General features: G+C 41.2%; 2 protein-coding genes across 6 annotated transcripts; both read right to left on the bottom strand.

Moving 5' to 3' along the window:
• Nucleotides 1-17783: 17783 nt before the first annotated feature.
• On the bottom strand, nt 17784-32056 carry GINS4 (GINS complex subunit 4). 2 transcript variants are annotated; one of them, XM_036011571.1, is made up of 8 exons: nt 31872-32056; nt 31145-31259; nt 26136-26222; nt 25061-25174; nt 22301-22398; nt 22044-22132; nt 19025-19115; nt 17784-18933 (listed from the first exon to the last, which is right to left on the bottom strand). In XM_036011571.1, the coding sequence occupies exons 2-8, from the start codon at nt 31238-31240 to the stop codon at nt 18837-18839; spliced, it is 672 nt and encodes a 223-aa protein (XP_035867464.1). In that variant the 5' UTR covers nt 31241-31259; nt 31872-32056; the 3' UTR covers nt 17784-18836. The 2 variants fall into 2 exon arrangements, with proteins under 2 accessions (XP_035867464.1, XP_028382534.1); XM_028526733.2 differs by having other exon boundaries at nt 31896-32055.
• A 10277-nt stretch (nt 32057-42333) lies between these two features.
• GOLGA7 (golgin A7) lies at nt 42334-58543 on the bottom strand. Of its 4 annotated transcripts, none has more exons than XM_028526438.1 (6): nt 58410-58543; nt 58062-58194; nt 52938-53090; nt 47091-47192; nt 45981-46043; nt 42334-43736 (listed from the first exon to the last, which is right to left on the bottom strand). In XM_028526438.1, the coding sequence occupies exons 2-5, from the start codon at nt 58170-58172 to the stop codon at nt 45996-45998; spliced, it is 414 nt and encodes a 137-aa protein (XP_028382239.1). In that variant the 5' UTR covers nt 58173-58194; nt 58410-58543; the 3' UTR covers nt 42334-43736; nt 45981-45995. The 4 variants fall into 4 exon arrangements, with proteins under 4 accessions (XP_028382239.1, XP_028382240.1, XP_035867466.1 ...); XM_028526439.2 differs by having other exon boundaries at nt 45981-46048; nt 58410-58503; XM_036011573.1 differs by lacking the exon at nt 58410-58543 and adding an exon at nt 58324-58342.
• Nucleotides 58544-72089: the final 13546 nt, after the last annotated feature.

Consider the following 72089-nt stretch of genomic DNA (forward strand, 5'->3'; position numbering starts at 1 on the left):
TGGAACATGAATATCATTATTACTAAATCACTACTGGATTAGTGAACCAGTCAGGGAACAGATGACATTGGGTTAATTTGGATCTCATTAGGCTGATCCTAATTAGAATACCATGATATTAATTGTTGTATGCTAGGACTTCTGAAACATGCCAGCCCCACCTACTATTTAACTGCCAAGACTCCTCAAACAGATAAGTCCTTGTTGACAAATCCTCTGGTTCCACCCCTTCTGACAACACCTGGAGGATTTTCCTAAATTCCAGTTTGTCACAACACTTTTCTACCTGCTACAGGCCAGGGAAGCATTTTCTCCAGCGTTCATGCTCTGCGGTGCCCAGCTCTGGGGGTGACACTTCTCCCTCGGGTGAAGGAAAGACCAGGGTGCAGGCCCAGTGGGTTGCAGGAATTAGCACAAAAACTGAGGTTTGCTGACAGAGAAGAGAACCTTTAGTGTGCACAGCTACCAGGGTCCACAGAGCCCCAGCAATTCCTGGACAGTGTCAAAGAATGGGTGCAGAACAGAGCAGGGATGTTTTGGTGTGATTGTGCTAGGCAATGCCTGTAGCATGACCTGTGTGATACTGGTGATGCATTCAACAATGTTGTTCATTGATTTATTAATCTTATGGAGTGCTATTAACATACATTCAGGCACTAGTACCTTTAGAGCTTATAGTGGCAGAAGAGTTTTTACATTTTGTTTATAATATCTAGATACAGCATCTGTGGGAGTGCCCAGCCAACCAACAGAAAGGAACTCAGACTCTTGGTCCATACTGAAGTCTCTAGAGAGCAAATATCATGGTTAAGAACATAGAACATGTAGCTTACTGCTGATGTTTGAATTCCTTCTCAACCACTTACTAGATATTTGATGTTGGGCAAGTTATTTCCCCTTTTAGGGTCTCAACTTCTCTGTCTGTCAGTTGACAATAGTAATAAGGGCACCTGCGCTGTAAGGTTATGGAGGGTGTTAAAGGAGCTTGTGTTTGAAAGATGCTTGGAACACCTGACATATCACAGATACTGGATGCATAGTGTATATGGGGTTCAGTACTATTTGTGGTTTCAGGCATCCATTGGGGGTCTTGGAATATATCCTCTATAACTAAGGTGGGACAACAGTGCTGCCAAATTATCTCCAAAAAGGCCAAACAAATTTATAATTCTACTAATAAATTTTAAGATCTGTCGGGAACTGCCCTGCCTGGTTTCAGAAGCTGTAGCCCCCCCATGGCTAAGGCTGTGTGAACAACCTTTGGACCATAAGCCACTAAGGAGACAAAGCTTACATCCCTGGCAGGGGCACCGCCTCTCCTCCTTTTACTTCACCCTGCCTGGCCCCCAGTGCTTGATCGGCCAGCCAATGATGCGTAAGATTCCTCATGGGAGGGATGACCTAATACAGGCATGGTCATGGGGTGTCCTTAGGGAAGGACTTGGGGAGCTATAGCAAAAGGGGGTGATGGACCCTCGCCCCTCGACTTTGACATAGCCTGAGTCCTCATTCTGTTTGAGAAGTCTCCTAATCTCTTGGCTGCCTTACTCCCCCTGCCTGATTTAAGCCTGAAACAATGACAGAGGGCGGTGCAGCCCTGTGCTGGAAAGGGCGGTTCCCCGGGTGATCAGGCCTAAGAAAGAATGCATAAAATCTTGTAAAACCCGCTTTACTAAGAATGTTCTCAATTAAATGATAAGGGTCTGAGCAGGAAATGAGTTTGTTTCCCAAAGTTTTATAACCCTTTAGCTAACTGACCCTGACTCAGAATAAGTCCTAGTAGTTCTTTGTATGTTATCTATTGTTTGATCCTTACTGCCTGACAATTATTGATGAGCTTTGCCTGTATTCCTATGCAAAATGAATGAACCTAATAAAAGCCCATTGAGGAAAAAGCTCTTGGTCCTTCTCCTTTGAGAGATCAGCGACCTTTCCTCCCCAAGCAGATCATGTCTCGGTAGATTTATTCTCTCCACAGCGGACTGGGGGCTCTGTGGGCAAAGCTCCCCCACAAAGATTTGTCCTTTTCCCATACTTTTACTATCACTAAAAATGGATCAAACTTGAAAATATTTGCCAATAAGATAGGTGAAAAACAGTATTTCATGATTATTTGGATTTTATTTTTAAACAAAAAATGGTAATATTTAAAAATATATTTATTGACCATTTTCATTTCCTTCTCAGTGAAATGTATGTTAAAATCTTTGGCCAAGTTTTAAAATAAGCCATTTGAATACTTTTTTTAAATGAAGCAGTAGTAGCTCTTAGGTTAATACATGATGTTGGCACAGTGGGCTATCTGCCTGGAAGAAAATAAAGGTAGTCTCCTACCTGACACCAAAAATAACTGCAGAATTTAACTAAAAACTATGAATTGTAAGGAAGAATTATAAGAAAATATTTGTATGACTTGGAGGTGGAAGAAATTTTGTATGGCTAAGGACACTAAAACAAAATCAGCCAACACAGACTGGGAAATGTGTGTGTGAATGTTGGACTAGCCAAGGTGATGTTACTTCTTTCTGAGTTAGTTTTGATCCTTTGACTTATCTTTAAAAAATAAGACATTTCTCCTAAACTTTAAATTTAAGGATATGAAGTTAAGCATAGTGTTTTGTTAAGTTTAAGAAAGCTCTGTGTTAGCTCTTGCCTTTTTATTATTCTTAATATTTTTATTTGTATTTTCCCCTTTTTCATGGTCAAACTTGAGGTTTTCTTTTCTATAAGATTTTATTTATTTATTTCCAGAGAAGGGAAGGGAGGGAGAGAGGGAGAGAAACATGAATGTGCAGCTGCCTCTCATGTGCCCCCAACTGGAAATCTGTCCCACAACCCAGACACGTGCCCTGACTGGGAAACGAACTGGTGACCCTTTGGTTGGCAGGCTGTCACTCAATCCACTGAGCCACACCAGCCAGGGCCAAATTTGAGATTTTCTTATTTAATTTGTTAGGTGCAGTGATTTTCCTGTTGTTTAGTTTATTATTTTCTGTTTTCATTTTAGGATTTCCCCTTTGACTTTTCTACTTTCTGTTTCTACCTTCTTTGGTGAAATACATTATCTCATTTATTTTCAGTCTCTTATGTTTTCAAGAAATGCATTGAAGATCATAAATTTTCCACAAAGAAAACTTGTACATTTTTATACACAGTGCTCTTTTGCCATTTATTTCTAAATAGGTTCTAATTTCCCCTTGACACAGGGATTATTTTTAAGAGTGTAATTCAAATTTCTAGGGGATTATATTGGGGAGGAGGATATATTTGTCATGATGCTTTTGATTTGTACTGTGGGTCTTCCTTATTTTCCTCCTTCCTCTCTATATAACAAATACTTGCGGATCCCTACAATGTGCTAAACGTGTTAGGTGCACAGGTGTAAAAGTCAACAAAACTGGTAAGGTTGCTGACCACATGGGGTTGAACTTCTAGCATTCAGAAAATGTGGTCTTTATGACTTCTATTTTAGGGAATTTATTGAGATTTTCTTTGTTGGCTCGTATGCAAACAGATTTTCTTTACAAAGGAGGTGTTTTCTTCACTTGAAATTCTCTCCCTTGAGTTTCAAATTCTGAGAAAGTAGTATTCAAGTCTCCTATGATAACTGTTTTCTCAAATTTGGACATTCTCTAACAGTTCATGGTTTACATTATTGTGACACTCTCTCATTTGGTGTGTGAAGGCTGAGTGCTATTATATTTTCTTGGTGATTTTATCTTATATCAACGGATGGTAAATGTCTTTATACCATTTATACTTTTTGCCTTGAACCCCATGTTGATAATTTTCTCAATACCCTTATTTTGCTTTGTTGATATCAGTCTGTTATCGTTGTGTTTTTTCCTCTATTATCTGCTTGTCTGTTTTTTTCTAGATTTATCTTTTTTTCTCTTGTTCTTCGTACTTTCAATTAGCTCTAGAATTTCAGTTGATTTACATTGTGTAAGTGTATGCTTTTCTTTATTTATATTGGCTAAGGCCAAGCATCTAGATCAATGTGATCCTGGCACCGTGATCAAAGCCAATGTAAGACTGAAAGAGTAATTTATCAGGCAATTATTCAGACCTCTTATGAGGATTGTTTGCATTCATCCTGCATACCTAAACCTCCCAGATCTGTTAAGCACAGAAACACACAGGTGCATGCATGCACACATATGCAAAAGTCTTAGAGATTCTAGAAACTTTTCACCCATAAAGAGACCTTGAGTCAGAAGAATATGCTCAAACAAAGTTAGAACTGGAAAAGATCTCTCACCTACTAAGCAACCTTACCTCTTAACACAGCTGGAAACTGGGCAGTCAGGCTGGGATTGCATGTGTAAGCGCCATGTGAGGGGTGCAAGGCCAGAACATATTTCTGTTTGACAAGCAGTGGGAGGTCAGGGAAAGAAAACCTGTTTCTTGAGATAGAAGTGATAGGCTCCAATCTTGGCCAAATTACTTCCTGGAGATTATGGAAAACCTGTGCCACACCTCCAGTGGGACAGTCATCACTGTATTGTAGAAGACAAAATTAATTAACCATTTATAAATGCAAAATATTTTAGATTCCCCAAAACATTGCACACCTCATCTTACTTTTTCCTTGCAAGAAGTCTGTTATGTTGGTATGATTATCTCTTGTGGGAGGGGGGGCTCCACCCGCAGAGTCCCCTGTCTGCCAGGAATGAGAATAAGTCTACCAAGACATGATCTGCTTGGGGAGGAAAGGCGGCCAATCTCTCACAGGAGAAGGACCAAGAGCCTTTTCTTCAATGGCTTTTACTGGGTTTGTTTACACAGGAATTCAGGTAAAGCTCATTAATCATTGCCCGGAAGTATGGATCAAACAACAGAGAACAAGGAACTCTGAGGGCCTATTTTGAGTCCGGGTCAAAGAGCTGTAAAACTTTAAGGAACAAACTTACTTCTTCTTTGGACCCTTATCATTCAACTGAGAGCATTCTAAACAAAGCAGGTTTCAGAGGGTTTTACATATCCTTTCTTAGGCCTGATCACCTGGGGAACCCGCCATTTCCAGCACAGAGCTGCACCACCCTCTGTCATTGTTTCAGGCTTAGGTGGAGCAAGGGAAGTAAGGCAGCCAAGAGATTAGGAGATTTTCTCGCAGACAATGAAGACTCAGGCTATGTCAAAGTCGAGGGGCGAGGGTCCATCACCCCCTTTTGCTGTAGCCCCCAAAGTCCTTCCTTGGGGGCCTCTCACGTGATCGTGCTTGTCTTAGGTTGTTCCGTCCTTGGGGAACCTTACCCATCATTGGCTAACCGACCAAGCATTGGGGACCAGTTATGGATGAAGTAAAAGGAACAGAAGCGACGCTCCTGCCAGGGAGATAAGCTTTTGTCTCCTTGGTGGCTGACGGTCCAAGGTCATTCCCTCAACCTTAGCGGGGGTTACAGCTTCTGATACCAGGCTGGGTAGTTCCCAACAATCTCTACTTTACAGAAAATCATTTATCCAAGGTTCCTGAGTTAATAAAAATGCAGATTCAGGACTTGAGCCTTTTTTTCTGACTCTAAACCCCAGGATCATTTTATAGAACACTGCTCCTTGTCAACGCATTCGAAAAATGAAAAGCACATCACAAATGGGAGGAACTGGTGTTCATTTTCTGAAAGAGGCACATGTGGGACTGTGCATCAACCTGCAAAAGACTGCTGGGTTCAGGCAGATTGAAAACTGGAAGAAAGTTCAAGGGATTTTCTGGTCCAGTCCTTTGCATGTGTGAGGCAAGCAAGGGTTTAAACCTTTCAGGATGGAAAAATGCCTATTACTTTTTTTGGCATTTCTAAGTCCATAGCTTCTACAATCTTCTTTGGAGGACCATTCCAGGGTTTTGTTATCTGAATGACAAAAAAAGCCTTTTCTTCATGATATGATGTAGGTCTCTTTCCCCTTCATAAAAAAGTTCTAGGTTTGGTCCTGGCTGGTGTGGTTCAGTCAACTGAGGGCCGGCCTGCAAACAGAAAGGTAGCTGGTTCAATTCCCCGTCAGGGCACATGCTTGGGTTGTGAGCCAGGTCCGCAGTTGGGGGTGTGTGCAAGAGGCAACCCATCTATATATCTCTTGCACATTGATGTTTCTCTTCCTCTCTTTCACCCTTTCATCCCCCCTCTCTGAAAATAAATAAATAAAATTTTAAAATGTTCTAGGTTTGGCCATTTTTGTAACTTGTCACCTTTCTGACTTTTGTTCTCTCCCCAAGTTCTGGAGAGTGCCAATTTCTGCTTTAGAAAAGCAGCTTGATTTTAATGAGATTCCCAGTTTCTTTTCCATTGCTTTCCTCCTGCTAATCATAATATTAGGAAATTTTGGTCTTTTAACATTCATTCATTAAAAAATACTTAATTCCTTCCTTCTTCCTTTCAATTAAATAATTTACTATCCATTTCCTCAAAAATTCTTTATCTCACAAAACTAATTTATCCCTTAAAAAGCAGGACCAAATCGAGTTATCAGATCTAGTGTGTCTGCATGACCAACTATGAACTGATGGTCTCCTCACTGACCATCGTGTCCAGACTCCTAGCTGTCATGGCTAATACACCAAAATTAGGCAGCTTCACCTTAAAAGTCACTGGAGTCTAAGGCATCTTGGTTGGCCATGAATGGCAAGCAGTAAGGGAGGCCCAGCTTCTCTCTGATAGAGGGCAGAGCCACACCTTTCCCAGAGTCTCCCAGGGATGGAAACTCCAAGCATCAGCTCTGGCTGGTGTAGCTCAGTGGATTGAGTGCAGGCTGTGAACCAAAGTGTCGCAAGTTCGATTCCCAGTCAGGGTACATGCCTGGGTTGCAGGCCATGACCCCCAGCAACCGCACATCGATGTTTCTCTTTCTCTTTCTCTTTCTCTTTCTCCCTCCCTTCCCTCTCTAAAAAATAAATAAATAAAATCTTAAAAAAAAAGGTAGCCAATAATAAAACCAAAAATTAAAAAAAATAAATAAATTCCAAGCATCTCTTGATCGCTGTCTTAGTTCAGACACTCGCACAAAATACCACCAACTGGGCGACTTAAACAACAGACACTGACTCATTTCTCACAGTCCTGGAGGCTGGAAGTCTGAGGTCAGGATGCCAGCACGAGGTGTTCTGGTGTGAGCTCTCTTCCTGGCTGGACATGGCTGCCTTCTTGCTGTGTCCTCACACAGAGGAGAGATGGCTTTGGTCACTTCCCCTTCTTTTTTTTTTTAAAGATTTTATTTATTTATTTTTAGAGAGGGAAGGTGGTGGGGTGGGGGGAGAGAGAGAGGGAGAGAGAGAGAGAGAGAGAGAAACAGAAACATCAATGTGTGGTTGCTGGGGGTTATGGCCTGCAACCCAGGAATGTACCCTGGCTGGGAATCGAACCTGGGACACTTTGGTTCCCAGCCCACGCTCAATCCACTGAGCTATGCCAGCCAGGGCCCCTTCTTAAAGAAGAGGGCACTGATCGTATTATTGAGGTCTTACCCTCATGACCTCATCTAAACCTAATTACCTCCCAAGACCCCACCTCCAAATACTTTCAATGTGGGGGTTAGGGTTTTAACACATGAATTTGGGGAGGGGATACGAACAATTTGTCCATAGCTCTTTGTCTCCTGAGCAGTCCAGAGGCCTGCCTGATACACAGAGCACATGAAGCAACTGTATTCTTGCCAGAAGCAGTTGTATTCTTGCTAGGCCTTTTTAAAAAATGAACTATTAGTGTTGCAGGTTCGATTCCCAGTCAGGGTACATGCCTGGGTTCCAGGCCATGACCCCCAGCAATAGCACATTGATGTTTCTCTCTCTCTCTCTCTTCCTTCCCTCTCTAAAAATAAATAAATAAAATCTTTAAAAAATGAACTATTATTTAGCATTACTCTAAAAATTCTTTATTCTTAAGGGAATATTTTATTTTTTCTGTGCTCCCCTATTTAATCTAAAGAATTCCTTTTCTCATTAGGCCTGTTTTCTAAACATTTTATCATTTTGCACAGTCATTTAACTGTAGCATCAAAAAGGAAGCATACACACCAATATTTTATGGGTGGTTATTTTAGAATGCTGAGATTTTAGGTTATTTTTATTTTTTTCTCAGCTTTTTTTCCCTAAAAATGACATATGACTATTCACAATGACATATATTTTAGTAATTTAAACAAAGTTAAAAGTAAGAGATACTGGAATGAGAACAGTGTGATTTTAGAACTGGAACAAATTAATAGACTAATGATGGAAAGAATGAACTATTCAATAAATGATACTGGGACAATTGGCTATCCACATGGGAAGAAGTTTCAATTCCTACATTATACCATATCCCCAAATTAATTTTAGGTGGCTTACATACCTAAGCATGGAAAACAAAACTTTAAAGTTTTGGAAGAAAATATTGGAAAACATTTATTGGGATGAGAAAAGCTGCTAAAGTAACACATAAGAAGCACAAACCATAAAGAAAATTGACTGTGTATTCAACTGACTACTTCTCACGATAAAGGTCACAATAAGAAAAGCCGTAAGACACAGCACAGACTGGGAGAACACACCTGCATGTAAGTCCTGTAGCTTTCCCAGAAGGTTTGTAGAGACAGGAAGTGGCTCTCCTCTCCTGCCCCAACTCCTTGGGGTGCCCAGAACGCTGTATGTGCCTATAGCTTCTGTGCCTTTGCACATGGCATCTCTGTCCCAAACAGCCATCCCCTCATCCCTACTTTGGACTGGCTTGCTCCCCTAGTGTTTTAAGTCTTGGCTCAGGCACCATCCTACTGGGAAGCTTTTGCGATTTCTTCATCTTTGCAGTCCTTCCCAGATTCTTTCATAATACCCTATGCCTGACCCTGCTATTAGAAAAGCATGATTCTGTGCCTTGTGTTCTTATTGGTCTCCCTCATTAGAGAATACGCTGCCTCAAGTCAGGGCTTTCTTCCTCTGAATGCACAGCACGTACCACAATGTCTGACCCTCGGGTTGTTTCCCAGACTGAATGGAGTTATACTCAGAATACCACCTTTTATGATGTTTACTTGGCCCATTTACTCTTTCTTAAATGCTAGAGTGATAAGACACTACAAGCCTTGCCTTCACTACCACTTTTGCTTACATGTCTCCCTTAGGGATTCGTATTCTGGAAATGGCTCACTCCCATACATGATTGAAACACTAGGAACTCCAGATTACATGTGCCCAAATTATGCCTTTACCTAACTAACTCTTCCCAAAATTTGGGGAAGGTTTTTTTTTTTAAAGATTTTATTTATTTATTTTTAGAGAGGGAAGGGAGGAAGATAGAGAGAGAGAGAAACATCAATGTGCGGTTGCTGGGGGTCATGGCCTGCAACCCAGGCATGTACCCTGACTGGGAATCGAACTTGTGACGCTTTGGTTTGCAGCCCGTGCTCAATCCACTGAGCTATGCCAGCCAGGGCTGGACGCTTTTAAAATTAAGTCAAAATAAAATAATAAAATTGTAGGTATAAAAAAGGAGATCAGAGACTATTTAAGGAAAGACCCAGGGCAATGTGACAGAAAGCTGGGGTGAGGCAGTGAGCATTGTAATTGGCTCTGAGCCCCCTTGTAGGAGCTAAACAGGGGAACCAATAGGATTCCTCTGATAAAATGAATCACAGAAGTTTGAAAGGACAAACTTTCACTTGCACTAAATTCTGAGAAAAGTTTATTGCATGGATCCTCGTAAAGAAAACAATAGATAACGCAATTGATAGTTTTCAACTGTAATTTTTGGAAGACATGGAGATGTTATTCACATGGCTGTTGTTTTTGCTAAAAACAAAGAACTAATATATTTGTCCAGGGATACTGCTCTCTGGGATTGAGTCTGACACAGAAATAAAACTTGGGGAAACAAGAGAAATGGACTGGTGATATACCTTAGTTTCTCTCTTGTTTTCACTTATGAAATTGTTGACATGCTGTGGTTAGAGGCCTATTCAGGACTGAGTTCACTGGAGTGTGGCACATGTGGTGTTGTTGACTGGAGATTAGAAACTTCAGATACAAGATGGCAAAGTTGATGACCTCTTTAAAAATGAGGAAGGCAGAGGTTGAGGGAGGCCCCACCCCTGCGGACATAGCTGAGCGAGCAGCACACATCTGTGTTTGCTAACAAATGAGGTCAGATAAGGCCTATGCCGTTTTTCATGGTTACTTTCAAGATCTATTTTGGAAGCTCGATTGCAGGCATGTCCATATCATCTAGTTTGCCCCAGTGTTACACATATGAAATTATGTACACCTTGCTTCACTCCCCAAATAACTTTGGTGGGATTTTAATAAAGAAAAAATAGTAAAACTGTAACTATAAAAAGGAGATGAGAAACCACTTAGGGAAAGAGAAAGGTCAGTTTGACTGGGAAGCTGGCATAAATGGTGAGGCTTACCTCACAGGGTTATGAGGATTAAAAAGGTAATTTGTGGAGAGCAATCTGCCCACTGTCTAGGACACTGATGCTTAATGAATATCAATCTCCTTTACTCCTTGCCTTTTCTGTAGGTAATGGGTAGCCACTGAAGACTTTTCAGAGAGGCAATTAAAAGGTCAGAATTAGATTTGAAGAAATTATAGGTTCAGAGATAACAGGAGGACCAATTTGAAGTTTTATAAATTTAGGTTTGAGCTGCAGCAACTGGGATCCCACGAAGGACCCCATTTAAGAGGCTTAAAACTTCTCTCATCTATAGCATTTTGAACCCAAGAAAATAATTTCCTTTCAACCTTCTTAGTTCTGACTGTTAAAAGACAATTTTTTTTTTCTGAGCCAAACAATTTCCTATTTTTAGATTTACACATAGGGAATCTACTTAGGATTTTTATAAATTCCTTGGGGGCAGAAGTAGTTTCACTTTTGTTCTTTTTCTCACAGAAAAAGAACAAAATAGAACTGGACAAGAAGGGAGACATAAGTAATTGTGTGCTGAATCTGTTTTGAATGGTATCTGTTTTTCCTTGTATTAACAGGCTAGGTAACATCTGTAAGCACTGTGGTATGCAGAACACGATTTGCTTAAAGCAGAAAATACTGCTATGTTAAGAAAAATGCCGCTTTCTCAAAAGTAATGAGAATGATAGTGGTTACTTCCTCTAAGGAGTCTTTAAGAGGCTGAACCTTACTCCATGAAGCTATCATTGCACAAAACATGTTTGGAATGTCTTTTTTTGTGTGGTATTTACTTGCAGAATACTTCAAGGTAATCAAGAGGAGGAACTCTGCAGCTCTGGTCTCGCTGGAATTTGAATCCCTCCTCCTCTCCCTAGTAAGCTATGTGGCCTTGAGTACCTTAGTCTGTTTTCTCCTCTATAAAATGAGGATACCAATATTACCTATCTTATGAATGTATAGAGATTAAAATTTATTTGTAAACACTTATGTAGTAGGAAATGTTGACTCTCATGCAAATATAAAATGAATGTGTGCCAAAAATTTTTATTTAATTTACTATTTCATGAGAGAACCAGAAAAATGTTAAAAAGAGGTTCAAGTGAGGATTTGATTTTATTATTCTCTACGGGACAAAGTTCATTTGCATTCCCATGGGCAGCAATAATTTACATAGCTACAACGGTGAGGAAATATTCTTTTACCAGTTTCCTATAAATTAATTTCTACCTCTACAGTTGTACAATAGCCTATTCAAAGGCATGAGCACATACTCTACAAGGACCGAGCATTCCATTGAGGGGATAATCCAGTAATCTTTTTCACTCGAAGTCTGTAGTTTTTCCTTACACAGGGTCCTTGTGAAGATTTACAAGTTTACTTACAAGTGTAGAAGAGCCTGATTCATAGTAAATACCTGTAAACATGAGACATTCTTGTTACTGCCTTCGGAATTTACAGTACATTCCTTTGAATACCTGCAGTAGTTGTTTTTCAGCCATGGAAGGACTATTTGATTTTTTTGGAAACAGCTAAGTTATTTGAAATGAAGTCTGTTAAATAAGTAGAGAGTATGATTTTGATTTTTAAGAAAGTTTTATTTTTACAAGTTGAGAATACTTTCAGAGTTAGTTGATTAGATGCCTTTATTTTTATTTTTTTAATAAAGATTTTATTTATTTATTTTTAGAGAGCGGGAAAGAGAGAGAGAGAAACATCAATTTGTGGTTCCCTCTCATGAGCCCCCTACTGGGGACCTGGCCTGCAACCCAGGCATGTGCCCTAGCTGGGAATTGAACCAGAGACCCTTTGGTTAGCAGGCCGGCACACAGTCCACTGAGCCACACCAGCCAGGGCTGATTAGATGCATTTTAAAAAATCAATTTTTATGAACAATTTTTTAAAAAAATCAATTTTTAGAGGATTATGGGAAGATGGTAGAGTAGCAAGCCCCAGGAATCTGTCTCTCTACCTGCGCAAGTGCATTGGCAGAATCTGTCCGAAACGACTATTTTGGAACTCTGGAGTCTGTTGAGGGCTTGCAACTTCCAGGGGAAGATCTGAATGGAAAACTGCAGCTAATTTTGCTCAATTTCAGCTCTTAGCACAGCAGCAGCTACACATTCTCCACCGCCTGCCATATGGCAAGTGTCCCTGGAACAGCTTGCACACAGCTTGTGGGAGCCAGGGTGGGCAAAAAGAAACCTGCCCTCCAAATATTGAGGGTCTGTGCTCTGGCTGCTGCTTCTAATCACGGAGATGAAGACATAGAGGTGGGCCACCATTGCTGTTGTGCCTCCCGCCATTGTGAGTCCCTTCCCCTCTGGTTGAAGTGACTTCAACAGATTTCAGGAGGTGGTGCCTGTTTCTCTCACCTTTATTTTTGGCCTTTTTGCCATTCAGGAGTCAGACTTAAAAACCAGGACATTAAAAAATGACTGCATACAGATAAAATTAGAATGTGACTCGTGTGCTTTGGAAAAGGCTCAGGAAAGGCCTAAGAAGACATTAAGTTTATATATAAGGTTGACTGTGGCTCTGAGCCTACAACAACCAAATAAACAAAAACAATATAAAAAATAGCAAACCCTGAAGAGCAGGGGACAATTTGATGTCCAGAGTTACTATGTTATTAGACTCAAATAACCTAATTAGATTCAGTTAGGTTCAACACAGGATCACAAGGCACACAGATAGGAAAGTGCAACCCTTTCAAAAGAAAAAACCAACAGAAACTTTCCTTGAGAAAGACCTGACAGTAGCTATACAAGACAAAGACTTTAAAACAACTATCTGAAAAATGCTCAAAGAAGTAAAGGAAGATGTAGAGAAAGTCAAGAAATGATGGTGGACAAAATGGAAATATCAATAAAGACACATAAAACCTGAAGAAAAACCCAACAAGAAATCCTGTAGCTGAAAATTTTAATAACTGAAATTAAAAAAAATCACTAGAGGAATTCGGAGACCTATTTCAGCAGGCAGAAGCTAGATTTGGTGAATCTGAAGATAGAGCAATGGACGTTATCAAGGCTGAGTAATTGAAAGAAATAAGATTGAAGAAAAGTGAATGGAGCCTTAGCGACTTGTGGGGCACAACCATCGAGAGGACCAAAATATGTATCAGGGGAGTCCCAGAAGGAGAAGAGAGACAGAAAGGGGCAAAGACAATATCTGAAGAAATAATGGCTAAAAACGTCCTTAATTTGATGAAAGACAAAGATCCAAGAAGTTCAACAAACTCCAAGCGAGATGAATTCAGAGACCCATACTGAGGCATAGTATAATCACACTTTCAAAAGACAGAGTGTTGGAAGCAGGAAGACAGGAATCGTTATATGCCAGGGATCCTCGATAAGATTGTCAGAAGATTTCTCATCAGAAGGTTTGGAGGTCACAAGACAGCAGACTGATATATGCAAACTGCTAAAAGAAAAAACTGTCAACCAAGAATTCCAAATCCAGCAAAACTGCCCATCAAAAGTGAGGAAGAAATTGAGACTTTTCCAGACAAATAAAAGTTGAGGAGTTCACGACCACCAGACCTGCCCTGCAAGAAATGTTCAAGGGGGTGCTGCAAGGTGAAAAGAAAGGACACTACACAGTATCTCTACACATGAGCAATCTGAAAAAGGAAATGACAAAGTTTCATTTATCATAGCATTGGAAAGAATACTTAGGAATTAATTTAGCTAAGAAGGTGAAAGACTTGTACAATGAGAACTATGAAACACTGCTGAAAGACATTAAAAAAAGACCTAAATAAATAAAACACACTCCATGTTTATGGACTGAAAAATTTAAAGTTGTTAAAATGTCAATACTACCCAAAACAATCTATAGATTCAATGCAATTAAAATCCCAATGACTTTTTTTTCAGAAATAGAAAAAAAGCCTCATCACATGGAATTTCAAGGGACCCTGAATAACCAAAACCACCTTGAAAAAGAACAAAACTGAGGACTCACACGGCCTGACTTCAAAACCTAATACAAAATGACAGTAATCAGAATAGTGACGAAGTGATACAGACAGCCATACAGACAAATGGAACAGAACAGAGAACTCAGAAATAAACCCTCACATATATGGCCAAATGATTTTTGACAAAGATGGCCAAGACCATTTACTGGGCAAAAGAACAGTCTTTTCAACAAATGGTGCTGGGAAAACTGGGTAGTCACATGCAGAAGAATGAAGTTGTACTCTTACCTAACATCATCTACAAAAATTTTCTCCAAATGGATCAAAAACCTAAATTTAAGACCTAAAACCATAAAATTCATAGAAGAAAACATACCACAAAAGCATTGCAATATTAGATTTGGCAATGATTTCTTGACTATGACACCAAACACACAAGTGACAAAAGAAAAAATCGACAAACTGTTATGAAAATTTAAAATTTTATGCATTGAAAAATACTATTCATGGAATAAAAAGACAACCCACAAAATGGGAGAAAATATTTGAAAATCATTTACCTGATAAGGGATTAATGTCCAGAATATATAGAAAACTCCTAAAACTCAAGAACAAAAAACCCAATTAAAAAATGGGCAAAAAGCTGGCTGGTGTGGCTCAGTGGATTGAGTGGTAGACACTACAAACCAAAGGGTCACCAGTTCGATTCCCAGTCAGGGCACATGCCTGGGTTGTGGGCCAGGTCCCCAGTAAGGGGCACATGAGAGAAAAGCACACATTGATGTTCTCTCCCTCTCTAAAAATAAATTAATAAAATCTTTTTTAAAAAATGGGCAAAGGACTTGAATAGATATTTCTCCAAAGAAGATATAGGAAAAGCCAATACACACATGAAGAGATGCTCAAAATTACTAATCAGCCCTGACTGGTGTGGCTCAGTGGATTAAGTGCCAACCTGCAAACTGAAAGGTTGCTGGTTCGATTCCCAGTCAGCATACATGCCTGGGCTGTGGGCCAGGTCCCCAGTTGTGGGTGTGTGAGAGGCAGCCAATCAATGTGTCTCTCGCACATCGATGTTTCTCTCCCTTTCTTTCTCCCTCCCTTCCTCTCTCTCTAAAAATAAATCTTTTTAAAAAATCACTAATCGTTAGGGAAGTGCAAATCAAAACTACAATGACGTAACATCTTACACCCAAAAACAATACAGAACAAGTAAAGGCGAGGATGTAGAGAAAGTGGAAGCTGTGTGCCACTGTTGGTGGAAATGTAAAATGGCATAGTTTCTGTGAAAACCAGTAGGGTGCTTCCTCAAAAAATTACTGATTCCACTTCCAGGTATATATGTGAAAGAACTGAAAACAGTTTTGAAAAGATGTTTGTATACCCACATTTATAGCGCCATTATTCATAACAGGAAAAAGGTGGAAGCAACCCATTTCCACTGACAGATGACCAGATACACAGAATGTGATATGCCGTACACACCATGAAATATTATCCAGCCTTAAAAAGGAGAGAAATTCTGACAGATGCTACAACATGGATGGACCTTAAGGACATTATGCTAAGGGAAATAAACCAGTCACAAAAAGAGAAATACTATGTGATTCCACTTGTATGAGGTATTTGGAGTCGTCCAAATCATAGAAACAGAAAGTAGAATGGTGGTCTCCAGGGGCTGTGGGGAGGGGGTCATGGGGGTTATTGTTTAATAGGGGTAGAATTTCAGATTCACAAGATGAAAAGAGTTACAAAGATGGATGGTGGTGATGGTTGCACAAGGTGAATGTATTTAATAACATTGAACTGTACACTTAAAAGTGGCTAAGATGGGCCCTGGCTGGTGTGGCTCAGTCAACTGAGCACTGGCCTGAGAACCAAAAGGTCGCCAGTTTGATTCCTGGTCAGGGCACACGCCTGGGTTGTGGGTGGATCCCCAGCCAGGGGCGTGCGAGAGGCAACCAATCGATATTCCTCTGGAGCATCGATATTTCTTTCCCCCTCTTTCTCCTTCTTTTCTCCCCTCTCTAAACATAAATAACATTAAAAAAAAACAACTTGAAGAATTCCAAATGTTTGGGATGTTTAGCCTCCCATGATAAATTATTTTTAAAAACATTACATGAAGAACTGAAAAATAATGTGCTTGCTTGACAATTCATTCGGAAAGCTTTATGGTTAACTTCATCCAGATCACGAAGGGAGTACGATGCATGTGAAGATGGCACTAAAGCCTTGTTGCCTGCCGGGGCCAAGGCACAGAGTAAACGCAGCTGGGTCCTCCTGCAAGGTCTCAGCTGATGCAGGATCGCTGTGGCTGGGAAAACCCAGGTAGGGACCTGCAAGCACTTCTCAGGAATAGCAACCCTGCTGGTGACAAGCTTATGACAACAAAGTATGATGTAATTACTTGAAGGAAATGTTCTGCCATGCTTCCAGTGACAAGTTTTTAACAATAAAGCAAAACACCACAAACTGAAAAAGTTAGTCAGTCAATGACATATTACGATACACCACTTCCCTTTCTACCTGGTTTTGAAACTCAACTTCCTATTTGTTAAAACCAGTCTCCCTTTGAAGAGGTGACTAGGAAATGGAGCAATTTACTCTGTGGCTCTAGTAGACTCCTGGCTTGCACAAGACAGGAACCGGAGACATAAAAACGTGGAGTCCTGCCACTGGGAGTGTGGTCCCTAGGCCAGCAGCAACTGCACAGCCTAGGGCCTCCTCAGAACCCTGGGTCTTCCCCAGAACTCCTGATTCAGAATCTGCCATCTGAACATCTTCAGGCAGCTGGAATGCATATGACAGCTCAGCATGCACTTGTAACAGCAAAATAGCCCATGTTCCTCCTTGCTGCTTAGCACAATGGAGGCAGTGGTGAGGGGGTGTGCACACTCATGCCTAAGAGGGAGAAGACTTAGGTCCCAGTCTCAGACTTATCACTGAACATACACTTTGTTTCCCACCAGTTACACACCACCAGCCCTGCCTGCTTCTCAGGACCAAATGGGATCTCCGCTAACACACCCGTAAGAGTTCTGGGCCCAGCCTGCCTCTCAGGCCTCATCCTGCATTCTAGCCACCATTCTCTATGTTGCACACTGCAGCCTAGCCACAGTCTGCGGACAGAGTTCATTTCCACTCCAGGGCCTTTGCACAAGCCGCCTTCTCTGTCTGGAGTGGACTTCCTTTTGACCTCTGTGTGTCTGGCACCTTCTTCGTTATTCAGATCTTGGCCTATTACAGCGAGATTCACTGAATTCAGTGAGAACCTCTCAGACCACCCAATCCAGTCGAACTCTCCAGGGAGTCACTCTGTTCTAATTCTCTGCACGGCACTTATCACCACGTGAGCAGGGACAGTTCCTGTCGAACTCTGGGCTGGAACCTCAGTGCCCTGAACTGCCCGTCACACTAAATGCTCAACACATTATTTGCTAAATGAATGGCTAGAGAAGGTAAAAACAGTCTGGAAAAAGCAAGCTCCTACATGAAATATAGAATGCTTTTATTCATAAAATCTCCCTTGTTTTCATGTAGACTTCTCTTGAAAATCATAGCAATATTACATCGATTACTCAGATAGCCTATATCACATACACAAAAATCCCCTGCGTTTTCAGGAAGCAAGAAAAGACTGGAATGCAGGCTGCTTTTCATCATTTTGCAAGGAAAGACGATTCATTCACTGTTCACATTCCTCCTTCAGGTATCATGGCCATAGTCTCCACTCACTGGTTTACTTTCATCCATTTATTTCCCTTGAGAAAGTAAAGAGTTTAAAAAAGAAAAGCCGCTTCTGAGGTCACAGTATAGGGTATTAATGTCACGCCGCTAACAGAGCCTCGGCCAAGGATGAGCAGATGGCCTGGAGGTGGCTTGGCGAAGCTGCCCGAGATTCAGAAAAGCCTGCATGCAGGCGGGCAGCGGGGAGAACGTGCTGTGTGAGACCACAAGCTGAGACCTGTGTTGAGGCTCCTTCTGCCACAAAACTGCAACTTGATTATGATTTATTGCTTTAGTTTTGATTCTCAGTGAGGCATGACAGAGATTGGTTTTAAGTCCAATGTTAGAGGTTCCAAAAAGTTTATACAATTTAGAGACAGATCAGAGAAGGCCACAGCTGTTTTCTTGAATCTATTTACACTCTTTCTACCAAGAAGGTTCACCGAACTCTCCTGCCACTACCAGGTCAGCGCTAACTACCGACCCCCAGTTACAGGCAGTGATGCCTTTTTATGAATTACCTTTGCCTTGCTTTCCTTATTTCAGAAAACACCACGATGGGAGAAGGTGCACAAAGTGAAAGTCACACACTTGCCCACTGAGCAGAGCGATGGCCCCATCTGCTGATTCCAGCTGAAACAGCAGAGAGTCAGGATGCAGGAGAGTAAAGAGTCCCGCCTTGAGTCCTTGTCAGTGCCCAGGCGATCCACGGCACTGCTGAGAAAAGTCTGTTGTCCGCAGGCACCAAGTGGTATGTGGAGTTTCTAAATATCCTCTCGGTTCCATGTCTTCATTGCTTGTTTATTTTTCGGTTTTAAATTAGCTGTACAGCTCCAGAAGCAACGAGAGGCGCAATGGTTTTATATCGGATCAAGTGCTGCGAGCCTTCTTCCAAGTCAATCACGTAGTCCCTGAAAAAGGAGGAAAACAACGTACGTGGGGAGCTTAGCGGGTGCTCCACCGGGAGAGTATTCCCCACTGTCAAAATCACATGCCACTCACCGCTGCTCATCTGTTTCTGGCTCTACCAGAATGTTTTCTTGTCGCTCTTTCACTCTCAGAAACACGTACGAATCTAGATCTGGTTTGGGAACTGCCAAAAAAATAATAATGTCATCAGAAAATGCCCAGCTAACAAAATCAGCACGGGAAAAGTTGCTGGGATTAATTGTATCGGCCACTGAGGGACCTGTGACGTAAAAGCACTTTGGGGTAGAATGGTTTGAGAGATCTGGCTCCTTCTAGAAACAGCTGCATACTCCCCACCCGTGCTTCCACAGAGTGTCGTCACTGAGCAAATGATGAGTGTTTCAGGTGCGCAGGGCGTTCTCTGCACCTCGTGGAGGATACAAGCAAGCAGAACGCATGGTCCTGCACAAGGCGGTAAGCCCAGCATTTGACGAAGCCTCACACGAGGGGCCCATTCCCTCAGTGCTGTGGGGGGAAAGAAGTTGGTGTGTGCTTTGAAGGACGGAGCAGGGTTTGAAGAAGAAGCGTGAGCCTGGTGGGTAATGGCAAGGGCCACGGCAGAAATGTGCATGACCTTCTGGGAGGACAGAGTGTATACATACGGCTAGAAAACAAATTCTATGTAAAGAAGTAAGAGGAGAGAGTACAGTACGTTCTCACTTAATGTCATTGACAGGTTCTGACTAAGTGAAATAATGTGTAACAAAACCAATTTTACCATAGGCTAATTGATGTAAACAAGAACTGAATTCTCATAGCATTTCATCAATGTTCTAATGAGAGGACATGGAAGGAAATGTCAATCAAGGGCCTGCTATGTTAGAAAGACTCAACAGTATGGTGATAAGTCTTGAATGCTAGACTAAGGGGTCCCTCACTGGTTGATTACAGGTCAAGAAGTTGCTGTCACCCCTCCTCCTCTTCAACCACCAGCCAACATTCTGAGCTAAGTGAGTGCCCAAGCTGGGGTGCTCCTCCACAGGCCTTTGCTTCCTAGTGCTCCATCTGCACCCGGAGATTCCACCAGCTGCAGGGTCCAGAACCTGTGGATGAACTGCTCTAGCAGCCCACTTCAGATTTCATGTTGCCCTCGATCCCCTCACTTATAGAAGGGGTTCAGGATAATGGGCTCCAAAGGTCTAAGGAGGGCCCCCCCCCCGCCCCCGCTGTTCCAGAGTTCTGGGCTCGCCAAGGAGACTCCAACTTCAGGGTCAGCTGACCTCACTGGGAAGCTGATTCCAGGAACCCCAGCTTAGAATTCACCATGCCTTCCCCCACCCTGCCAGCGGGGTCTCCAGTGCTCCAGAGGCCTGAGGGGACTCACCTAACCCGGGCTAACCAAGCAAGACTCCAGTTTCACAAGGGCAGGCTGTTCCCTCCCTCCACCCCACTCCAGCTTCCAATTCCAGAAGACTGGCTCTAGTCCTTGTAAGGAATCTAGGACAGCAACACGTGTTTCGGGAGGCGTCCACCAGCATTAAGTAGAAGCTCTGGGACAACCCCACTTAACTCTGGTCCCCGGGGTTCAGATGCACGCCCATCAGTAGTCCTGTGGTTGCTTTAACCAACTGGTTGTGACAGCAATGGTGAATGATTAGGCATCATCCTCGCCCCATCCCCATTCTTCTAAGGTACAGACAAAAGTAGCTGAACCAGACACAAACCGGGCCTTCTGTTTCCCTCAGGCAGGTTCACCAAAATGACCGGTCTGGTATGGGTGTGGCTTGCTCCTGGTATTACAGGCTGCACTGTGTCCCCCACCAAATTCATGGTGAAGTCCGGATCCCTCACTATATCAGAAAGGGAATGTGCTTGGTATAGGGCCTTAAAGAGGTAATTAAGTTAAAATGAGGTCAGCAGGGTGAGGACTAATCTAATCTGACTGGTGTCGTTATAAGAAGAGGAAGGCACTGGGGTATGTGTGCACAGAGGGGCGGCCATGTGAAGAGGCAGGAAGAAAGTCACCATCCGCCAGCCAGGAACAGAGGCCTTGGAGGAAACAGCCCTGCCAGCACCTTGATCATGGCCTCTGGATCTGTGGGAAAAATCAGTGTTTGCTGTGTGAGCCCCCCAGAGTGTGGTACTGGTTATTGTAGCATGGGCTAGCTGAGACATCTGGTGAGCCAAGTGCCTACCCACCCTGTTCTAGCTCTCCACCTGCCACAGGGGTCAGTGTGGCCCCAGCACGGGTAGGGCAGGAGATAAACTTCCATGGCTCAGTTGCACTTAAACTCCTGGCTTCAGCACACTAAGCTTAGTTTGTGAACAATGTCGTCTCCAGTTCCTTGAGCATTATTGGATTTGGCTTGGCAGTCATGCCTGACAGAGCTGCTGCTCAGATATAGCAAGCTGTGAAAGACAGAGAGATATGGACTTTAACCTAAACGCTAGGGGGTCCCCAATTAGTTGATCCGAGGGTAGGAGCCATTACTGTGAGCCCCTCCCCTCTGCGCAGCAGAATTTTAGGGGCACTCTGCGAAGACAGGGAGAGGTGGAGGCGCTGGCTGTGTTCTACTTCCCTAGTGCCTCTCCCCCCGTCCCCACCCAGTCCTGCTCTCCCATTCCATAATGAGAAATTCCTCATCACGAAAAGATGAGGAGCCTTTACTATGGGTAATGAGGAAATCACTGAAGGTTTCCTTAGCTTCCTTGAACTCCTCCTTGGTAGCTAGACAGTCCCTGCACAGTCTGGAATCTGTGAGGACAAGACTGCTAGCTCTTAGAGAGCAGAGACCTTGTACCCTCAGTGCCCAGAGGAGCCCAGTGCTGTGCAGACGCCCACCAGAAGGCACACACGACTGAAGGCAAGAAGGAGCCCGCATTTGTAGCACCAGTCACGGGAATGTCAGCCTAAACCTAACAACACTTGGCTGCCCTTGTATCTGCTCTAAATGATCTTTTGTTTTTAACTCAACGCTTCTCTTTTCTTTCCTTTATCTACACTTATTTTTCCATGTTTGAGAGAAAAAGAGTAAAGGTAAAGGTTTTATTCGAAAGCATCTGAAGATACTTGGAAGTGATACTCCAGTGACTGAAAAGAGAATGTTCTTACCTGACTTCAAGAGGTCTACTTTCTGCAAATTAGGAGGCATGTGCTTCAAGGCAACATTCTTTAGATAGGTCTCTGTGTTAGCCATGTACCTGAAATACACAAGTTAAAATCACCGTGACAACCCGGCTGGTGGAAGCCGCCAGAACTATCAGACAGACAACAATGGCTCTGAGATCGGCTTTGTGGATACAACCAGCAAAACTCACGCTCACCAGCCAGGGAGAGAAAGGCAGGTCCCACACTCCCTGCTTACTCACTCTTTGGCAAAGGTGAGCTCTGCTGGAGAAAGGATAGAGGGCTCCTCCTCCTGGCGTGTTTTCTCCTTTTCAAGGACATGAGGGAAAAACTTCTCTATCTGTAAGGATAAATACAGATCATCATGAAAACATCTGTCAAGAGTTAAGTGTCAAGCATACTACTTTTCTGAATAGAGGGAGGTTAGCATAGAAACTGACTTTAACAATGGCAAGTCTTTGTGGTGAAGACTGTTTTTAATAATAAGACCTATATTCTGGACTTCAAGAAAACAGGTTTCAAACAATTCAGAGGAAAGATAATGGCTCTAAAAAGAATGGCACACTTCTGTAAAAGATGGTCTGAAGCCCTGGCCAGTATGGCTCAGTGGGTTGGAGTGTTGTCCTGTAAACCAAAAGGCTGCAGGTTTGATTCCAAGTCAGGGCACATGCCCACACTGCGGGTTAGGCCCCTAGCGGGATGCATGGGAGAGGCAACCGGTCAGCGTTCTCTCTCATATCAGCGTTTCTCTGCCTCCCTTCCTCCCTCCCTTTCCCTCTCTCTAACATCAGTAAGCATGTCCTTGGGTGAGGATAAGAAAAAAAAGATAATCTGAGTACAACTGTAAATGATATTTAAGAGGAGGAGAAGGGGATATTACTTAATATATTTGTGTAATTGTACAGGGTATTCTTCTATGAGATGAAATATACCCAAAAGCTGGGAAGATGCATACAGAATACAGAAGCAGACAGAACGCGACACTTATGAGAATACAAACAGCAAGGGTAAAGCCCACAATGAGGTGAGGGTTATAAAAAATGCTAAGAACTGCCAGGAAAAAAAAGACCAAAGATGCGTGGCCAGGAACCTGGAGGGGATCAGTCTGCTGTCTGAAAGCAGTGATATGCCGGTTACCTCTGTCAAGGAAGTGCTCCCTCTAACCAGGGAAACGACACGGTCAGGAACAACCGAAGGCCAAGATAAAGGAGCAGTTCTTTTACTTAAAGGAGTGTAAGACTTTTAGCTCAGATCGATTATGTTCCAGGATAAATTAAACTAACATTTATAGGGGGTTTAAATAGATGAAGCACTTTCTCCTATTATATGTAAATTGCTACTACTACTTTATCACTTATTAAAAATATATGTAGTTTCCTAATCTCAGAAGAGTTAGTTCAAAGGAGGTATGAAAGATCAGAGATCTTCCCAATAGGCAAACTTCCCAATTTTCAAAAACATAGCAGGTGGAGAATCTTCAAGTACAGATAGTGTCCTAGTGTCCTTAACATCGACACGTGGCATTGTATTAGAACAGGTAATTTAAGAGACGGTTTGTGAATTCAATGAAAAGTAAGTAGTAAACATGAAGAGGCTTTTCCCAGAAAAATTGAGCGGCCTGGTAGCTGAGGTTGGAGCGAAGAGGCACACGGTGTGTCTCAGTATTTTCAGGACATGGTAATGTCTTCACGACACCTTTGGGGACATGCTGTAGACTGGGGCAGGGTCGCAGTGTAGAGCGGGAGACTCACGGACAGTTAAACGAAGACTACTGACGCCACCGAGAGATGTCAGTCTGCAGGGAGGCCTTCGGTGGAATGTTCTATCAATGGCCCGGTCCCATGAAGGAATCGGAGAAGACCCTTGATGACACATGTATCAAATTTGCTGGTGACATAATGTATTAAGAGATAACTAATATATTAGGTGACAAGATCAGGATCCAGAAACCAGGGAGATGGCCAAATTTAATAAAATAAAGTTAAAGAGGGATAAGCATCAAGCCTTATACTTAGGAGTCAAAAATCCAGCCATACAAAGACCGGATGGTGACAGGATGGGGTAATGGTGACCTAAACATTTCAGATGGGGCTCATGTGAACAATGAGGACAGAATGAGCTTAGTATGACGTGCCTGTCAAACATGCCAATGTACTACTAGGTGGCATCACTACCATTTTAGTGACCAGAACACGGGAAGTGATCATCCTGCTTTACCAGACACGACCAAACTGCAACCGGAGCAGTGTATTCAGCTGAGGTGGTGCAATTAAAGACGGCTATCAACAAACTAGAACTGTGTAGGAAAGAGACCAGGGGAGTAAATGGAAATAAATGGTTGAAATGTTTAGCTGAGAGGATTTCAGTAAGACTCGTGAGCTGTCCTTAGATATCTAAAGCATCCTCACGTAGGAGAATGTATTTGTTTTGTAATAACTAAGGGGACACGCAGAGCTAATGAGAAGAAACTTAAAGGGAGTAAGAACTTTCCAAGGTTAAAATAGGTATCGTGCAAAATAAGAATGTTTTGTAATTTCATTTTTATAAGTTAGAGCTACGGTTGAATGTCAAGTCAGCACTGCCATGCTATAGCACCAGGGGGCACCATTCACAGCAGATAAATAGATTAAAAAATGTGTCTGTCCCCAAGAGTGTGCCACGTTCCATCTATGCTTCTCCAGAACAATCTCTTGCCCTCCTTACGCTTTAGCTCCCCTGACATCGGGCCTCAGCAGCATCTTCAGGGCCTGGTCTCTCCCAGGCCCCAGCCTAACTTCTTTCTGAGATGATTAGTCTATGTTATACACTGTACTGCCTTAATACCTACGGGTATCTTGATCACTTGTATGTCTAGTAAAAGCCATAAAAATTTGGCTAGTTTAACCACCAGCTGTTGTGTATATATAGATGTGTGACTGACAAACACCCTACAGGTAACATCATGTAGATTAAAAAGGAAACAATTTGCATATCTACAGATGTATCCTTCACTTCCGTCAAACCTTCATGAGCCGACACCGCAAGTAGCTGCTGAGGACGTAGCGGATCCTCTCCATCTCCATCCGATGGACACTGACCTTCAGGTCCCCCTTCTTTGCTCTCCTGAGATTTTCTTCCTGTTGAAAGGGACGATAAAGTTTATAAAAAACATCATCTGCAGAGGCAAAGAACCTTCTTTGTTTAACCTGCATGCAGCCCACAAGGACCATCACCACTGGCAATGCTGAGGACTCAAGCACTACATTTAGGTCAAAGGAGAAGAAAATACTCTAAGAGTTCTCTTTTAATTCCTTAGTTACGCAAATAATATATGACTACAGTCTCATCACATAAAGTTCGAACAATACTCATTTACAGGCATACCTCACATACATTGCGGGCTTTGTTCCAGACACTGCAATAAAGCGAGTCATAATCTTTTCACGGGTGGAAAGATCTTGCCTTCAACTTGTAAAAAAGCCACCCAAGTGCACTGTGAAATGCCACAAAGTGCCATAAAACGAGGTGACTGTACTTCTAGAAAACGACTATTTAAATAGAATCTGAAATGCCAGGTCAGAAGGGCCTATGAGAGCTCCAACCCGGTGGTGAAGGAGATAACACAGCAGACAGAAGAAATGTCTAAAGGGTCTTAAAAGGAGTGTTAAAACACCGGTTGAAAAACTGTAAAATATCAATGTTCTAAAGCTACTCTGAGGCTGATAATGACTTGAGCCAAGCTCATCAAACACCAGGGCCACAAACCTGGCCAGGCAGGTAGGATACATAGAAGGGTGAGCAGTTAGGAACTATGGGGACAGAGAACACACTGGAAGGGGAGGCCCTGACCTCGCTTAGGTCAGCTGTTGTCGTGTAAACATGTGGGGCTGGAGGTGACAGGTGTTTAGACTTTCCACTGGAAGACGGTATCCCAATGGTCCCAGGGACTCTCATGCTCAGTAGATGTAGGTAACCAATTCAGTATTTAAAAAAACTAAGCCGAGCCAAACAAAATGGATTTGCCAACAGACCTCTCACGACACTGACAAACCCTTTTAGTGCTCTCTTCCTTGGTGCCCCGAGACAAGCAGCTCTCACCATGTGATCTAGCTGTTCCATGACACATTCTACAATTTCAGGCTTGCTTTCCAGCAGGTCAGGGGCAAACTTCTCATTCATCCACGCCTAAAAAACAATGAAAAAAAAATTACACACACACCACTCACGATGTAACAAAACAACACTGTGAGTCAGCGCACACCTCATACCTCATGAAAATCCCAGCCGTTTCCAGTATTTCCGACGAGTAGGACAACTGTCTACTCGTCGAAAATATTGGAAGTGTGTTGAAGGCAAGCTGGTTAATAACGGCTTTCCCATTTCTTTTAGGAGGAAATTGTGTTTACAGCCTTATAGTTATCCAACCACAAAAAAATCACTGTTCATTTAAAAAATGTCAGTATACCTGTTACTGAGAGTTAACACCACCTGGTGTTCAAACAGTACCTTTCACTAAGTAGCATCAACACATTTCCTTCATCTGCTACTATTCCCCACCAGGGGGCACCAACACCTTTCTACCTGGGGAGATGAAGTAACACTCCGTAAATCTCTCCATTCCTGAAGCTCAGAGCTCTTTACAAATACTTTTTTGCTCATCATTCTAATATTTGAGAAGAAATAAATAGAGTTATCCTCATCTTGTTGGTGAGAAAACACAAATTATTTACTAACTGCCCCAAAGTATAAAGAAGTGGATATTCATCTATTAAACAGTTTTGGAACAAGAGTTTTAAATCCCTAATTTACAACTCAAGCCCAGATGCTTCATACATTTCAGAAATTACCAAGGCTTAGAAAACTGAAATAGCCACAGGTGACTGAGGAAAGGTATAGCTATCTTTCAACTATAGGAAATTTAGTTTTAGCATAGCTCAGAATTACATGCCAATTAGGCTCAATTTATTCCTTCTGACATCAACTCTCTGCTTCTCCAAATATCGCCATCACAACACATTATCCAATACTAGGTATTGCTGCTGTCATAAATTTTTTCAGGTGCTCAAGCTTCTTTATTAGCGTTGCAGAAGTTAACCAGAAAGAAAATCTGTATTTTCAAGAAACATAATGAATGAGAAAAGAGCAGACTGTCATAGAGAATTTATAAAGCAGTTTTTAACCGATTTTATTAAATATTAATACCTACAAAAATAATTATAACATACAAATAAACAAGAAGAATAGTGATACAAATATGTGTACATATGTTTCTTAACAAATATTATCATTATATTACAAGTCTCTGTTCCTCCCTCCTCAGCAGTAATGATTAGCATGAATTTAGTGTTTAATATTCTGTACAGTTTCACTACATTTGTTTCTATCTCTACATAGGACTTTCCAACCTCAGCAAGACAGAGCATTTAAAGAAAATGACAGCATCCGTATGGTGCACTGGGGTAAAATGGAGTAGACTGCAGGGGGGAGAGTTCTTATTTACAGTGCATTATGAAATTTAATGAAACATAAAACAGGAGAAAACAGTATAAAACTTTAAAATATTTTCAAAATATGTGTTGAGGAACAAAAATCAATGTTTTGTTGTTTTTTTAAATAATCAGGTTCTTTGTTTAAAGCGGCTACATCTTGTTCCTGATCAAACATTTTAATGACAATCTCTTCAACGTGTTATTATAGACTAAGCTGTGTCTCCCTCTATCCTGCACTCAAATGTTGAAGGCCTAACTCCCAGCACCTGAGAACGTGACTACTTGGAGACTGGGTCTTTAAAGAGGTTAAGTTAAAATGAGGTCTTTTAGGTGGACCCGGACCCAATATGGCAGGTGTCCTTTTAATAGGGGTAAATCTGAACACATGCACAGAGGCAAGACTGTGTGAAGCCACAGGGAGCAGACAGCCGTCTACACGCCCAGGAGACAGGCAGGCCTGAGAAGAAACCAACTGTGCCACACCTTGATTTTAGACTTCCAGCCTCCAGAGTTGAGAAAATAAATCTGTTCCTTAAGCCCCCAGTCTGTGGTAGTTTGATATGCAGTCTTAGCAAACTAACACAACCATTAAACTCAGAAACTATGCACTGTAGGTAATACCTTTTAAGTCATTTTAAAAATAGACATTCAAGAATAGCCCACGTATACTCCCGCAGCTGAGTTTATCGGTGGTCCTTGTCAGGTTGCTCCTTAGGCCACGTTTCCCAGCCCGAGTCTGCCAACTGCAATAGCTATCCAGAGGGCGGTCCAACCCCTTGGCTGCACTCAGGGGCATTGCAAGAGAGCATCAGGCACGAGGTGTAACTCCTGCTCACCCACTGCCAAGCTGAGGCTGTGCTGTCAGACACCAACTGTCCTGGGGCTGCCTTCCAAGGAGCCCCTGATGACACATAGGAGGCAACCAGCCGGCGTGCTCTGTGCCCCAGGGGTGAAGGGTCAACATCACTGAGGCATCTGCAGCACGTGGGGGTGGGTACACCATCCAAGCTGGCAAGCTCTTCCTTCAATAATAGTTTTGCGAGTGTTTGATTTTTATATAAATAGTTTCTTTAGCAACTTTTTTGTTGTACCACATTATGCTCCTAACAGTTATCCATGCTGTTGCATGAGCTGATGTTTATTCATTCTGTTGTTTTTTCCGCATTGTGTGTATATACCTATCCATAATTTCCTATCCATTCTTATGGTGAAGGATGTCTGGGTCAATGCTATGAACATTTTGTGCATGTCTCCTAGAGTACACACGAACGTTTCTCTAGGGCACAGGGGGCAAACAGGAGGCTGGCCCTCCACCTTGTTTTATCTGGCCCAGCACCTTGTTTCTACTGCTAAGAAGCAGTTACATTTATACAGTCCTAAAATTACATTTGGCCCTTTGAAGGCAACTAGAGCCTGATGTGGCCCCCGGTGAAAATGAGTTTGACACCCCTGCTCTAGGGTATACACAGGAGTAGAATGACTGGGTAACAAGATATGTGTGCCTTTGACTTAAGTAGACAATAAATTATTTTCCAAAATGAATGAATCAATTTACATGCTCCCTGTAGTATATAAGTGTGCAAACTGCTCTAGGTCCTTCCCAATACTTTATATTGTTCACTTTTTTCATTTCTGTCAATCTGATGGGCATGAGTGGTATTTCATTGGTGTTTAAATTTTCATTTTCTTGTTTACTAAAAAGGTTGAACACCTTTTTATGTAATTGTTGGATATCCTGGTTTCTGCTTCTGGGAGATGCCTGTTAGGACTGCAGTTTTGTACTGATCAGTTTGTAAAGTTTATTTATGTATTGTGGATTCTAATCTTTTGTCATTTATATATGTTGCAAATATTTTCTCCCAGTTTTGTGGCATATCTTTTTACTGTCATTGAGGCATAAAAACAGAATATCAGTTTTTTTCCATTACACTTTGTGCCTTTTGGCTTTTGTTTAATGAATCCTCTCCTCATAAAGCAGTAGCTCTTAAACTGGGATCCACAAACCAGATGGGCAGATTTCAGGATGTCTGTGAACCTTCTGAAATTATACACAAAATTCTGCATGACTACATCCATGTATTATTTTGGTAAGAAGGACCAGAGTTTTCCCCACATTTTCAGAAAGGTCTGTGATATAAAAACAAATTAAGAATCACTGCTATTGCCCTGGACAGGTAGCTCAGGTGGTTAGAATGTCAACCTGATATGCCAAGGTTGTGGGTTTGATCCCCAGTCAGGACACATACAAGAACCAACCAGTGAACACATAGATAAGCAGAGCAACAAATTGATGCCTCTCCCCCTCTCTCCCTATTATCTCTCTAAAATCAATAAATAAAAATTAAAAAAAGAATCACTGCTATTAAGTTTAGGATTAACATGTAAGATGTAATTTTTAAATTACAGGCCCTTTGGTTTTGCCTCTTAGGATGGCATGTGTGGTAGGAAAGAATGAAGAACACTAAAGTAACACATATAAGTGAGCTCTTGAAAGGGACAGATAAAGAAAGGCAGTAGACAAAAATAATGCAGCAGGTATAGTGGATTAAGAGCATGCATTTTGAAGTAAAAAAAGAGATCTGGCTCATATCCTCACTCTGCTGCCATTGTGTGACCTTGGGCAAGTTAATTTACATCTCTAAGCTTCAGTTTCCTCATCTGTACAATGGAGATAACAATAATACCTACCTAAATGGGTTGTTTTCAGAATTATTACTACTCACATCCAACATTCAGTGAGTGCTTATCATGTGTCAGATAATATGCTGAGCACTTTACGTGTGGACTACTTCATTTAATCCTCACAGCTCTCTGAGATGGCCACTATTATTAACTCCACTGTATAGAGAAGGAACTGCTGGAGACAAGCTATACAACTTGCCTAAAGCTCACAGAACAGACCAGTGCAATGGAGGGATTTAAATTGCTGGGTCAATTTTAGGGTCAAAAATTGCTGAACACCAGTGCAGTATGGGTGTGCTCATAAATAGCCCATCATAAAGTAGGCAAACACACTTAGTCTTTAAAAAAATAATTCACTGAAGCCGAATGCAGCCTCTCACAACATTACCAGCTGGGGCACTGATATAGATGGGTTCCTAGAACACTCACCTAGGTGTGGATGCCTGTACTACAAGGAGCCCTCCCTTCAGAAGACAATTCCAGGATTTTGGGGGGCCCCCTCATCTATGGGAGGAAAAAGAATTAAAACTAAAAAAGGTGTTTCAGCACTTTCTTGCTAACCCAGGCATTCCACAGGGAACCAGCAAATGTTTCAAGGGACTAAGGCATAAAACTTACAAGTCATCACAACAGTTCTGCAGTCTGTGCAAACACCAAGTTGCAAATCCTTGCTCTGTGAACTGTTCTGGTAGATGTACCCAAAGCTGTCCCTTACTGGCCTCGCTTGAAGATTTTGGGTTTGACATGATGAGATGTCTAACAGAGGCTGGCCCCCCTACTTTTTTATTTCTGTTAGATGATAAGATCCCTCTTCTCTTGAAATAAGCCTTGAATTCCATCTCTTCCTTTTCTGATTCCTGACATTTGCAAAGTTGGACTGAAAAGAAAAAAAAAAGGCTACGATTGGAGCAAGGGGATTCTATTTGGGAAACTTACCTGCTCCAGCCTTTCAATGAGCTCTGCAGGAGTTAGGACCACCTCCTCACTACCCCCATCAGAGTCCTGTCCCATGAGATCCAGTTCTTCTGTCATCTTCTCTGAAACCTGGGACCTATTAAGAAAAGAATCAATATGCTTCTGCGTGTTTTCCATTTATTTGCAAGAATAGGTAATTACATATCTACAACTGGGGTTGTAGAGGTTCATTGGCAGTGGCTAGAGAATTCATAAAGGTTGATTTTCAATTTTTTGTCTTTTCCTTCACACCTTAGATCAGGTATCATTTTCCCAAAGAGATGGCCCCTTGTATCTGGAATTGAGTACCTATCATACCATGCAATAATTATTTATCGTCCCGGTAGGAGGTTCTTTCCTCAGTGGGTGTGTTCATTTCAGTTCGAATATAAATCACGCATTCTGTCTGCCTGCTACTTCTAAGTACTGGGAACATAATTACCTATGTTGTCCCAGCGCTTAGCACAGTTCTTAACTCATAGCAGGCACTTAAAATTGTTGGGAAAACGAATCAGTGCCTAATTTCCTAGGGTCTCAAGGCCCAGAGGCATCAGACCACTGATTCTAAAGGCTTTTAAGAAGGTGGGTGGTGGGGTAGTCCCCAGAGCCTTAGAGAAACAGAGGATATTTCTCTCGCCCCTGTCCTCTCTCGGCGCCATAAGCACAGAGAATAACCCCCTCCCACAACACACACGCACACACAAACTACCCGAGGTCCCACTCGTATGCTCACCTGGCACCCGGGAGGCAGAGAGGCCTTACGAGATAGCAGGGGGATCGGACGGGAAGGTCGTGGGGGTCTTCAAAGTAGAACCTGGCAGCGGAACACTCTTTTCTGGGCTTTTACAACCCACCAGACCCTACGCTTAAGCTCCCGCGCTCCTCTTAGAAACGTTCTACCCGAACACTACGTCACTGCGCACGGGGAGGGGCGCTGACCAATCACGGCCAGGTGGCCCTTTGGCCCCGCCCCAGGGGGGGTGGGGACTTGCATCTCGCGGCTCAAACCCCCAACCTCCTCTAAGGAGGTGGCGGGAAGCTTGTCCCAGAGAGCCCCGCCCACCTCGGCCGACGTCGCTGGAGTGAGGTCCCGGCTGGCATCACCCAAGGGTGGTCGGGAGGGGGCGCCTCGCCACCGCGGCTGAGGAGACGCGACTGTGTTTCCTTTCCCGACTCTGGGGCGTAATCACCCGAGGATATCCTGGCCGGTAGGGGGGCCCACAGAGAAATGGACTCTGTTCAGACTAGGCCACTTCATCTCTTGGGTCTTCTCCACCCACCGCTTTTGCGTCCTCTGGTTCCTTCCTTTTTGCCGGGGCTTCCGCAATGGCTGCTATTTCCAGGCCTGGGAACCCGTGAGAGATGCAGATTCTCAGGCCCCACCCGGACCTGCTGAGTCAGAAACTCTGGGGGTGATGGTTCAACAGACTCTCAAGGTGAGTCTGATGCAGGGGAGTTGGAGAACCACTGTTTTAGGCAGTGCTTCCATCCCAGCTGCTTGACGCTCCAGGTTTTTGGACATTCACTGCTTATACCTTGTACCTTTAATGTAGGGCAAAAGTATATACTGATATATATATATATATTCTTTGTGTGATGTCAGTCTTTTTTCTCTGAATTACGGATGCTTTTTTCTCTGCTTTATGTTTTCTGTCCAAAGTGTCACTTCTGGTTTCCATAGAAATGTGTCTTCTCCATCAACCTGAAGACCCTTTGTGATGTTTCCTATGCCATATTGATTGATTAGGAAATAAAAGTTTAGCTAATTGACAGGTTGATAGTACCTGCCTGATTGCAATCATGTTATAAAAATAATTACAGCCCTAGATGGTGTGGCTCAATGGATTAAGTGCCAGCTTGCGAACCAAAGGGTTGCTGGTTCGATTCCCAGTCAGGGCACATGCCAAGTCCCCAGTAGGGGGCACTTGAGAGACAACCATACATTGATATTTCGCTCCCTCTCTTTTTCCCTCCCTTCCACTCTCTCTAAAAAGTAGTAATAAATAAAATATTAAAAAATAATTACAATAGAATATATGGAGTGGGAGAGTGGGCATATTAATGAAGGGCTATGGAAGCTGAAGGACTTCAAAGATGGATCCCAGAAGGAATGAACATTTGAGCTGCACCTTGCAGAATGAGTTTTGCTAATGACCTTTGCTAATGATAGATGGCCTTCTCAAGCTCTAGTTCAACTGTGGGTTTCAGTAGTTTGGCAATCCAGTGGTTTTTAGTTGTGGCAGATTTCATTCCCAAAGATAGCTGCTCTAATATAGATCTCACCCTACTACCTCCCCTTCTCACAACAGGATGCTGACACTTCTCCCTCAAGAGGGGGTGGGGGTGGGGCAGCCTGTGTTCTCACCCCTTAAATCTGAGAAAAACCTTTGTAACTGCCTCGACCAAGAAAATGAGGCTAAAGCGATGATGCTGTATGATTTCCCGAGCTACATCATAAAGGTGGTGCAGCTTCTGCTTTGCTCTTCCCTGGGCCACGTCCCTTGGAAGCAATGGGCTGGTATGTAGGAAATCGGGCTGCCCTGTGGCTGCCACGCCGAAGGGTCCATGTGGAAAGGTCACATAGAGATAGGGAGCGGTGTCTGAGGAACCCCAGCAGCCCTGGCTGTTCTGTCCCACAGGTGTCTGAATCGACTGGGCCTTCGGATGATTCTAGCTCAGGCTTTGAGCAATCCCAGCTAACATGAAGTAGAGCTATCTCTGCAGAAGTCTACTCAGACTGCAGATTTGTGTGCAAAATCTTGTTTTAAGCCCCTGAGTTTTAGGGTGGTTTGTTACGCAGCATTAGGAGACTAGAACATTAAATCACTGGACTATGTTTGAGCGCAGTCTCGTTCTTCTATAATTCTCATTACTACCTGGCTTTTCAATGGTCTTTATTAATATTCCTTAAGTTGTATAGATTTGCATCCAAGCATCAATAACTTCTCCACATGATTACCAGATAGTTTACTTATTCAGAAACTTCCCTTCTCTGGAGCCAACTGCCTTCTCAGTCTTCCACTGCAACCCTCTTGGAAAGGTGGAGTCCATCTTTTGCTTCCTTACGTAACAGAGGTGTGACCTTAAACAAGTCACTTCTCGGGGCTTCAGTTGCACTACCTGACAATTGAGAACAACATACTGTCTTCCTGAAGACAAAGGGATGGAACAGAAATTGGGGGAGGGGCTTTCACTTCTAAGGTCTTTGATTTCAACTAACACTCATCAGACAAAACCACTTCAGAGTAAAATGAGTTTGCAGAGAAAGATTTCTGCTATGCAAAGAAGGGGAGTTTAAGGAGATGTCTAGAAAGAGTGTATCGAGTTTGCTGGAGAAAACAGCACAAACTTGTGGTGAAACTTTGGTCACATGGCATTATAAAGTTCAGAAATGTGGGAGTAAAGACAGGTCATAAGTTACACTATGTTAGAATGAACAGAAAAATCAGGAACACCTGATTAATGTGCACCCATGGTTAAAAAGTTTTAAAAAGAACTAAATAACTGCCCTGGCTGAGTGGCTCAGTTGGTTAGAACATCGTCCTGTCCACGAAAGGGTTGTGGGGTTTGATCCCCAGTCAGGGCACATGCCTAGGTTGCAGGTTTGATCCCCAGTCAGGTGTGTTTGGGAGGCAGCAGATTGATCTTTCTCTCTCTCATCCTCCCTCTCTCTCTCTCTCTCTAAAAGCCATAAACATATCCTCAGGTGAGGATTTTAAAAAGTTATGCTAACATGGATCCAGACAAGTTAAAGATAAAAGTAGTAAGATAGCAGGAGGAAAACGCTACTGCCTAAAGCTGAAGAGGACACAGAAAACAGAAACCTAGGAAACTGAAAAAAGTGAAAAGTCAGTGCAACTTCCAGCTATTGCTCAGTGAAGAAATTAAGGGCAGTTCAAGACGCAGCTAAAATATTTGTGGATAGCTATAGAAATATGCATTAAGAAGAATGAAACTAATTCTTTTCAATCAACAAGGAGAAAAGATAAAATATACATATCCATACAATATTGTGAGCTCTTTTTGCAGAAGGATGCTTTTGAAATACTAGGTAATATCATCAGTATTGTTTTCATATCATCACTGCCCTTGCTCATTTGGCCAACAGCTGTTTCTCACTGTTCCCTTCCTTTGAATGTCATCACATTTTTGGTCTCACTGTCCTAAGAACCAAAGCATTAAGTTTTGGGGAGTGTACAATTTAAGCAAAGTTTAACCCCTAGTTGTTCTGAGTAAATGACGATTCAGAGTAAAGATAGGAAAGTAAGAGGGCAACTTGGATTTTTAAAGAAGGCAGAAAAGTACTCTTAGAATAATTTCTTTTAGCCTCACAAGGAGTCTATTGATTGGTGAGTTAGCAAGTATTTTTCTGGCCCGTGGTAAAACCTCTTCCTCGCTTGTATGGCGGAGATGCTGAAAAACTCCGGAGGCCAGGGCCAGGTTTGGATCCCCCTGACAGGGGTAGAGTCTGGGCTGTTCATGACATTCCTAATTCCTTTCCCCCCATAAACTTTAGCTACTTGTCCTGCCCTCAAATCCCATCTTGATTTCAAGCACATTAAATTCACCCACATATGTCCCCAGTAAAGAGGTAAACTTTTCAAATCTAAGTTTTGATACCACAATTTCAAGAGTTTTAACGGATAAAGATGGAATGTATGGATTTGTCATATCGTTTAACTAAAAGAAAAGCACGTCCAAAGCGTTGATGCTGTGTTCTCTATTGTCCCCGCCCACTCCTTTATAGGGAGGACCAAACGCCCTCCCCTGCGTTTGGCCGTAATGTGTTCCCCGTTTCTGGCGCGGACGCATAAACCCTACCCCTACTTCTGTGTTTCAACTTCTCATGGTTAAATAGGAAGATGCTTTTCTTCTTCTGTTTTCTCTCTCATGGCTACAGAATCAGTGTTAGGAATGACAGAAAAAGGGTCAGTTTGCTATGGAGGGGTACTCCTGTCTTCCGAAAAGAAAGCTGATCGGGACACCTGGCTTCGAATTCAGCTCTAGCAAAGGCTTCTAGGCCCAAACGAAGACCTGTAGATGCCGCCTCTTCTCTTTGCCTCAAGCTGGTCAATAAGGAAGCAGAGGCATTGAGACCTGCCAGAGGCTACTGCATTCTCAAGCAGAGTAAGCTGATATTCTCTCATTCCATCTTACTGTTTTACCCCCTGAGAGCTCCATTGGCAGAGAGTAAACAGAACACCTGTAGGCCAGCACCTCATCGGCCTCAGGCTGGGACAGCTGCACTGGAGAGAAGGCTGTTGGAGGCTGCAGTCCAGTCCATTGAGAAAGGCAGGGAGGCCCTGGGGAGCTGGTGTGGTGTCAGTGACTCTGAAAACAGTGCTGCTGATTTTCCTGTAGTTCAGGGTCTCCTCCCTTATCGCTCTGCTCCAGTCGTGCCGAGCTACTTAAGGAGATGAGGTGTTTTGTCTCCTTTGCATAGGCTACTCCCTTTTTCTCGGCTTCTCTCATTTCCTTGAACCACCTGCTGGACTCCTATGTGTCCTTTAAGATTCAGCAAAGTGACTCTTCCTCTGTGAAACTGTCCCTCATATACTGCCCTTAGTTAGATCACCAGTACACCCTATACGCTTCTGAGAAAACATTTATCATGCTACGCTGCAGTTTTGACATGCCTATTTCACCTATTAGATTGTGAATTCCTTGAAGGTGGCCCCCAAATCTATCACAGGGCCCATCATTCATGCACACATTTCTTTCTTCATCAAACAAACACTTCTTGAGCACCTAGTGATTTCTGAGTATCTCCTGCCAGGCCCTGTGTAGGTGCTGAGGATAGAGCAGTGAACAGGAAACACAGACCCTGTGCTGGGAGATGGACAATAAACAAGTAACAATTCTTCGTCAGGCGGTGAGAAAGTAAAGGTGGGTAACAGAATATTGTGGCTGGGACAGGCAACTTAGTCCATTTGGGCTGCTATAACAAAATGCCATAGACTGGGTGACTTACAAAGGACAGAAATTTATTCCTCACTGTTCTGGAGGCTGGGATGTCCAAGACCATGGTGCTGACAGAACCAGTGCCTGGTGAGGGCACACGGCCCAGGTGGCCGTCTTCCCACTTTACCGTCACATGATGGACAGGGCAGGAGAGTTTTCGAGGCTGCTTTTATAAGGGCACTAATCTCATTTCTGAGGGCCCTGCCCTTGAGAACTAATCACCTCCCAAAGGTCTCCCACCTCCTAATGCCATCACCTTGGGAGTTAGGATTTTAATACTATATGAGTTTGGGAGAAACACAAGCATTGGTCCTCCTTGAGGAGGTGACATGTGACACAGTTTGCAGGAATCCTGAGTGAGCTCCAGGAGCGGTGGACGTGAAACATCAGGGAGAAACAAAACTGTACTGTCGTTCGCTCAAGGCAGAATATGCGGCCATGAATTTTGCTTTTTTAAAAAAGTGAATTTGTCTTCTGAAATCTATGGCCACTATAGCATTTAACAAGTTAAGTAGAACAATTTTGCTAATGATTTTTCTGGATAAGAGTCAAACAGAAACGTGTCCTTTCCATCGAGAAGTTCATGTGCCTTTATTCCATGGGCATCTGATGCACAGCTCGTGTCTAATTTCTGGGCAGGTCTTCATGTTCCTTAGGGTCCATGTAATTTACTCTCGGGAACTGTCTCTAGGTCCAAATGAAAACCAGGCCAAACTGGGTATTGCTAAATGCTTACAGCTTAGGGCAACGCTCTGTCTTGTGTTTAAGCACATAGCCAGAGGAAGAGGTTTGACTATAATCGCAGGGAAAAGAGAAAGGGCAGTCTTGCCCAAGAGTGCGCCGGGTATGAAAATTCTACTCACGGTTTTTCATTTAACGTCTTACCTTCCGTTGTGTTAATGGATCATACATATGGCACCATTTTGAGAATGTCACAAAACTAATAAAACGGGTCGTTCCACTTCAGACTGAAGATTATTGGAATAATTTTTCCATGTAGGGACAGCTCTTTGAATATAATTGAGATTCATCTGTATATAGGTAATGGTTTTCTTGAGCTGATGATAATGGTAAGATTTATTTTAAAATTTTCTTAAGTTCCAAACTTTCTAATTGGTTACAGAGACGGAATTGTTTTATAATTGTTACCATTTTATTTTCACTTCTACATGAAGCATCTATAAATTATACAACTCTTGAGGCATCAATACCTGAAAACAATAAAAGGCCTGGATTAATATAAAAATGTGAAATTTAAAACTTTTTGACACATTAAGAACTCTGGCATTATGTCTAGGTTTCCTCATTCAAACACTTCTTATGGTGTCTCACTGGTGACACTATGCATCTAACTGAATTTGATATTCACCCTCTATCTGTCCGAAGGCTAAAGAAAGAATGGGCCAATTATGTTCCGGGTCACGTAACATTATCTGGGCATTTTGCTCTTCATAATAATTCCACCTGGAGAGGATCCCTAAGTGATAGCAACTATTCGGTTTCTCAGTTTATGTTCAGTTTAGTTATGAAAGTATTTCCTGCAGAAAATCCTGGAATCTGTTCCCACAATTGTGTTGCCTGTGGGTATTTTTTTCAACCAAGAGCCAGAGGCCCTGGGCCGTTGTGTGTATCATAGCTGATCTTGCTGTGAGCCGCTGTCCTTCTGAATGGCTAACTTGTTAGAATCGGTGAGGTTTGGTGTGACCCACGGAGCTCCGTGAGGGCTGAAATTACTTTGGACTTTCCCTTTGCTTGTGGGGAAGTGAGATCATGTTTTCCAGTCATCCTTTCTTTGTTTCATCTTAGACATGTTTACTCTGAGAAATTCAGCTTGACCCTGAATTTTACCCTTGGTTATATGCTCCTTCTAGGCTGGAAGTTCATTCATTTTAGAGGCCTACTCACATACCTGTAAGCAGGAGAAAGCCAATTGTCCACATTTTCCCCTTTTTTTCCCTCTTTCTTTTTTGTACAATGAGAACAAGCAGAGCTCAAAGGCTACTGACTCTTGCTAATCAATGAGAACAAGTAGAAGAGTAGGCCTGAAGGTTTGAGGAAATTGTAAATTGAAACCTGAGTGAAATCCCAGGGGGTGGTGAGAATTGTGTCCAAATTATCAAAGCCCGTCATGATACTGGTGATTTAAGTGGTGTGCAATAGTATTTAGATATGGTCATTTATATTGACAAATACATGTAGTTGTTTTTACAAAAATTTGGGTGGCATTTGAAAAAGTATGGAAAATAGTAAGAAATTTATTCACTCTAAGCTCTGTGCTCCTCTTTCGGACCCCACTCCTCTTCCCCTCTCTGTCCAGGTCACCACAACTTGCTGTCTGTTGTTCCCAGGCATATTTACGTGTCTTACCACATATGTGTGTGTCAATAATATGGGAATTGTGTATATATGTGTGTATGTCTATCAACTAGGGTAACTCATGGAATGTAATCATGAAGCAACTTTACATTTGTCTCCAATATTATTTTCGTCTCTTTTCATATACTTACTGAGTATAATTCTTCCCTTGTTCCGCCCGGAATGAAAACTGAGCAAAGTCTATGATGACTCTTGTCATTCTTTGATTGAAAAAAAAGTTCTATGTTCTCTTTAAGTCACAAAACACAGTCCCAATTCAGTAATTAAAATGTCCAGTTTTATAATCAAAACCACCTCTGGAGAATGCTGCCATGTTGGTTGTCAAGATGGCTGCTGTTGAGAATAAGGTTTCTTATATTTTCTATCCTGCAGCAGTCCCTCGGTATCATTCTCTACTAAGCTCTTTCTGCAACATTAACATGCCCAAAACATGCTGTTAGATGTTCCCCTTCCTGTTTAACTGAAGCACTCTTCACTTTAAAATTAGATAGTAACATGTACGCTAATGTTGCTTTTTCAAGCACATAACCCTTCAAACATCTAAATTAGGAATTGTACAAAAGAAAACATTTGTATTTTGTACGAGACACACAAAGATGTATAAAAGTTGTCGCACTAACCCTCTAACTGGTAAGAAAAGATTGCATTACATCTGTGTTTCTGAGTCCTTGTGTATCACAGAATCTGACCTTCCACAGCTATGTTGTTTAGCATTTGGTTGTTCCCAGAAGACTAATTGCTGAAACATTTTGGATAAAACATTATGTTCATTTCCTGGTAATAAATGGGTTTGTGAAAATATGAGGTAGGAAAATATATACATGAACAGGAACATTAAGATTAAGAACAGATTTGACAGCCAATAGACTGATCCTTAGCCCCTACCCCCACTTTTCTTTTTAAAGAACTCTTGGTAAGTAGAACAAAAAGTTTTTCAAAGACAAGGTGGTTCAGTCATCTGAAGATTAAAGATCTCAGTACCACGGTGGAATGTGACAGCACAAGGTTAATGCAGTTCTGACGAGGTCAATGCAGTGCTCAGATAGTTTTTTAAAAAATAAAAAAAATTCTGCCAGCATAGATTTGTTTTAACTTGACAATGACCCTTAGCATAAATCTTTGGTTGTTCCTGATTTATAAAATTATTTCTGTATGTAAAATGGAGGCTTGAAAAAATTAAAAAAAATTTTTGAAGTCCAGAACCTACCTTTTTGGCACTCACAATTCATGGCAAATGAGACATTAATGAGATATTTGCTATCTTCTCCACATTTCCAAGGTTGAGTACTGTGGAAGAATAAAACTCTTCAGTTTTTACACATTTGCAGACTAAAGTTGATCACGATGTAACGGGCATATTTAGTGATGTTTATCTTCCAACCAAGCACCAGTGAGGATGTGGATCACTATGGCTTATTTCAGCTGTTATCTATACTGTGAAATAGCTTCTGGTAATTAGATCACAAGACTGATTCATTTTAGCTGCTAAATGTGTGACAAGCACATTTTTCAGTTTCTCATAACTTTGTATGTAGAGAAACATAGCAGTAAGGGCTTAAATGAATACAAAGTATCATTCATACTTTATTAGGTCCTAGAGAACTTTGAGAAGTGAAACTTTCTAAAAGTGAACTTTTATCTGTATTAAATCAAAGTTAAAAAGAATTAAGGAGAAACATACTTTCAAATGTTTCCTAGCTTTAATCATAGCAGATTTAACATCACATATTGGCAATGTCAATGATACACAGAATAATAAAAGGACAAAGTATAAGTAGGAGGCATATTTGTTATTTACATTATATCTTTTTCTTTCCCTGGGAATTACTCAGAGAAGAAAGGTCATTCAAATCCTCAAAAAGTAGTTATCTTTAGGCCAAAATCCACTCCAGTGGAGTATGAGCCACAGATTACCATCTTCCAGTCTTAAAATAAGACTTTAAAAGTCACCATCTTATCAAATCAAACATCTTACTAATCAAGATGTAGTAAAGTAACTGTTATTGACCTGTCAACTTGTATTTCATGTACTTAGCAAATATGCGAGTGCTAAGTATATGTAGCAGTGTATGATAATGCTTGGAGGTAGTTAGGGATGAATGCAAGGATATGCAGAAACAATCTGTGCTTATGGAGTATACGACCTCCACGGTTGGCGTGAGGGAGGAGAGAAGCATGGCAAAGGGAAGGGGGGATGTGTGTATAAATCAAATACAGTACTAATACTCTGATCTTTTTTACATGAAATCAAAATAAATTAAAACAAGAAACAAGGCACAGTACTCTTGAGCAACTATGACTTCAGCTTATGCCAGGAGCCAGGTCCAAGTGGAATATGTAAGGAACTTGGCTACACAGGAGTATTTATTATTTACTGTTTTATTTGGGTAGGAAAAGAGAATTGGAAAGTTTTACCAAAAAAAAAACCTCACAAAAGAAAAAATTGGATTATAGATAAAACTATGTTTTACAAACTGTTAATCTCTACAAATGCATTTCCCTTTTTAAAAAGGAAATGTGTGATCAGATTACCCAAGAAAGTAACTCTGATAATTTTTTCCAATTTCCTATTTTTTTTTAGTTGAATGCACTTTTGACTATTAGACACTATTTCTTGGTTTTTACCTATTTAGCTAACATCTGCTCTTATGAAATACAGCATGTAAAAAACTGAAAAGTGTGACAAACTATATGGATGTTAAGATTTCTGCTTCAAAGTACAAAGCTATACTGTGCCAGGGATCCCAGTACTCTAGTACTGTCTCTCTGCCAAATTTATTGTCGCATCATTCACCATGTTCCCAACTCACACCAAACATGACACACAGACAATCTGTTTAAGAAAAGTTTTACTAATGTGTTAATATTTCAGCAAAATTATTGCAACGGGTTTAAAAGGCAGACAAACACATTATTATAGCCTATAAAATAACAAAGATGTTTTATACAATTAAAATATTACACAGACCTATGGGATTTATTGAATAACTAACAGACCCATAAAAGAAATTAAATCTGAAAGATTAAATCCAATATTAGCACCTACAGTATCTCTGAAAGTAAAACTTCTTACTGTTTCATTCTCTCCTAATATATGTAACTCTCCCAAATATGGTGCTCTCAGACCTCAAAGAGGAATGAAAAGCATAAGAAGCCCGATACTAAAAACATACAGCCAAAAGAACGAGGCATTTGACAAGAGTTGAGAATTTTAGTTGGAAATCACTTAACTTACTGTTCTTGAACCAATCATGAAATTTCTGTGCAATGAATACCATGCGCGCGCGCGCGCACACACACACACACACACACACAAAGTCTATGAATTATAAGGTTTGCTAGTAGGTATAGTTAAAAATTAGCAATATACAGTATTATTCCTATCAAATTTTTTCTCATAAGTTATATTTATAACAAAACTATAACTAAAATATTTATTACACTGCTCATTACACTGTCAGGGACACAGCAGGGGCATTTGTGTATTTGATGGTTTAGCATCCACTTTATTGTGCTTACTTTTTTTTATTAAGGAACAAGCAACACATACCACATCGTCCTAACATTCAAGGTAATGCAATAATAGCAAACTTCTCCAAACAAAAATAACTGGAAATTGTATTAAATACTGCTTTATTAGAAATAATTTCTATAATAAAACAAATAACATTTTTCCAATGAACATCAGTTTGAGAAACTTAACAGCAGATCTTTAAGATTTGAGTCATGGCAAAACTGATAGTTCTTTGAAATCTGGGAGATGCATTAACAAAACCACAGACACAGCCTACTCTATACTAAAATCCTGAAGAAAAGCACTTTATTAATTTGGGGAAATAAGACTGAACACTGGCTAAGATATGACTTTGACATCTACAGCCACCTGGTAAGCTGGCCCAGGGAATGAAGAGAGCCATTGGTACTGGTGGCAGATAAACTGTGTTGGGCTGGCCAACTACATATTTCATTAATGGCTTTGAATAAAAAAAGTGAAATGCTTCATTGTGTTTTCTCAGAAACTAACACAAAGGTTATAGAGTCCTACACAATTTGGAGACACAAAGTGGATGCTGAGTGACTAGAGGTCACCCCAGGTGTGGAATTTTAGAAAGTTAGTCCTTGGAGAAAATGGCACCGTGGCTCTGGCAGCAGATACAAAGGAATGACGCTCTGGAGAGGTAGGGGACGCTCTGCGATTGGCCAGTGGATAGATGACAGTCCCAGCTGGAGCTAGGATCTATAACCAGAGGGGAAAAGTAAAGATTTTAGAAAAGGATGCTAAGATAACCCCTAAAACATCTCTCTCAGACCAACTGATACGAGTGCCCAATATATGGGCTAATACTTGAATCTGTACTAAGTGCCTAAGTACATAGCTCAATAGTCTACAAATCCAGCCCCAGTATAGTCTCATCTCTGACCAATCCTGTCTTAAGAGGCAGTACAGCACAGGGTTAAGTGGCAAATCTGGGGCCAGGCTGCCTGGACCTACTAGTTTTTAACCTTGGACAACTGATTTAAGTTCCCCATCCCTGAGTCCTCACCTGAAAAATTGAGATAACAATATCCATCTCATAGGGTTGTTGTGATGGTTAACATTAAGCATTACAATAGTGCAGGTACATAGTAAGTGCCAACAAATTTAGCTATTTTTATTATCATAAATTTATTGTGAAAGAACAATTTGTCCCATTAAAAAAATAATCCAAACAGAGAAAACACTGTTAGTACATTTAATAATAAAGATACTTTAAAAATTCAACTTAAAAAGAGCAAATTACTTTTGTTTAAAGATCTCTTTTAAATAAAGGCCATCCCCATGATTTGTGTCCCCTCTTTGTTAAATCATTCATTTAATTCCCATATAATGCTTCATCTGCACACACCCTGTAGACTTAAGAATTAATTATTCTTGTAGTTTATTCCCCCTCCTCCCAGACGTCAGCCTACACTGGATCCTGGACCTGAGGAACACATAGTTCTGAAAACTAAACTGTGCTGAACAAAAATATCTTCATTCATGAAACTATCCAGAAGTTCCTAATGTAAATCTTTCCCATTGCAAAATTTCACAGTTGTTTGAATATTGATAGATTAGTCTCTGGTGTGTAATTGCTTAAAACCCCACACCACTTCAGAAAAACATTATATTTAGCAATAATAGTTGCAAAATGAGTCATGGCGAATGGGTTGTGCCAAGTCAACGCAGCTGCAATTGATAAAACAAACTTATTCCAATGGCACATAACGAAAACCACACATCAGGTTCCTGACTGCTCATTCGAGAAGTATCAGCTTGGAACTGTTCATGATAAAGTGTATGGGCAAGTAACACTAAGTGTTCCAAAACAAAGCCTTTTTAAAGAAATAAAAGATATGGCAGATGCTGCCACCATTTAGTCCTTTGACTTTCAAAGAATTCAAGTGACACATTCACTAGTGCTGAAAGAAGGCAGCCTTGGAACACTGGTTGGTTTGTAGGATTCAGTAAATGGTGCAAGAGTAGACAAAAGGGACTTTTAAAAAGTATTGAAAAAGAAAAGAAGGGGATAAATACTTAGAATAATCTGATGAACTCTTTCCTTTCTCTATATTCTTGCTGCTACAAGTTCTTACAGGAAGTATGGTGTGAAAAACAGGTTCATGGTCAGTTAGTGTGACTTTGCAAACATCATTTAATCTATTTGTACTGTGGTGTGTGCATCTGTATAATGGGGAAATACTTGGCAGAATTCTTGTGAGAATTCTGAAACACCATCTGTTTAGTATCTGGAACATAGGCGAGACCTTCCAAAGAGGGCGTTAGTATTGTTGCCTTGGGAAAGAATATGTTTGCTTTGGTATATTCTATCTCTGTGCTGCCTGTGAATCAGTGATAGGCATCTGTAAACAAAGTTAACTGGAAAGCAAAGCAACAGAACACTATCTGTTGAGAGTAAATGAGTGAAACTGGCAAAAACACTGTAGTACAATTTTCTGTCACTTAGAAGACTATGCTAATATACTATGACTGCTACATGATTTTGCCTATAAATTTCTACGGGTATTATCTAATTTGTTTATTCACTCAAGGTCATTTTACGGCCATATAAGAACATAAACATTCTAAACAAAAGAATTAAATTTCTACCCACTAGAGGTAAGGTTTCTTTTACGGGGCTATGAAAGACTCATGGTCTCCCCACTGCACTCTAAAATGTTTCTTTAGTTTTTAAACCCACTTGTTATATAAGCAGGGAAATCTCAAAAAACAAAACAAAACAAACAAACAAAAAAACCAGTCTGAAAACAATACTGGGGGTAAAAAAATCATGCTTAAATTCTGTATCGCCAAATAGTACTTGGGTTAAATACAAGTCTTAAATATCAAGCCAATACAGAAAATACGCCACTAGACAACTATTTATTTACCATGCAGGGAGGAAAATTCATGCATTCTACAAAATTACAAAACCAGATATAAATCATATTCCTTATTTACCTTTAATTTTATGGTTTATCTTCCACTGCTCATCCCTCTGTCTTCATAAATGGTAATTTCAATCTAAACAGCATGGCTGTTAAGAAAACACACTATAGAATATGACACTTCATAAAAAGGGATTATAGCAAGATGATGTATATGGTCCGCACAACTTTTCTTTCAATTTGCTCTGCTTATTTTTAAATTATGAAAAATTTCTCCTACTTAAATGAGATACAACGCTTAGTCTATCTTCCTGAAAAAAATTTAAATGTAATTGCTTGTAGTGCTCCATGTGTAGTTCCTCCCCAAACACTGATTTGAAAAAAAAATTTGACAAAGAACGCATTCTGTAGAACTAGGGGTTTCTTAACCGAGAATCCATGGAGGTAATAAACTCAGGGGTTCAAAATTCCCTGAAATTATATGCAAACTTTTCCTTGGGAGAGGGTCCATGCCCTCTGAAAGTTTAAGAATCATTGTGGTGGAATATAATAAAACTGCTGAAATTATCATCAGCAGGAAGGCCTGGGATTATCTGACCTAGGTTTTTTTTAAAAATTATTTTATCCATTACTCTAGTTATCAAGCTATATTAGTTTTTTTTTGCAATTTCATTTACCAAATTTACTTAGTGATTTTCAAAGCTTACTGCCTCTAAAAATATGCACAGTATGTCAAAGGTAATGAAATTATACATCTGGCAGCTGCAACTGATTTCAACTAGTCAGATGAACCCAAGGAACTGCAATTCATTTGGATGACAAGTCTCACCACACATTATGAGTTTATGCATTTCAAAGGGGCTTTAGGTTCAGAGTTTCTGCAGCTGAAATGCATTACTCATACCACCCCCATTATTACTACAAGATGCCCTCAGAACCACCAAGAAAGACAGTAACCAGAATACTAAACAATCCAGAGACCTGCACAATGCAAAGGAAGGAGAGACATGCTTTAAGAAAAAATGCTGGAGCTAAGAGGCTTACGGTAGATATGCAATTCACAAAGACAATTTGTAGGGCAAATACAAGAAGAGTTAAATTCTCTTTAGCCAATGCGAAATAGTACCATCAAAATTTTCATTTACAGACATTTAGATTTTATGATCTGGACTAAAAAAGATACAACTCGAAGTCCTCTCTCAATGGGATCTGTCAGGAGGAGGCCTTGGGGAGCATATATCTTCTCATTCTGCTCCTGAATGTATTTGGAGATTTTCTTCAGAACCTGACAGAAAGAAACACCACAGCTTTTTACAAATTTCTTCAGATTTCTCTTTAAGTATCAGCTGGATCTCAACATCTTCAGGCAGTGCAATTCGTTTTCAAAGTAAGTCACAGATACTCACATGGAGGGATGCAGCTCTGATTACCTGTCTCACACCAGTTGCATACAACATCTAGCACAGCATGATGGACTCTAAGTCACCAATCCCTTCAGTGCAGTGTAAGCAGAAATGCATACAGGAGCCTGAGACCCAACCCCTCTTCTCTTACCTCCTATCACCTCAATCCTGGATGTAGAGAAGTAAGTGGAGGCTATACACACAACGGTTAGTTGTGCTTTTCTCTGTCCCTACTCATTAAGTGTTGTTAATGTGACATCCTCTAACACCAAGGGAACTTCTTGGCTGTCCCCTTTAACACTTAAGAACTGCTGCTTCCCTCCTGTGTACCTTTTCATTAATTTTAAGTAATGATACAAAGTTGGCCTATAACAAAAGGTAGCCCAGTTAGCTTAAAACTGAACAGTTTATTTCCTCTGTAAAGCACGTGGGCGTTAGCTGCCATGAAGTTCCTGAGGACTACAAGTGTGTTATATCATCTCCATGACTGCATGTAGTGCTACTCTGTCCTAGACAGGAACCTCAATTTATAAGTTTAGTATTAAGGTTGTAAAAGTCAAAGCAAATGTAGACAAAAACCAGATAAGATACAAAGGAACTTCTGGAAATTGCCAAATCTCCAGCTTTAATAAAGGCAATTCCGAGACAGATAAGCTAAAAGAAAAATAAATCTTATTAGCTATATACAAAATCAAAGAGTTACATGTTTTATTTCAGATTCAAAATCATCCGAACCCTTTCCTGGCTCTAATGTTCAAAGAGCCTTTGATCCAGTTCTTTAATTACTATATATTTTCTTAAATTCACACTATGGGCATATGATAAAGTCACAGATAAATGTGATCATAATTTAAAGGGAAAAAAGAACTGTATGAAAATAAGGTTGGAAATTAAGAAATGATTTAAGAGTGGGTCTATAATGTACCAGGTCAAACAAATACTTTAAGATGTTACAATTTAGGTGCTTTAATCTAAACTGGTTTAGAATTTAAAACTATGTGGTTTATATAACAAATTTTCTTATTGCAGGAAAAAATAATTTAAGTAGTTTATTCAGGTTACATCTTTGGAAATAATACAATCTAATGTTTTGTTTAAAAAAAGAGCATGGTAGTATTAAAAGAGCAACCTTATGTAGTAAATTAAGTATACTATTTCACTCTCCTATTTTTAACTCTTAAAGAATTTGAGCAGTGTTTGGTCTTTATGGAGACCCCCCCAAAAAAACCAAAACTTAAGACATCCTCTATCAGAGTTCGTCAATCATGCTAAAACAATGAATAGAAAGAAGTAGCCCCTTAAGGTACCCAACTCAGGACTCTCAATCTTCTCTCCACTTCCTTCTCAGCTCACCTACCAGAATTAAAAACTGGAGAGTCAATCTCCCCTTACTGAGGTCCATTTATACTAAGAGGACACTCAGAAAAATGCCTGCATGGCTGATTTCAAAGAAAGGATTCCTTCAGAACAGCGGTCCTCCCCCTCTCCCTGGACAGGTTACTAGCAAAGAAATAGCATTCCTTTACTTGATTCAAGCACAAGTTTGTTGTGCAGGTTTTTATCTAAACTTCAATAATATTCACGTGCACTTGGGTATCAGTTTAGAAAGAAAACAGTTTTCTTTTTGTATAAACTCCAAATCCTCTTAATGCTATTTTGGTGAAGGTCCTGAACAAGGTGCTTTTAAACTCTTAAGTCTCTTTAGCAACAGAAAAGCATTAATATGAGCAAACTCAAACTGCACTGCAGACAGGACAAAGCACCATTCTCACTCTCAAGAAACCTTATGCTGATATGTTATTCATACTTTAAATCTGTTATCTTCAAACCCTCAATAAACCTCAACTTGTATAATATTTACAAAGCTAAACACAATCAAACCTCAGAAAAAACTATTATCCTCATCGAGAATATTAAAATGGCAAAACCCTCCTAGATCCTTGAGGAAAAATGTCCTCAGTGAGGCTAAGTGAGAACACCAGGATCACAGCTATTTTCAGAAAATATCTAAGTTTCTTCTAACTGTGCTCCTTTCACAGATGACAGCACACAGGCAGCAGGGGTGTTTTACAGCTGACGCACAAGGCAGGCAGCTACTGAGAGGACCTCTACAGTCCCATTTGTTCCCTAATTATAATGGGCAGCAACAATAGAGAAATAACACTGAAGTCTTTATTTTCATTTTAAATCAATAAAAAGCACATTATAGGAAAAAAATGTGTGATTGTTCTAGTGAGTTTTAAAAGGCCTATTTACAATTTCAAAAAATTTAACCCACATGACAAAGTATAAGCACTATTAGGTTTGGCTTACTGTTTGTAAATCAGAAACTTTAGTGTTTAAAACAATAAAGACTAAATGACTCAATCCTGTTTTTTTCATAAGTAGGAAATTACAGCACAAAAATTCCTAAGGCACAAACTAGAAAGAGGGTAGTTGTTGTTATACAAGTATACATTTAAAAAGTTTTCTTTTAAAAGTATCAGTACATTATATCTTAACTATGAGCATTCCAGTTACTGGCTTTTCACGATCTAGTTGTTCATGTCCAGTTTCTAAGATAAAATCACCTATTTAAAAAATGTGGCCATGTCTTAACATTTTGGTTTCTTGACTAAGTTTATTTGGTTTTTACTGGCTTTGTAATAGTTATTCTGCAAAGAGACCTTGATTAGACTTATGATGTAGTACCTTATCTATTGCCTATGAAACCAAGTTAAAACATATATTGGGATCAATTTCCACTGTATTTCTGATACTGAAAACTGCCTTCCAAGATTAATAATCCAAAGAATTTTAATTAAGAGCTGCTAAATAAGCTACCAGCTGCTAAAAAAAGATTACTTGTACTTCAAATTAAAAAATCATTGATGTCACTTCACCAATAGCTGATTAAAACACACATTTATGCTAACTTAATTCTTAAATCTATCTTAGAAAACACTCTTTTTAAGCATCTACCACATGTGAGGCAATTTATTAATGCTAAGACCCATTCTACAGTTGAAAGCACCCTGACTTAGAGTAATAGTAATCTCTCTTGTCCATGATCCCATAATTAGTAAATGACTTGGCTGTCACCCAATTACCAATTTCTTTTTACAATTAACATCAGAAGGAGTTACCTGTATCTGTATCAGCAAATGCACATGGTTAAATAAGTTAATTAAAATATTATTAACAAATTTAAAAGCTACAGTGAAATGACAACTCAAGTATATGATATTCCACTAAGTATGAATAAAATCATCTGGAGAATGGGTCTCTAACTTAAACTGGCAGTATCTTATACTTCTTTAAATGACCACCCTGGAAAGTTTTTATCTACATGAATTCTTAAATCTCCCCTCCCCTTCTACATTCAGCTCTTCATCAAGTCTTGGTTCTCTCACCAACCATATCCCTTGAATTTGCTCACACCCTTCCAACCTCGACTACTCTGTTCCTTGTCCAAGCTATCATTGCTTCCCTGGACTTCCACAGAGCCCCCTAATTGGTTTCCCTACTTTTATAATGTTTTTTTTTTTTTTTTTTCCCCACAGAGCAAAGAGATCCTTTTACAGTGAAAATCTGATTATATCCTTCTTGCTTAAAACCTTTGAGCATCTTCCCCCTGCACTGCAAATAAAAGCTAAACTTCCTTCCATGGCCTATATAGACTCCTGCATAAGCAGCTCCTCCTTACCTCTCCAGATTCATCTCTAGACACTGCTCCCCCCACTCCTCTCCTTCAACACCGGCCTCTGTCAGCTCCCAGGGCTCGGGAAGCTCTCCGGGCCTTTGCACAGAGTCCCCATCTCTCTGCCCAAATGGCTCCAGGCTTTTCATCCTTCACGTAGCAGCTTAAATTCAACTCCTCAAAGGCTTTTTCTGACCACACGATCTAAATTAGGTCTCTCCTATCATTTTCTATCACAGGAAGAGTTTGTTTTCTTTAAAGTAATTATCACAATTTATAATTTTGTTGGTTTTGTTTCCTTAGTACCAGTTGCTACCACCAAATTATAAGTTCCACAAGGTCAGCAACCACGTTTGCCCTATTCAGTTATATCTCCAGCATGCTGGTTAGCACATAGTAGACTTTCAACGAATATTTATCAAATGAAAGAATCACGCCCCCTTCACCGAGTACATGTATTATTAAAGGGAAGCTGCTACGACAGAACAGACTGAGAGCCGGCACTGATCCTTTATAGCTTCGGATCTTGAATGTTAAACAGGAATGAAAGCTAACTGCTTCTCTGTATTTTATTATTAAATATACCTTTTGTAACACTAGCTCAAAATATTTCAGCTGCAACTGTATCTGCTCTCTACTACGTGGAGTCTAAGACAATCACAGGGACACTTCTGTTACGTGGGGTATAATATAGATATCAGTACAGCATTTCATTTTCTAAACATAGAATTTTATGACATATTAGGGGCTTACTGTGATTAACTTAAATTAATTCATTTAACACACATTCAGTGAGTGCCTAATATACCCAAGGCTTGGTATTAGCATGAAGAGGGACACAAAGTAGTTAAGGTGCTGTCCTTGACCTCAAGAAAAATAAATACACACTTGATGGGCAAATAAGAAAATTACATTCTGAAAGTAGTGGTAACTGCCAGAAAATAAATACAAATAAAATGTAGGGATACCAAGGAAAGAAAAGACTGTAATTAGAAGGATAAGGAAAAGCTAGATGAAAGTGGGGCATAAGGGGCTGGTGAGATTTGAACATGGGAAGAATGGCATTGTAGGTGGAGAAAAACCTTGGAGGCCATGTGTGGTGACCAGGGAGTAACTGAATTTGGCTGAAAGATAAAGTGAGGACAGGGTGGGGGCTCGACCTGAAAAGGTAATCTGGAGGTTAGCTTGAGAAGGAGCCTGAACTTTAAGCAGTGGCAATAGATGGAAAGACAGGGAAAGTCTCTGACTCAGAAGTGTTAGGGAAATAAAGCTGTGTCTTTATGAAAACAGCAGCAGAAAGGCTGGAAAGGGAAAACAGTCAAAGAAATGGCTTGTCAGGAGACTATTTCAGCAGTCTTGGAGAGAGGAAATAAGGGCGTAAATTAGGACAGTACGAGAGGAAATCATGAAAAGTTGACGAATGGGAAAATGGAATATATTTCAGTCCCTGACAACTAATAAATTTTTCTTTCTTCTTTATCCCCTCACCTAATGACGATACTGAAAAGACAGGTGATATTAAACAAAGTAAGAGAGGGGTGAGGTTTGACTTTTGGAATCTAAGTTGAGAAGCCAGTAACTCTGGGTCTAGCAGGCAGTTGGAAAGAACTCAGGTGAAGGGACAGAACTTAAGATAGAAATTTAGGGAAATAAAGTAAAAAGATTCTCAGAAAGCTGGGTAGAATGAGAACATAGATTTTTTTTTTACATTCTTCTGAAGTGTGAGCCAATCTGAACACTGATACATTAACTCCAAGTTGACAGATCAACTTTGATCTATTTCTGAAAGATGCAGGGCTCTTTTTCATGTGTTCTGAACATGGCAGCAATAACAAAATTCAAATTGTTATTATAAATGTCAGTTTGGTAACTGTCATCTAATAAACATGTGATAAATGCACCTTATTCATGATTTGAAGAGGTTTTACACAAACAAAGGTAGCCTTACCTTCTCGTAATGAGTCTCCATGCACAGGAAGATAGTGTATGCCGTTAAACAAGCCAAACAGCCTTCAAGATATGACTGGCCCCCAAGCTTCTCCGCTTCTGCATAAAGGTTATTTAGAGTTCGAACTGTTTCTTCAAACTGCTGCCTATCAATCTGTACAGGAAGGAATTTAAAAATAAGTTTTGGAAAAAAAGATTGGCTACTTACTAATGCTTGCTATCACTAATTTATTTTGCTGTTTTATCAAAATTCTTATCCAATAATTGGCAAACAATTTTTAGATGATTAAATGTGGACCTAAGTTACTGAAGCTGCTTAATGTTTAATTTTATCCCTACCATGAACACTGGATATCTTTAAGTCTCAATATGGTTTTTAAGAATTCTCTATACCGAATTTCACGTAAATTATACAATTCTTCAATCTTCAATTCTATATTCATATTTACTGAGCACTTACCATTACATATTGTGACAGACCTTACAGAAGGGCAGTCTCAGTTACATGAGCCGAACAAGTTTGTAAACATAAAAATGCAATAAATTAACAGAGTAATATGACGGAGGCGTATGTAAGTATAAAGTATGGTGTGGTGGCGGCGGGGAGACAAGAGACCTTCCCTTTATCTGGAAAGAGCAGGTAGTGTTAAACTGAGTAACTAAACACAGGCATTCACAAGGCAAAAAAGGGAAGTAATGACATTTTAAGCAGAAGGATCAATGGGTACAAGTTCTATGAAAATGGCAGCAGAAAGGCTGGAAAAGGAAAACAATCAAAGAAATGACTTGTCAGGAGACTATTTCAGCAGTCTAGGAGAGAGGTAACAAGGGCATAAATTAGGACAGTATTAAAGGAAATCATGAAAATCATCTTCTGTATATTCTGTTTACTTAATATCCCATCCATTATTCATTCATTCATTCATTCCTCACCCAAAGACATTTTCCCCTCATTGCTTTAGAGAGAGTGGTAGGGAGAGAGAGTGTGAAACATCAATGAGAGAAACATCAATTGGCTGCCGTTTCATATGTGCCTGGGGACTGAACCCACAACATGAGCATATGCCCTGACCAGGAATCAAACTCGTGACCCTTCAGTTATGGGACAGTGCCCCCACCAACTGAGCCACACTGGTCAGGGCTCCCATCAGTTTTAAAGTAACTATTTGGTACTGAAAGTTCACCATGAACTCAAAAATCTCAAACTACCACACTACTCTTCCCAATAAGTCATTGCCATTACTTCTTTTTATCCAGTGACACCATTATCTTACATTTACATTAACACTACTATTGTTCATTTTTCACTCTAATCATCTGCTTTTACTTTCTTCTGCCAATATCACTTTATTTTCTTCTAACAGTACTTTGTAGACTTTAAATCTCAGTACTTTACCCTAGGACTTTCAAGGTCTGTTGGTAGGGTTTTTCATCCAATACTATCATTCTTGGTAACAAAGCACAATTAATCCGTCTTACTATCTCTATCTCCCTTATATTAAAACTCTTATTATTCATATATGAATTCTCTTTTATGAAGTCTTTTTATAGAAATAGACCCAGAAAGAAGGTCAAAGGACCTCAATATACAGTTTGAGAAAAAATATTCCTAAGAACATAATTTTTTAAAGTATAAAACAATTTATGATCATCACCCTTATGCTATTAAAACTGTTTAGGTTAGAAGCAGTTGTAATCATAGTTCTGTCCTTTGTGTGATAAACTCCTCTGTCCTTTGTGTGGGCATACAATCAGCCAATGGCTAGACAGAGTTTAGTGTAAACTTTTAAGTGTTTTTCAAAAGGAGCTACTTTTAACCTCCCAGACTATTAGTGTCTCTGACAAGGGCTGGACGGGTGACAATGGTGCCAGGAGCCAGGGCAGTCTTCCTTCCCCGAGCCACCACTGGAAGATGTGGTTTGTCAAGAATGGCCATCTGCGGAACCTATGTCAGAATTCTCATTCCCTGAAAAGAGACTTAAGGCAACAGCTCAGTGAACAAATATTAAAGGTAAACTACTTTCTCCACCTAATTAGCCTAAGTTAATGCCTTCAGTTTGTCTATCAGTAAATCTGCAAAAATCTGAATAATTTCAAACACTCACTTCTGCTTTACCTACAATGTTATGATCTGATAAAGTTCTTTGAATTATTTACATTTTTTTGGACACAGTATGGTTCAAAACGATGAGATCCAACCCAGAAACACTTTTTTTAGACCAGACTCACTGATCATACCAGCAACATTAATTCTTAAAAGTGATCCCAGGACTGCAATGCTTTTGCAGGTAGAGGTAAATCACAGATCATTAAAACAAACAAACAAACAAACAATTCAGGTGAAGGACTTTTTAAAAAAGGGTTAAGAAAAACGAAATAAAGGTAAAAACCAGTCAAGCATTTCTTCAGAAGGTTATTTTTAAAAAGAGGAAAAAAGTAAACAGCATGGTGGGCGGCAGTAAAGGCACAAGGTAACTCGCAAGGGCCCAGCCAAACAAGTGTGGGCACTGCCACGGCACTCTCTGCAGGCCACGAACAGCCGCCAGTGCTCTCTCCCAGGTACTTGGACACTGACAGAGGAGCTGTATCGAAGTCTGGAGATACGTGAAGGTGGAGCCAAATACAAATTTGGATCAATAAACATCGAAAGGCACAATGAAATCAGGACTTCAGGCTCATTTTCCCAGAATTTTTGTTCCTTGAACTACGTGGTATCTACGCATGGAACGGAAGCTTAAAGTAATCACAAGTCAAAGGTAATTTCTACCGACCAGGTGTAGAGACAGTTTTAAAGGTATATAGGGGGAAGACATGCCTCCATTATAGTTTGCTCATTTCTCTTCTACCCAGACCAAGGGTAGAAGAGAAATGTCTGTATTTTGGGTAAAGTGAGAATAAAGCTCGCTTTAAAGAACTGTCCTGGCAACAAAGCACTTAGGCATCAAAGTATTACATTTGAACAGGCAATGGAGAAAGTAAACTTGTTAACAGAGAGAATTTGTCCTCACCCTCAAATTAAAGGGCACAAATGTGTGTATGTTTAATGCTTTAAAGTAATACAAAACACTTGTGCATTAGTTTCTTCCTCTATTAAGTTGCCAAGAGTGATGCCCTCACAAAAGGAAAATCAGCCTCGGTGGCACAGCAATCAGTACAATTTCTAGGGTTAGTTGAGAAACAAAGAGAGAAACCTTTCAATTTTCCATCAAACAAGCAAGGAAAATTTAAACCTGTAATTTAAATTTAATCTCAACACAGAAAAAAAAAATCAAAGCTTTCCCAAGCACTTTAAAGTATAAGCTAGTGTTCTAACCCAAACATTTAAAAAGAAAAAAAAAATCAAAGGCACTATTGAACAGCGCCATATAACATTCTATACAGTACTCAGAATCACAAGCAGTTCTGGGCTCCGCGAAGTCAAAGAAGTAAATGGACTCCAGAATTTAGAAACATCAATTTCCTGTGAGAAACAGTGGAATACTGTGACTATATTGTGACTCTGTACTCCAACTATAACATGAAGCCTTTACCACACACAGTGGAAGACTAATGCTTGATTATGCAGATATATGTATGTATATACATTTCAAATGAGCTCCAAGTTTGACAAAGGAATCTGTAACACCCAAATAAGTGTGGCGAAAAATAGTTTACATTCTGATTTGAAAATACATAAATAGAGCAAGCCAGAATTTCCAAAACAGGGTTAAAAACATTTGACCTATTTCACCTAAGTCCTAACATGTAAAACATGCTGACTATGATGTTAAATTATTTTAGAAACAATATTCCGTAGCTTTAGACCGTAGGCAACTGGCTCAATTTCTAACTCTTCACATCACTGTGGAAATGTCCAACTAGTGTCAGGTGGAGTTAACTCATAACATCGTGACAACAAACTGCAGCATTCATATGGCATTTCACAAGCAAGCTAATCTACAAACCATCTTTATGAAACATGTTTGATCTTTAATTTGCATTTAAAGAAACCTACTTGGGCCACTAACCTGCTCAAGGTTATAAATCAACCTGAAGGACCCTGTAATTGATCCCTGTTGATTTTCCAACCTTGGCAGTCAGGTAGAACCTACCTTGCTACACTTAAACAACGGCTACACATTTTTCTAGTACAGACTCACCTACGCACCCATTATTCCATGACCAGCATTTCTTAACCCCACACCCACAGCATGCCTAATCACTTCTCAGTCCCTCACCTTCCTTGTCAAAGAAAAAAGCCACAAAACTTGCTCTCATCTGAGCAGAAATTGACTTCTAAACAGTAAACAGTTGTAAGGTAACATGGCTCAAGTTCAAAGAGTTTCGCTTTGGCTGGGTGGACAGATGTGGGCACAAGAAAACACCCCATTCAAACGGCTCATTTCGTTGTACCCTCAACATAAGATAAAATGACTTTTTTTTTTGCTAAGTATGAAGGAGGGGAAACATCCCATTCTTCCATTTGTGTATGCAGGGTTGCCCAAGCACCTATGTCCTGACAATTTTGATACACAAGCCAACACAGCAGGGGCGGCTCCCAGGGATCCTAACTGGGAGTGACAAAATTAAAGGCCTTGTTCTCAGCGTTTCCCTGTCCAGGCCCATCTAATGCTCCACGTCTTTCAGGTTCCAAGAAGGCCTGTCTGCACCGTCTGGCACATTTAATAAATCCCTTCCGCCCAAGAGCGTGTCCAACACAGTGGCTACAAACGCCAGTCACGAGAATGATGATTCCTCTTGCGTGGAGAGGTAGGAGGATACATAGCTCACAACACGATGAGTTAGGCGGTCTGGAGCCTCAGGAATTACTTCCTCCTCACTGCTGTCAGTAACCCGGAGTGGGGGTGGTTGACCGCAGGGGAAGACGCCTGGGTACAGACCCCAGGCACTGGACAGCGGAGTTCTCTAAGGTCATCACACCCGGAGGCTTGGCCTTATTCCTCCTCCAAACACCAGGTCTTGCTTAGGGGCCCTCTTTGTACACCTGCGGCCAACGCCCCTTCCTCGACTGCCCCTACCCAGAGCCGCGAGACACTCCGCGGCCCGGGATTCAGTCCGTACCCCCTCCCTTCCAGGGGTGGTCTCCTCTCGCCCCAGCGCAGGTGCGGGGTGCCAGGATGCGTACCCGGTTCTCCAGCTCCGCGGGGAACTTGGTCTGGAACTGGCAGCGTGTGCCACTGCTGTAGTCTCGCTGAATGAATACTTTCCCGAACACCGGCGCCTGCTGCGGCCTCATGGCGAGGACAGGACCGGCCCCGCTGCGGGTTCGGGGAACACCAACCACCGTCAGATCCCCGGCCTGGACCCAAGACTCCAGCCCACCAGCCCCTCAGACCCACCCGGCGCCCAAGGCAGGCCAAGGCCTCCCCCACCCGACTCCTTTTCACCCATGCTGTCACCGCGGGGCTTTAGCTACGGCCCCGGGTCAGGCCCCGCACCCCCCACAACCCGGTTCGGCCCGGGAAACACAAACCCGCCTCCTCCGCCCTCCAGCTGCTGTCGCGCCACCTGCGCCGTCACTTACGACCTGCCCCAAAAGGCCTCTTTCCCCGCCCCTCCGCTCGGCCTCCTACTTCAAGGCTAGGACCCACCCTCTTCTCTGGCCGTAAAGCGACTCCGCCGCGGCTGCGCGCTGCGGCGCGGTGACGCGCACCGTGGGCGGGGCCCGGGCCACCAGCGCTCTCGCTCCATTCGCTCCGTCCTCGGGAGCCTATCCGGAAGGAAAGGGCCCGGTTGCGCAGAGGGCGTGGCGTGGCCGGCTGGGGAGGAACTTTGGATTCAGGTGCAGGCTGTGGTTTACTGGGGGTTCAGACTCGGGGTTTCCCTGTTGCGTCATTTCCTTGTTGATCGTGGCAAGGTAATTTCTGAGTACTGATTGTAAGGGGTTAGTTTTACTATTGATTGAATGTCGCAGCTTACATGTGGGGCACCACGCAGTACAAAACAAACTGCTCACACAAATCTAGACGTAGAAAGTTGGCACTAGGGGTCCATTAACGCCCTAACTAGGGCGTTAGTAAGGGAGGACGAAGAAACTGTCAGGGCTTCACTGTCAAGCATCTCTCCTCCAACTCTTCTCCGAGGTGCCGTCTTTCCTACCCCAAAGGTTTTCATTCCGTACCCCAGCCTACACCCCTCATTCGACCTGAGAAGACAGCAGTTCTGCCCCTCTCCGTGGCTGGCACCCTCGCTTAACTCAGCATACCTTTGCACGACAGTCAAAGAACCCTCCTTACCTTACCCTTATTTGGCGGTGTCTGGCTAATATAACTCGTTAGCACCTCTGTGTGACTCTGCCTATTATTTTAAAAATATTTATTGTATTTTTAAAATATTTATTGTATTTTAAAAACGGCTTTATGGAGGTATAAACAGCATACAATAAACAACACATTTAAAGTGGAAAAATTGGTAAGTCCTGACATAAGTATACAACCATGAAACCATCCCAATCAAGACAGTGAATATTTATCACTTTCAAAAGTTTCTTCATGCTCCTTTGTAATCTCTTTTTCCTGCCCCTCCACAGCCCCTTCCCTAGGCACTGATCTGCTTTCTGTCACTATACATTAGTTTGCATTTCCCCGAATTTTATTTAAAAAAAAAGAAGAATCACACAGAATGTCCTTTTTTGGTCTGGCTTCTTTCACTAGTAGACTATTTTGAGATTTATCTGTTATCAACAATGCATTCCTTTTTGTTGCTGGGTAGTATTTCATTATATCAGTGTCCCACCGTTTGCTTATTAGTTCACCTGTTAATGGGCATTTGAGTTGCTTGTTGTTTTGGGCTATTGCAAATAAAGCTGCTTATTGAGTGTTCATCTACAAGTCTTTGTATGGATGTGGTTTTATTTTTTTTTGGTAAATATCTACGAGTAGAATGGCTGGGTCATAGGGTAAGTATATGTTTATCTTTTTGGGAGGCTGCCAAACTTTTCCATAGTGGTTGTGCCATTTTACATTCCCATCAGCAGTGTATGAGAGTTCCAGTTGCTTCACATCTTTGCCAACATTTGTGTTGTATTTCCTTGTGGTTTTACCTTTCATTTTTCTATGAGTAACGATTTTGAATATCTTTTCATGTACTTATTTGTCATCTATATATCTTTGGTGAAGTGTCTAAACCTTTCGCCAATTTTTTGTTTGTGTTTGTTTTCCTATTACTGAGTTTTCAAAGTTCTTTCTATAGTCTAGAGAAAAGTCCTGTATCAGATACATGATTTTCAGACAATGTTTTCCTGGTCTGTGGCTTGTCTTTTCACTCTCTTAACATATTCATGGGTTTTGGGGATGAAGGTGTGACTACCTTGGGGATGGCGTTAGACTGCCTGTTGCAGGTATGGATTGAAGTTCATTTTCCCCCATATGGTTATCAGGTTGTTCCAGCACCATTTATGGAAAAGACTGCCCTTTCTCCACTGTATTGCCTTTTTGCCTGTGTTGAACATCAGTTGTTTATGTGTGTGTGGCTGTTTCTGGATTTTCTACTCTGTTCCATCTTCTGATCTTGTTTTGCATTAAATGTCTATGAGTGCTTGTCTATGAAGTTGATGCTTCCTTACTAAGATCTCCCAAGAGCTGTTTTCTTGCAAGGTATATGCATTAATTTTTTTTATTGTTGTTCAAGTACAGTTGTCTCCATTTTCCCTCTCCTGAACTTGATGCACTTGAGATGCCCTTTATGCTGTTTGTGTTGGTTCTCTGGATGTAAATGGGTTTTGATTTTTGTTGGGTCATTCTTTGGTGGGTCCTTTCCTCCAGCCGGTTGACTGAGGTTCACTCAACCCACCACATCTTGTTTGCTGTTGTGCTGGTGCTGCAGCACAACAAAACCACAGAGCCCAGGAAACAAACCCACACCTGCAAAAAATAACTCTCCCCGCCCCCAGCAATCCCACTATCAACAGCAAATGGACCAGTATTAATAAGGCTGTAAAGAGATTAAGACTATCATAAGAACAGAGGGCAAATATGAGATGACTTACTCAAAGAAAAATTATGTTGAGAGGGTAGAAGGAGGAGTACTAATAAGAACTGGGAGTCAGAGCAATGTGAAGAGAGAAAGTAAAATTTACATCATGAATAAAAAAAGAATGAAGAAGGTGGAATGGAGTATGAGAAGGGAAGCATATAGTATTATAACCTTTGGCATTTTAATTATGATGTGCCTTGGTGTGATCCTCTTTGGGTTCATCTTGTTTGGGACTCTGCACTTTTTGGATTTGTATGTCTATTTCCTTCACCAAGTTAAGTAAGTTTTCTGTCATTATTTTTTCAAATAGGTTTTCAATTTCTTTCTCTCTTCTTCTGGCACCCCCATGATGTGAATGTTGGTACACTTGCAGTTGTCCCAGAGGCTGCTTACATTATCCTATTTTTTTAATTCTATTTTCTTTTTGCTCTTTCAATTGGGTGTTTTTTCTTCCTTATATTCCAAATTGTTGATTTGATTCTCTGCTTCATCCACTCTACTGTTGACTCCATGTAAATTATTCTTCGTTTCAATTAGTGTATCCTTCATTTCTGACTTTCTTTTTTATGTTATTGAAGTTCTTGCTAGGTTCATTGAGCATCCTTATAACCAATGTTTTGAACTCTGCATCTAGTAGATTACTTGTCTCCATTTTGTTTAGGTCTTTTTTTTGGGGGGGGGGAATTTTGTTATGTTCTTTCACTTAGGCCATGTTTCTTTGTCCCCTCATTTAGGCAGCCTCCCTGTGTTTATTTCTGTGTATTAGGCAGAGCTTCTGTGTTTCCCAGGCTTGATATAGTAGCTTGTAGGACACAGCCTCCCCTATCACCCAAGCTGGGTACTCAAGTTCTGCCCAAAATGTGGCCTGTGTATACTCTCCTCTTGTAGTTGAGCCTTGATTGTTGTTGGCAGATCAATGGGAGGGATTTACCCAGGCTGGTCAATTGCAAGGACTGGGTGTGACCACTGACCATTGACCTCTGACCACAGTGGAGGATCAGATGTGCAGGAGCCCCTTCCACAGAGAAGGACTTCCTTCAGCAGGCTCTGATGCCTGCAAGTCTGCGCCTTGAATGTGTTGCTCAGCACCTAGTGCTGAGGCTGGGTATGGGGCTGAGGCCAGATTCTGCTTGTTTAAGAGAATTCAGGAAAATCTGAAGCATGAGCCAAGATGAGCCATATGTACGGAGGAGGCACTGGAAACAGCTTGGGTGGGCCTGAAAGTTGGGTGAGGCAGAGCCACGGGGAATCCAGGCATGGGAAAACAGTATGAGGCAGGTTGATGGAGTCGGGGATATGGCACCCACCTGCTGGCTCCGTGGGAGGAGGGCTCAGCAAAGGAACAATGACCTCTGCCAGCACTTCTGTCTGGGAGAAAGCTGCCCTTCCAGCTCTCACCCTGATGCCAAACAATTCATTTCCTCTGTATATTTCTGTGGTGCCTTTCTAGTTGCTGTCCCCCCATGCTGGAGTTCAGAGGGAATGAGTGCGAATAAGTCTGTGTGCAGGCCCTGTAAGAGGAACTGCTTGGGACTCCAGAAGTTTCCATCTTCCTCAGTTTCAGTCCCTGCTGTTTTTCACAGCCAGAAGTTACGGGGACTTGTCTTCCTGGCACTGGAATCCTGTGCTGGGGGGCCTTGTGTGAGGTTCAAACCCCTTGCTCCTCCATGGGCTTTTCTGGAGCCAAGATATTCCTCTCGTTTTTTATCTGCAACACATGGGTACGGGACCAGCGTGTTCCTTGTCTCTGCCTCTCCTACCAGTTTGATGTTGCTGCTTCTTTAAATCCATAATTGTAGGACTTCCATTCAGCTTCATTCTGGGTGGTGCTTAATGATGGTTGTTCCGTGGTTAGTTGTAATTTTGATGTGGTTGTGGGAGCGGTGCTGTGTTTACCTGCACTGCCATCGTGACCAGAAGTCCCCGTTTGTTTTTGATGTCATAATTTTCATCTTTCTATTCTGTGTAACCATGAACAAATTATTGTACCCACAGATATTTTTAATAGTCTAGCCCATTAATCTTTATACTTAAGTCAAGTGATTGACATACCATATTACAGTATTAGAGTATTCTGAATTTGATGGTATGTCTCCTTTTACCAGTGGGCTTTATATTTTAATATGATTTCAGGTTACTAATTAACATCCTTTTATTAGGGTTCGAAGAGCTCTTTTCAGCATTTCTTGTAAGGCAGATCTAGAAGTGATGAACTTCCTTAGCTTTTGTTTGTTTGGACAAGTCTTTATGTGTTTACTTCTGAAGGATAGCTTTGCAGTGAAGAACACCAAAACCAAATTTCTATAAAAGTGTGGGGTAAGCACTACAAGCAGAAAAACTTCTGTAACTAAACCCTACCTTATCAAGAGCTTTTCTTCTTTTGAATGCCCCTGAGCACTTCTGAATACCCTGTGTGCTACACGCTCATGCCTGCTCCTTCCCGACCGCTTGGGATTACTTTCTGTTAAAATATATGCATTTCTTAAGTGTAGGATGAGCCCTGTTATAGAAATAATAGAAGTCTAGAGTAAGAAGGATGATAGAGGTTACCTGCCCACCTCCCACTCTGTGCAGAAATTTCTTCTACAACCTCTGCTCAAACACGAATTTTATTTTATTTTATTTATTCATTTTTAGCATAATGCTTTTTATTTTGAAACACTAATTTTAGAGACTAATAGACTACAACTTTATGACCCGGAGCCCTTTTCTTTGTTAGAAAGGTAACTTTTACTGGCTGGAAATCTGCTTCCCTGTAACTTTTGTAATGCTGTGTCAGAATGAAACTCCTTTCTCAGAATTCTGCAGTAGCTGAAGCTGGGTGCTTGGCTACCTGTGAGGACATACTGACTCCTCCTTGTAAAGCCTGTCCTATCTGCATTAGCCCACCACCTGTCTCTCTGCCAGCCTCGAGAACCACATTTCTTTACAGGATTGTTGCAGTGCTGGGGCATTCACCTTCAAAGCAAATGAGAAGGGATTCAGGAGACTGTTCTGGGAGCTTCCAGCGTGTCTCCTGGAGTTTGTGACACTCATACTGAAATGTGTCAAGGCTGGAGGCTGTGCCTGTAGCTGCCACTCTTGGTAACCTAGTGAAGAGCCTGCTTTGGGAGGGAGCTGTGCTTTCTCTGCTGCTGCGGCACAGGTACGGGTTTTCCAGGGATCCAGCGCTCTTGCAGAAGGGAGCTAGTCGGGTCTTCTTAAAAGGAAGCCTATGAAAGAGGATTTCCTGGAGAGGCAAAGGGATCCCTTTAGACTAGCGGGTGGCCAGGGGAAAGCTTCTAAACTGTGAATGGAGGATAGACACTGACTCAGTCCAGGGAGCCCTGGAGGAAGCCGCCAATTGTCCTTCTGCCCCCAAGGGGACACTGCCACTTCATGCAACCATACCTACCTCTTTGCTATTTTCTTCTAATATCCTCTCCGCTTGGATCTGACCCTGAAAGAATGAAACATGGTGCCGACAATCTGGAGGAGACGGACTGAGAAAGAGAGACTAAGCTAACCACGCCTTCGCCCCCATACTTTCCCTTTATTGGCTGCCATGCTTGGGGAAGAGAGAAGCCTTAATGAGTTTGGGGTTTTGATGTTACACTGGAGCCATGTTTTAATTACTGACATGAAACTGTTGATTAAAAGGCCCAGAAAACTATGGGCGTTGCTGGAGATTGCATTGAGGGATGAGAAAGAACAAGTCCAGAGAGCAGGCTGGGAGCAGCAATGGGAAAAAGACTAAAAGTATTTCTTCTTCCATCCAATAAAATTGTAACACTTCCAATCACTGATCTCTCTGAAGTATCTCTTCACTGTCATTTTGACAATTCTGGGGGCATTTTAAGAGCTCACAGACTCTTGCCCCGTTCCTTCCCAGTCACATTAAACACGGCATTGTTATACTTCAGCTCATTGACATCCTTCTAATCATACCATGTGCAGCAGCCATTGGTGCTTCCTGGGGCTTGGACACCAGATCCTGGTTAATGCAGCATCCCATGGTCGATTCTTACTCAGTTTCATTTCTTTAAAATCCCTCTTAATTTATTACATGAGCTGCTTTTTAAGTTAAGCCTGCCTATTTTTTATTTCTGTATTTTTAAAAAATTCAGATGCAAGACTTTGTATATTTTTTTCCTATGACGTTTTATCTTTACAGATCAATAGATTTTGGGTCATGCCTGTCGAGTGTATTCTGAATCTTGATTCTGTCATTTGTGGTCATTAGTCATCCTTCCTGGCATGGTGCCCTGGGCCAATCTTATAAGCAATCTCTCTGTGACTTAGTAGAAGGGATGGAGAGGCAGGATATTGTTGTGATGGTGAGAATGGACTCTGGACTCTTTAAGTTGGGGTCTTGGCCCCGCTTTGCTAAAATGAACATATTAATACCAATAGCTATCATTGAGCTATTAGTATCAAGAGCTAGGCTAACTGGTTTATATGTATTATCTCCTATAATCCCTACTCTGTTTATTAATTTAGTAATCCCAAACAATGACAGTATGAATCACACACATTGTGATCTGTGAGCCTACGCTAGCTCCAAAATAGCATCTTATTCTTTTATATGTTTTCAAAAATACTTTTATATTTTAAGAGACTTAAGTGAAGCTACTGATCTATAGACTTAAAATTCATTCTTTCCTCCTTTTTGAAAGTGGAATCCTTTGTGGCTGGTTTCTTTGAACTCTACATATTATCAACTATATTACTCCATCCATGATAGCTTCTCAAGAATTAGTTTTAAAATGAATTCAATAAACATTTATTGAGCATATACTCATAAGAGCTGGGGGTGAAGGGATGAATAAAGCATGGGATAAGTCTTATCAAACCCCACACCCTTGTGAGGGCCAAGAGGGTAGGAGGAGAGAGATTATAGCAGGTGGGTAAGCTTGAAGGAGAAGAGGGATTTTAATTTTTTTGTTTTTAATCCTTACTGAAGGATACATCTATTGATTTTAGAGTGGGAGGAAGGGAGAGAGAGATGCATAAATGTGTGAGAGAGAAGCATCGATCAGTTGCCTCCTGTATTCACCCCAACCTGGGATCAAACCTGCAACCTAGGTATGTGCCATGACCAGGAATTGAACCCTCAGTGTTTTGGTGCACAGAATGATGCTCCAACTAACTGTAGCACCTGGCCAGGGGGAGAACAGGAATTTTAACAGATGGAGAGTTAATTGGACATTCCAGGCCTGTGTCCAGGGAATGATGAGTATACCTGGTGTGATGATTAATTTTGTGTTACCTTGACTGGGCCAAGGGGTGCCCAGTTAGCTGGTCAAACATTATTTCTGGTTATGTCCCTGAGGGTATTTCTGGAGAGATTAACATTTGAGTTGGTAGGTTGAGTACAGCAGATTGCCCTCCGCAGTGTGGGTGCGCAATGCCCAAGCCATCGAGGGCCTGGATAGGGCAAAAACCTGGGAGGTGGAATTTATTCTGCCTGGTTGAGCTGGGACATTGATCTTGATCTATTCAGCACTCCTGGTTCTCAGGCTTCACACTCACAATGGAATCTACATTGTCAGCTCTCTGGCTATCAGGCTTTCAAACTATACTCCAGCTTTCCTGGGTTGCTAGTTTGCAGCCAGCAGATCCTAGACCTTCTCAGCCTCCATACTTGCATGAGTCAATACCTCATAATAAATCTGTGTGTGTGTGTGTGTGTGTGTGTATATTTGTATGGAAAATAATGTGATAATTAATAATAATTCAAGAATAAACTGTGTTTTGCCTACTTACAACTGTAAACCCACTTTTGCCACACCCTGTATATGGAAGCTTAACTACCTGTGTGTGTATATAGTATATATCTATACATATAGATATATGTGAAGATATATATGAATATATGCGTATGTTTGTGTATATGTCTTTCTAGATGGTATCCAGCTATATAATATGAAAAATGGAGACATTATTTGAAGCCAGTACAAGATACAAGAAACAGTATACATAGAACAATGGCACCTCATTCTTCTTCAAAGTAGGTACCTTGGGACCCCATACAGTTCTCCCAGTCTCCATCAGCTGCCACATCGTATTTTCCTGAATCTCATCGACAGTCTGAAATCTCTTCCCTTTCAAAGGTGATTTTAGTTTTGGGAAAAGCCAGAAGTCACAGGGTGCCAAATGTGGGCTATAGGAGGGCTGAGTCAGTTGAGTGATTTGATGTCTTGCTAAACAACTCTGCTGAAGACATAATGCATGAGCGGGCATGTTGTTGTGATGAAGCTGCCAATCACCAGGTGCCCATAGCTGCAGCCTTCTGAATCATCCAAATAGTTTCCATGGAGGAATATTTAAGCTTAATGCAAAATTTGATGCAGATTCATTGCTCTACTCGCTCAGTCATTTTGAATGAAACAGCCACAGAGTATGTGTTCACCCAACAGTGTCTACCACCCCACTGACTAGTACAGTGAAGTTGTCATTGTTCACACATGTGCATTCCAGTCCACTGTCCTTGGCTGCCAGGTTACACTGATGTTGCACAAACCATTCTTGATTTATTAACAATGGCTGGACTTTTTCCAGACAGACCCTATATATGCTTTGTTTTTCTGGAGAACTCTGATGAATATACCTGGAGTGACCAGAGTTTGTTATCTGCTTTGGTGAGGGTTGGAGTAAAAGATCTTTAATAGAAAAGAGAGATAGTGATAAAAACCTTACATCCTTTTACACGCACACACCTTTATTGTTTCTTCTTCACAGTAAATGAACCAGTTCCTTTGTCTTGTATGGTAGGATTTCCTGCCCCGCCCCCCGCCCCCAATGCTTCAGTCTTTTTGTACAGCCCTTGGAACTGCTGAGTGTTTAGAACTAGATACAGAACTCCAATAAGAGCATTATTCTGTGCTGAATATTATCAGAGACTGTACTTTAGTCCTTTCCTTTTAAATTCTATTTTTTTCCCAGCCAGAACAAAGTGAGCATTTCAATACAGGATCCTGTTCTGTATCACTGAACCGTGTTCAACTTTTGACCCAGAGGTCCCTTTTGCCTGGCTGTCAAACAGGTTTCACTTTAATTTCTTCTCTTCAGCTACTGTCTCCCCTGAGTTTGGTTCTATTTGTGTCCAATTACTTCCCCCCAGGTCCTTCATAAAGATTTGAACCAAATTGAAAGATATACTTGCACTGAAGACATTTTAAACTATTCTCCTGGGCCTAGCTTATGTTGCTCACCAAGCCCCCATTTCGTCTGACATTGCTTTTTTGTTGCTGTCTCCTTCTAAAGCAGAAGTAGGTAGGCGGGCCAGATCCACTGTCTTAGTTCTCATTTCTTGTTTCTTGGGTGTACTCGCACCCTGGACAGAACTCCAAGAACCATTGTCTCTTTGTTTTCATGCGCTTGTTGGCAATTTCAAGTGAACTGTTCCAGAAGCTTGTGTGTCTTTATTGCATTTTGAGATGAAATTATTAACATACCTGAGTTGACAGCATCTGTTCCTTCCCACTTAAAGCCCACCATCCAAAGCAACATGTGTCCCAGTTTTAGGAAACAGGCTGAACAGATGCCTAACAGTTGTACTGAACACTTTTCTCATGAAAGAGCTGCTCTTGCTTGCATATTTGTTTCTTTCATTGTCGGGGAGAAGGGTGGATTGAACAATGTCATTAGTAGGGATCCTTTGCCTTTGCTCTTTGGGCTAATGTTGCAGATACATTTTGTATCTGAAGTGGCTGGTGGTAGCAGAGGGTTTGGAGATTTCAGATTCTCTCCCTCTACCAGCACAGTGCAGAATCATAAAGCTGGAAGCAAGGCTGGCTTTGTGGGCCTGGGGCCCGTGCATTCCCATGGGGCTCTGCACTTACAAGGACCTCTTGCTTGACTTTATGTTCTGCTGTTGTCATGCTTAATTTTTGAACAGGGAGTCCACATTTTCATCTTGCACTGAGGCTCACATACTCTCTAACTAGTCATGGCTGGGAAGAACAAGAGGGCATCTGGCAGGAACACACTGTCACTCTATGGGATAAGTGACTAAGCTTCCGTATCTCTGTGGAAGCTGATTCAATGTAAGTTCTGACAAAAGTAAAAGTGAAAAAGAAAGGTAGTTTTCCTTAAAATTATATGTGTATTTCTAGAGTTGGAAGGGCCCAACAAGTATTTGTTTCAAGTGCCCTTCTTAGAATGGGGCACTTTTTAAACTGTCTTTGTGACTTCTGTGGATGAGGACCATAATGAGGACTTCGTAATGGTCCCAGAGAGTCCTTTCAAGTCCACTGCAGGCCATGCCTGGTTTTCTTTTAAAAGATAAACATCCGTCAAACACATAGGGTTAATCACTGCATCATCTTCATAGTATTATTCATTGAGGTCATTGGCAAAATGGAAATAAAGCAAGGCTGTCTGTGTTAAAATTTAAGAATTCTTTTCCTCTGAGAACTAGCAGTGTTGAAGAAGTGATGTGTACTTCGATCTTTGTTTTCTGGGGAGTAAAATTACCTGTATTTTGCTGTGTATAATGCACACTTTTTGGCCCATATTTTTGAGGGAAAAATAAGAATGTGAATTATACATGGGTATAATGATTACATACCTGGACATAACAATGGCTATAATAATCCCGTGTATAACACACATAGGAACATGGGTGAGTATTATACACAGGAGTGTATTATCAAAATACAGTACTCTCAACATGTGGCCATAGAGACTTATTTATAGAGAGGGAAGGAGTTGGACAACTCAGGGCTAGGAAAGAATCGAGAGGAATGGAGTGAAGATGAAGCCCCTGAAAAAGGAGATGGAAGGATGTTTTTTGAGAAGCCTACATTAGTGGTCACAGACTCAGAACTCTGCTGAGTATGTTTTGGAGTTCTCCCTGCTTTCTACACTGACCACCCACACATGTTATTGAACCCCGCTTTACATAAAGCACTGATGCTCAGCTCACCCTCTGGACCCCTCGTACCTCTCCTGCTGGGAGATGCTGAACCACGTGATCTCCGTATTGTTTGTGGTATTTTTTAAATTTAAGACTTGCATAATGTCCCTATTAAGTTCCATCTTACCTTTGAAAATCAGTCTTATTTGTGCCGAGTCTAATTTAGTGACTCCCCTGCATTTAACCAGTAGGGTTTCTACTCCATCATTTAAGGCAGGGTCATTGAGTAATAGAGGTTAAAGAGAAATCACTATGTAACTGAAGAAATAGGCCAAGGCCCTCCTACCAAAAATACATTCCCACCATTAGAATTGTTTCTTTGATCTCAAACCTCTTAACCAGGAAGCCACAACTGATGAAATACAAGTTTCTTCTCTGAGGCATATTTATATTCATGAATGTGTTAGCCTAGCCTGGATTTCTCTTTTCCCTAGAAGCCTGGAGGGCCTTGAAGGTTACAACAGGGTGTGAATGAGTTTTCTTTCTGTGGAAAGTATGGAAGGAAATAGTTGGGGCACAGAATAACCCCAGGTGGCTCCCGGAGGGTTTCCTTAGGGTCCCCAGGCTGCCTTGAGTTCTTGGGAAAGGGCAGGAATAGGTAGAAGTGGGTGTTTATCTGTGTTGTCATCACACATTCGAAGTTTGCAAAGAGCTAGTCCAGCTAACGAGAGGTTAGTCCTATATTGTGTTGAATCTGCAGAGAAGTTACATTCCCTCACTGTCCCTTAGTAGCTGTCAGATTAGTCCGTCACCAGGTGGGGCCTCGAAGTACAGGACAAAGGGCAGGTGAGCCTGGACTAGGCAGAAGGAGAAGGGAGAGGTCTGGCATAGGGACAGCTTTGGTGTGATGGTCTCTAGCAGGCAGATGGGGCGTGGGGGCCCCAGGGAAGGAAAAGTAGTGGATGGGAGTCGTTAAGACAGATTCTTCCTACTTTTATTGGCATAGTAGTGCTATAGTTGATAGGATTTCTTCAGAAAGAAAAAAAGAGTGAACTCTCAGAACCACTGCTTCAGAGTTGAATAGAACTGAAGAGGTTGACCAGGTTTGTGGTGTTAAAACCAGGTGTTCTCTGGGGTGTCGTACATCCTGCCGGGTGAGATGTGTCTTTGAGGAGAATGGGCCCTTCACTCAACACTCTGGCTTCTGAGGGCGAGGAGAGTGCTTCCCGTAGTCTGACTCTAAGCTGTATCTCTCTCGAAATTTTTTCTTTCTAATCCATCCAGCATGTCAACAGGCAAAAACTCTATACCCTTCATTTCCTCCTGTGAAATCAGTGACAATTAAATTGCCGTCCTTACAAGTTGAATGAAGGTGAAATGAGATAACTCAGGTAAATTTACTCAACTCAGCTTCTGGCCACACACTGGATGTTAGTGTACTTCCCCATCTAACATTACTTTTTATATATTGAGTTCTTTATTCTTTCACAAGTATTTGTTGAATGGCTACTGTGTGTCAGACACTGTTCTGAATTTCTTTAATTATTGCCTTAAAAAAAACCTAAAGTACTAGATTGCCTGTGGATTATTAATATTATATGTCGATATGACTATACAACCAATTATAATAGTTATTAATCATGTTAATAGTATTAATAGTATGAGTGATAATTATACTATGGTTCTGTAAAATGGTAGTCTTTGAGAGAGCTAGGTGAAAGATATATGACTTTTTAAAAACAACTTTTTATATAATTATTTCAAAATAAAAAGCTAAAAAATTCTAAGAAATACTAGGTTCTCTTTGTTAAGTAGCAATCCATGTGTATTTATCCCTTTGGCATTAGATGATCCTGGATGAGGGCATTGTAACTTATCCTGGATTTTGTTGACTGGTTTGAGATCCAGAGAGACAGATACTGGAGTGAAAGTTACCTCAAACCCTGCAAGTTGAATATTGAACTAATTTTTTTCTTCCTTTTACCTGCTCCCATTTCTTCATTCCTCTAAATTGGTAACAGGAATTCCCCTCTCCAATTAGTTACCATCAGTTAGTCATTATGTCTTTAAAAAAATTATTTATTGATTTTGGGGAGGAAGAGGGGAAAGGAGGGGAGTGGAGGGGAGGGAGCGGTTTGTTGTTTCCACTTATTCCTTGGTCATTTCTCGCACGTGCCCTGATTGGAGATTGAAGTCACAACCTTGGTGTATCAGGATGACGCTTTAACCCACTGAGCTTCTGGCCAGGGCTAGTCATTGTGTCTTTGCCTGTCAGTGTCAAAATCTCTCTGAAACTATTCCTTCTCCATTTCCAGTGCTTCTGCCTTTGTCTGGGGCTCA

The sequence above is a fragment of the Phyllostomus discolor genome, chromosome 11, assembly GCF_004126475.2.
Source record: "Phyllostomus discolor isolate MPI-MPIP mPhyDis1 chromosome 11, mPhyDis1.pri.v3, whole genome shotgun sequence".
NCBI classification, from domain to species: domain Eukaryota; kingdom Metazoa; phylum Chordata; class Mammalia; order Chiroptera; family Phyllostomidae; genus Phyllostomus; species Phyllostomus discolor.

Coding starts and splice junctions, on each gene's coding strand:
- GOLGA7 (XM_028526438.1), bottom strand. CDS start 58,172: ATGAGGCCGCAGCAGGCGCCGGTGTTCGGGAAAGTATTCATTCAGCGA. Junction 53,091..58,061: donor CCGCGGAGCTGGAGAACCGG/GTACGCATCCTG, acceptor CTTCCTGTACAG/ATTGATAGGCAGCAGTTTGA. Junction 46,044..47,090: donor TTGAGAGAGGACTTCGAGTT/GTATCTTTTTTA, acceptor CATGCTGTTTAG/ATTGAAATTACCATTTATGA.
- GINS4 (XM_036011571.1), bottom strand. CDS start 31,240: ATGACAGAAGAACTGGATCTCATGGGACAGGACTCTGATGGGGGTAGT. Junction 25,175..26,135: donor TGGAACAGCTAGATCACATG/GTGAGAGCTGCT, acceptor CCCTTTCAACAG/GAAGAAAATCTCAGGAGAGC. Junction 19,116..22,043: donor AGTAGACCTCTTGAAGTCAG/GTAAGAACATTC, acceptor TTTTTTTGGCAG/TTCCCAAACCAGATCTAGAT.